This window comes from Dermacentor variabilis, chromosome 3, assembly GCF_050947875.1.
Source record: "Dermacentor variabilis isolate Ectoservices chromosome 3, ASM5094787v1, whole genome shotgun sequence".
In the NCBI taxonomy this organism is placed as follows: Eukaryota; Metazoa; Arthropoda; class Arachnida; order Ixodida; family Ixodidae; genus Dermacentor; species Dermacentor variabilis.
In genome coordinates, this window is record NC_134570.1 from 119,104,150 (window position 1) to 119,176,238 (window position 72,089).

Below are 72,089 nucleotides of genomic sequence, written 5' to 3' on the forward strand. Positions count from 1 at the left end.
TATAAGCTCATTAGAAGATTTTGGGGGAGTCTTTTACTGGCTTTGCTACGAAGCCCTCATTCTATAATTAGGTCATTTGAACTTCATTCTACGTTTCAAATAAATGCATAAGAAAAATTAGACGCATGGTCTCTTGTGGGATGTATCTAAAGTATGCGCAAGCATTTGCTACTAAAAACCCACTGTTTCTTCGCCGTGTGTTGCTTTGTTCGGTATAATTGCGAGAAACACCGCGAAAGAATCTTGAATCGGAGAAGCGCGGTTGCAATACCGAAATGTTAACTGACATCAGTATGAGACGACGAAGAAGAGGCGAGTAGTAACAATCTTCATTTATGTTTAGAGAACTCCCAGAGGATGTAAACGTGAGTTGAAATTAGAGAGATTCTGCAAATGAAGCAAATATATACAGCATTTATTATGTACAGTCACTATTGATAAAGACTATCGAACATATTCTCATCTAATATTATGTTTGTCATTTCGGCCGACATCGATGTAACGAAAGAGCGAGTATTATTTCTTTTTGACAAGCAAGAACTTGTATTTTTTCGTCCAAGACACGTAAGACATTCTAATCTAACATTTCCCTAATCACATTCGAAGTATCGAATTACATTAGGTTCGAGCGGTTTTACAAGAAAGAAAACAATATTGTCATTTGCATAAGGACGTGATCGCGATGCATTAGAGGAGGAAAGAACCCACGAACGCATAAGTTTTCGTAGAAAAATTTCTAAAAGAGTATCCTTACTAATAATTTTAGACTTTCGTTGTACTATTCTAAAGCATTTAGATTACGTTTGCATGTGTGATCTCAGGTATATACCAATAAAACATCCCAGACGAGACTGGAGTCTCTTATACATGTCCTCGAGAAACTACATGGCCTATGTGCACGCCTGTGTATAATGAACGCTTTGCAATGCTCTAGGTTTGCTAACCAAGAAAAAGGCACAGCAGCGTTGCTTTAGACAAAGAATAAGGCTCCACTGATCATTTACCTTAAAATTGACTATATTGTTATGTTTGGCCCTCCTACACTTCTTTTTCCGCGGGGAAAAGAATGTAATTAAGCAAATGATCCAAATCCAGGCGTGTTTTCTGAGCCAAACCCACAGTCTGATTATGAAGCGCGACGTAGTGCGCGACCGCGGCATAACTTGGAGAACCGCAGTTTATTTAACGTGCATTGAAATCGTGGTACCCGAGAGCACTCACATATACCCCTCCCCCCGTACCAAATGCGGCCCTTGAATTAAACAGCGAAATGCCGTTATCACGGGCATCAATACATTAAAAAAATGACGCACAAGGTCTTCGGCAATACAAATTTATTTTTTCAGTGCTTTATGCTTGTGTGAACATCAGCTTTATATTTTAAGCATGTTGTTCTTGCTGATGCTCTCGAGCACATTTTATCCGGAAGCGAAGTATCTGAAGTAATCAATAGTTTTCAGGACGTAATTCACGCCTTTCGGAAATTTCGGGAAAGCACATCTCTGCAATGAAACGAAAAATTAGGTCAAAAATCTTCGAAGCAGCGTAAGATTGACAGAAATTAAGTTGATCTCACCTGCAAGGCATCCGCAAAAAAACCCATATTGATATTGTACTTTTCTGTCCATGTCTGGAAAATCAGATAAGAACACATAAAACGATAAATGTATCAATATTTCAACATAATACTAACTTTCTCCGGATAACAATAAGCAGCCTTCAATGAGGCTATTCTCAGTTTCATATGAACAAGACTCTTTGCAATAAACATTTCCTTTATTTTGGTGCTACATTAAAGGGAAGCTAAAAGATGTTGCTTAAAAAAGCATGCATCACTTTTTGTTAATGCCGCAATTTTACGGGTCATTTTGCGCTGTTTGGTCATTTTGCGCTCTTTTAATTATTTAAGTATGTGGACGATATACTATATTCTACCGATTACAAAAATATAAACTCAGGCTCTCTAGCTACAGCGTCAATGCGTTGAGCACATCGGATATTGTGGGAGTGCTTGGTACACGTTCCTTTTAAAGCTATAGGCTCTAACGCGCCCGTTCCTGCTGCGAGCTTCGGCATCGGCGGCGTATCGGAGCGAATAAGGGTAGCGAAAGATGAAAGGGCGAACGCGAAACGGACGCTGAAATTCGCGAGCCGCGAACAGCGGAGACCAGTGAGGGCGGCCCCTTCAGTAACGTGTGCGCGGGAAATAGTTGTCATGTGACCTCGAACCGCTCGAAGCGTACTCGTGTCTGGTCTCAGCCGAACCGCTCGGTTCGTACTATCATGTGCTGGCCTGAGCTCTTGCTCGCACAAGTTTCGATTGTCACGGTTAGCGATTCTTTTCTAATGTGATTATATGGACGACACGAATTGTGTGGTACTTTGTGTTAGCCAGCGGCTCCAGCGATTGCAGTGGAACCTTCGACGAGTCTTGTTTAAATGTCGACGCGCTTGACCCGCAGATCGGACTTTCGACGATTGCCGATTTTGCTGCATGTCTCTATCAAATTCCTTGCGTCAGTATATCGCGAAATGAAAATACGCATGGAGATGCGGCCAATTTCGCATTGGGGCAGTATCGTAATTGTCAATGAATTTTTTTAAAACTATTTCTTATTTCGCAATCTACCCTTACGCAGGAGTCCTGTGCCATCGAGTGTAAGTAATCCAACTCGATAGCCCCATGGAACTTGAAGGTATGGGAGTGGTTCTCATGCAGCAGACGTAAAAAAATGGAAAAAAAATACGTCCTTGGCTCCTCGTTCTAAGGTCGTTGAGGACAGCCGGGCGCGGAACTCGATATAGTTGTGGCATTCAATTTCTTGTTATTGTCTGACGGACTTTTGGGGTGTTACGTGCTAAGCCACGATTTCAATATGAGGGAGCCGCAGTGGGGGACTCCGGATTAATTGTGACCACTAGCTGATCTTCCAGTGACCTGAATGCGTGGGACGCCGGCGTTCATGCATTTCGCCCCCATGTAAATTTAATTGCGCGACCTCGTGTTTATCAGCGCAACACTATAGCAGCTAAGCCAACGCGGCGGGTGTGTTATTACCTTTCGTCGCAGTAAAATGCGAGTCTAAAACCAATTCGCCAAGCTTTCTCATTGAATTTGGTGAAAAACACCGGTAAGCGGACACACTCTAAGTAGTCAGAAACGACGAATTATCCAACTTGCTCGATAAAGCACCGTTTCTATGGATACGTAGCACAAAAGATGCCCCTATATAGCCAAATATCTGCTGGTTAATCGCCAACAGAATCGGAGCTTGAGCAAGTCATAAACGGACAGAGGCCTCTAATAAATCATGGAGAGGTTTGCTTGGCATAGCATGCTTAGCAAGCAAGGCGCATTCTACTTCTTGGTGTTGTGTTCGATCGCATTGACATAAACCTGAAGGCACTTTCGTTTCTGTCGGTGTTCTAGTTCGGTGGTAGGCTGCAATCGTTCACAGTAGCTCCATCCATGTTCATTCATGGCCATGTTACTGAGGCAAGTATAGCGTACCTTTGTTGTTGTAAATCGCGACACAGTAGGACTAAAGAGGCTGTTGCATGTGCGCATGGTCGTAACCAGGCGACCCTCCCCCCCCCCCCCCTCCCAGTCTGTACCTGTTCCACTCAAGAGTTGGCAATCTTACATAGAGCTACTAGTTTGCTAGAAATGATAATTCCAATACGGCGTAACGCTCAATTATTGAAGAACAAAGCATAGGGTTTCATGTTGTGGACTGTACACTAGAGGCGTGTCTATAGATTGTTGCAGGTAAAAGTATTTTTATTTTCGTATTCTTCTTACAGGGAAAAGAAACGTGGCTGCATGGCTCAACTTGTACGTGCACTCGCCGGCGACTTTGTAGATCTCCGTGGTAGCCTGCGAGACACACGTAAAGTGCTGGTCAGACCCTACGTATGTGAAAATAAAAAAAATATATAAAAAATAAACTGTGCCCGAACCCTTTTCCCGATGACTGTCGATAGGTAATGCGTTAGCAATGATGCTCTATAGCCACAGAATGTAGTGCCACTATCGAAATGAGTCTGTATGAGGCGTGCACGGCAGCGGAACTCCGTTTTGCGCTTCTTTAAAAAGTAATGCCCGTTCCGCGGAGGGAAACCTGTCGAAAAGTGGAGTTGCTGGTCATTTTCTCAAGTTTGAACTCGTGTTTAGCGCGACGTTCATGAAAGCCTTTTTTCTTGCTGTGGCCGTCTTGCTAGATTGGAGCTTCGCTTACGGATTCCCCATACTCTTCAGTTGCGTGACGTTGTGATCAAACCGCAGTCTTTCACAGACCTTGCAGCAGTGGGAGCAGTGTGGCATCCAGCGCGTTATTCTGACAGAAGAGTATCGATTACAGCAACGAATGTATACAATATATATCTTGTAGCACACTACTACGCCCCACTATGGTCCGGTCACAAAAGATGACGGCGACAAGCCCAGCACGCTGACTGTGCTCGAGCAGTGGAATCAGTGGAATAGCTCTTTTACCTGATTGAGCAGGATCGGCTAAATATAAATTTACCAGGCACCATAGTCTGTCTGTATTTTTTTTCACAAATTGGCGACTCCGAACTTCGTGCGATCGCTCCTAGCTCCAGCTGCCTCAGCCGCTTCGCTTGGCCTATCACCGCCAGGAGGTAGAGGCCCGCTGTCATCGCAGTGCGCCTTCTATCCGGTCAGCCGTGGCCTCGGATTCTTCCGATTAAGTACAGCCGTTAGCGCCGCTACCCCGCGAACCCAAGGTCTGCGCCCTCAAGAGCCCAGAATTCTGGTCGTTGGAATGGGAACTTGGAAAGCGAGTTCGGAGCTACCGAGTTCGATTTCCTCGGCCATCGCGTCAACACGCGCGTCATTCGTCCACTCCCGATCCGCGTCACAGCCATCCGTGAGTTTCCTCAGCCATCCGCCACAGGCAATTGCACGAAATTCTTCACCCTGCCAACTATTAGCGACTCTTCATTCTGCAGCATCTAGACAACCTTCCGTTGAGCCTCCAGACACCGAATACTCCCGTGGCCTGGATGCGACGCCGATGACCGAGCGTTTATAGGCATCAAAGTAGCCATTGCCGGTGTGACACTCCTCGTGTCATCAACTGCCATGCTTGACGTGGACACCACTGTCGGTGCAGTCTTGCAGCAGTTCGTTGCTAGTGCTTGGCAGCCCATCGCCTTCTTTTCCATAAATGTTTTCACCCTCTGAGCGCCGCTGGAGCACGTTCGACGCCGAGAGCTGCCCGCGATCTACTTGGCAGTAAAATATTTTTGATATTTTCTCGAGCGATACTCCTTCCATGTCCACCATAAACCACTGATTTCAGCACTCACGGTCGAGGAGTTCTCTCTGAACCGTCCATCGGCACCCTCCGTGCCAGGAATCTCTCTGGGCTGACATCTCTGCTCGGTCTCCTACTCTTGAAGTTGAGGGCTAGCTTGCCTATGCTGGCGCTTGACTTGGGATGCTTTCTCTTGAAAGTGGCCAATGGCTTGTCTCCACTGGTACTTTGCTTGCACTTCTTGTTCTCGATCCTCGGCGGTAGTGGCTTCGCCCCGCATGGCGCTTTGCTTGCGCTTCTCGCTTTCAAAGCTCGGGATTTGCGCGTCGGCGGCGCCGCCGCTCTCGTTAGAGCTCAAGGGTTAAAGGGTTAAAGGGCGCGCGCCGGCGAATCACCTGCTCGTATACCACTCTCCTGCCCCTCTTATGGCATATCCCCGATAGTGAGTTTGCCCCATAATCATGCCTCCCTACCGCCGCCATGATGCCTGCCCTTCGCCTCCGAAATTCATGAAACGCCGGTGCGTGCAAACGCTGATAAACGCGTCATGCGGTAACAGGACTTCTCTCACGCGCTTTCTTTTGGACACGCTGCGCCATCTGGTAGCACTGCTGTGAAGCATGCGCGATGGCCTACGAGGTAAGAAGTACGCTGCGCCGGTGGCTGCGATTGCTGAGATTTGTTCGCTTGATGGCCGCACATTAAGCGGCACATACTTAATGACCCACGTTGGTTTACAAGATACCGCTGTCGTGCGGTGCTCGTTTCGTGGGCCATAGAGGCAGACGTCTTGACGACCACCAAAGGGAACACGAGAACCTTATTAGCGATGTCAATGATGGCTTTTTAGCGCAGCACTGCTAGTCATGCACACGTTTACCAATAAAATTATAGACACAGGGCTTACCCCACCCTAATTATCGTAGAAACTGTGCAGATATCACATGAGCACGGCTCGTCCTTGAGCAAGGCGTCACTGTCCTTATGCCACTAGGGAATGAGCTTCCAGGGAAGTACGGGTATTTAGGTTAAGCGACAACATTGCTCTATAACATATTGTGACCCCCCTGTATCATCGTTTCGATAAACAGACTTGCTTGTTTTTGTTTCATTACACACTTGACATCGGTCATTTTTCATAATAAATTGTAGTTGCGGGAAGCACTCATCATTGTCTGCCTCTCCTTCCGTAATTCCATTACTTCGCGCTATGTCATTCTCCGCAATAATTAAAGTCACCCGGTTACTCTTTCACATAATTGTGTTCCGGTAATTTACAAACGTCTTTTATCTTCTCTCCTTTTCCTTATCACCTTTGTCCCCTTACCCCATGCCCATGCGCACAGTATAGCCAACTGGAGTATTAATGTTGTTAACCTCTCTGCCTTTTACCTCTTGCACTTTTTCTCTCTCTCTCATGACTTCCACGAGGAAAAGTTCTAAAAGCTTTTTCTGGATGGTAAGTTATGCATTACACTGAAAGAAAAAGATAGGTTTCTGGTCCCTTTATAGGCGCAGTAGGCTGTCAAGCATAGCTAGGGTACTGGTGTTGTAACGGACACATCAGAAGAGATGTCCTTAAATATGTGGAAACTTTATATTCCCGTTCTAGCACAGGATAGCACACTGGTATAAGAGTCACCGTTTAACACTCACGTTGCTAGCGTCCTCCCCCACAGAGTAGCAAAGGCGCCACACAGCGCATATCCTGTCCGTTTCCTATAGCACGAGAAACACAAATTGCATAGAATTGAAGGAAAAGCAATTTCCAACATGTCATTGGAAAATAGAAATATAGTATAGGTGTATCGATAGGTGTATTGAGGAAGTAGTTTTGTACTTCAAGGGTGATCCCTGAAGAAAGATGTCGCAGTTTCGCCCGAAACGCGAAGCCCCGATTACCATAGAAAATTAGTGGATATCTGTACGATGTAAGGATAGTAGTTTTTGCAGCCGTATAAACTTGTAATCATTCGCTTACTAACCAATATAACAACGATAGAATGTGTAAGCGTAACTCAACTTGGGCGTAGGACGAATAAATACACCCTAAGAAGAAAAGGAGGCAATGGGGTATTGAGGTTACTCCTTTAGGGGAGGAACTGATTTGCCACAACGATTTCTCCCTTTACGGGGTAAGTGCGAGGAGAGGAAATGTTACTCCCCAGGCGGTTACTCCTAGGACGACTAACAGTTGCCCTTTTCCGATGCTCTTCAAGGCAGTAATGGTCATTCTTTCCGATGCTCTTCAAAGGTGTAATTATTGAAATAAGGCATTTATATACTGATAAAAAATACTGAGCTGAAAAAAAGAAAAGTAAGGTACCCGAAAGCAGGATTCGAACACACGTCCTCAGCTCACAAGTCAGGTACTCTAACCACTTCACCACGGCGGGTAAGTTGGCAGGATAGAATATTCAGAGAAGGTAAAGTTTCGGAACGTCGGTGCGGCAATGTAGAAGCGACTCGGAATTTTGTGTATGCTATACGGGGAGAGTCTAACGTTGAGTGTACTTCAACCATAGGCGACTGCAAGAGGAAACCTGCCCGTAATTCATAGGCTGATGGGATATTGAGACAACGTAAAGCTACGGAACGCAGGTGCGGCAATGTAGAAACGACTCGGCATTTTGTGTATTCTATGCGGGGAGACTCTAACGTTGCGTATACTTCAACCATAAGCCACTGCAAGAGGAAATCTGCCCGTTATTCACAGCTTGATGGGAAATTGAGACAAGGTAAAGCTTTGGAACGCAGGTGCGGCAATGTACAAGTGAATCGGCATATTGTGTATGCTATGTGGGGAGAGCCTAACGTTGAGTGTACTTCAACCATAAGCGACTGCAAGAGGAAATCTGCCCGTTATTCACTGGGTGATAGGATATTGAGACAAGGTAAAGCTTCGGAACGCAGGTGCGGCAATGTAGAAGCGACTCGGCATATTGTGTATGCTATGTGGGGAGAGCCGAACGTTGAGTGTACTTCAACCATAAGCGACTGCAAGAGGAAATCCGCCCGTTATTCACAGGGTGATAAGATATTTAGACAAGGTAAAGCTTCGGAACGCACGTGCGGCAATGTTGATGCGACTCGGCATTTTGTGTATGCTATGCGGGAAGACTCTAACGTTGAGTGTACTTCAACCATAAGCCACTGCTAGAGGAAATCTGCCCGTTATTCACAGGGTGATAGGATATTTAGACAAGGTAAAGCTTCGGAACGCAGGTGCGGCAATGTTGAAGCGACTCGGCATTTTGTGTATTCTATGCGGGGAGAGTCTAACATTGAGTGTTCTTCAACCATAAGCGACTGCAAGAGGAAATCTGCCCGTTATTCACAGGGTGATAGGATATTTAGACAAGGTAAAGCTTCGGAACGTACGTGCGGCAATGTTGAAGCGACTCGGCATTTTGTGTATGCTATGCGGGGAGACTCTAACGTTGAGTCTACTTCAACCATAAGCCACTGCTAGAGGAAATCTGCCCGTTATTCACAGGGTGATAGGATATTTAGACAAGGTAAAGCTTCGGAACGCAGGTGCGGCAATGTTGAAGCGACTCGGCATTTTGTGTATGCTATGCGGGGAGAGTCTAACGTTGAGTGTACTTCAACCATAAGCGACTGCAAGAGGAAATGTGCTCGTTATTCACAGGGTGATAGGATATTGAGACAAGGTAAAGCTTCCGAACGCAGGTGCGGTAATGTAGAAGCGACTCGGCATTCGGTGTATGCTATGCGGGGAGAGTCTAACGTTGAGTGTACTTCAACAATAAGCGACTGCAAGAGCAGATCTGCCTGTTAATAATAGGGTGATATAAACTCAGGCACTACGAAGTGTATATGGGCAGCGAGCTCAAACGGGGCACCCAAGACGACAGAGAAAGCCAATTTCCCTGTCGCTCAGAGTATCCCGTTTGAGCTTTATGTCTTTTATAGCGACATATATATATATATATATATATATATATATATATATATATATATATAGGTTTGTAATCTCCTTGGAACGGAAGGAACGGTACTATTGACCAAGAAAATCAGGCAGTCTATCAATGACTTGCGCGTTCAATGTGTATCGCACATATCCTGTGCGCACGAAGGGCATGATCAGGCATGGCTCTTCACATTCCAGCTTTTAAATTTCATTTAGTTTTCTCGCGAAGTGGCAAAGAGCTGCTTCGCATGCAGTTCAATTGACAATGAAGAAACTTCGAACTACCGAAGATTTTTAAACAATACCGTTTTCGCCGCATCACTCCTTGACACCGACGAAAACAAAAACAGCGGAGTGCATGGGGAGTAACTGTTGCCGTTCGTCCTCCCGTTGCTCTCTTTCCGACCACGGACTAAACACTTACTCTCCGAAATTTGCACACGGCACGCACATTCATGCAGTTATCCCTTAATGGACGAAAGCGCCCTTTTTACGACGAACTGCCCAATTACTGCAGTTTTCCCTGCGATTTATTTTAGAGCCTAGACACACAGAGACAGCACTGTCTCTGTGTGGCTACAGAGAGAGCACTGTCTCTGTGTGACTACTTCGTTCTACGTCTTTGTTCAGTCGGGCCTGCACCTTCTATCATGGATTCAAACTAAGTACCCCGCTAACGTGTTTTAACTAAATTAACCAGCACGATGTCACGCAGGTCCAGATAAACGTGAACACATCTCGCTCGATGAGCGCAGAAACTCGCTGTGAAAATTATGCAGTGAGGAATCACAGCAGCAGCAAGCGAATTCACCTTGGTGCATCTCTCGCTTCAATGCGGATGAAAGGTGAAAAGCACAACACATACGAAGCTACCGGCACTACGCGCACTCTGCGAACATAACAGATCGCTTCGAAGATGATCCCGACGCGGAGCGCACTTTCGCCACGTCGCAGATCTGTTTCAACATACAGGATCGCCGGTAACGCGTCCCTATGGCGTCCCCCAAAGGAATCTACTGCGGCACGTTTCATTCGTGTTGCGTGCCCCGAGCCGTAGTAGACGCGGCATTTGTGTCCTTTCCTGACAGAGTGGCGGGTGAAGAGGACGTCTTGGCACAAAGCCGCCGGAGAAGAACGCCCCTCCTCCCTCGCACCCTCCCCCTGTCCTCGCGCACGACAGAACAGGGCACACTTCCGGTACGAGTTTCTCGCTCCCGCGCGCGAGATTGAACCCCGTTCGCCGGCTCACTCTGGCACGCTTTGACTCGCACCTCGAGTGTATGGCGCGCGGCGGCGGTTTTGTTACGGTTGGACTTTATACGCAACCTCGCGGCGACGGCGACGCCAACTGCAGAAATGCGTCTGGAGTGTTCACATAGTTGATATCGCAATATTAAATACTAAGCACCCGTACGCACTTCCACGCAGTACGAGGTTCAAGTACACCGAAACATTAAATCTTCATCCATCGTTAAGCATTCACTAATGGGTATTTTTATTTTGATGAAGCAAACTCCAGGCACAATTGATAAAGGAGGAGGCAGTTCTTATCACGCATTCGCCAGCATATAAAAATGCTACATTTTTCACTGAATACAAACAAAATTAAATATAAATACTGAATGCAATATTACACACTATAGCTTGCTTGAGTTACTCAGGTGTGTTATACGTGCTTTTCATGCTAGCATTTTAATGCTATTGCAATAATATGGACACTCCATTACTGCGACGAGGATATAGTGTTACTGGACAGGGACACGAGATCTCATAACATGGTGCCACCGATACCAACGAATATGCATCCAACGTACCATGCAGGTAGAAGACGAGCACGAGCTGCAACCCTGCGGAATCGTTTTGGGAAAGGTTCTGCCACGTACTACACAGACGCTACCACGGCCAGTAGAGAGACTCACAAGGTAGCAGTTACTCAAAAACGTGTCATAACGGCCACATCTGTAAAGGCGCCAATACACTTCGACGTGACCCGGCGCGCGCGCGCGCGGTGGTTGCGCTACGTCACGGCAGGTCGGCTACGCCGCGTCAGGCGTAAATCCGTCCCCCTACAGTACAACGCCGCGCCCCTGCTGCAGCTATAGTAGCGCATGCGCAGTACACCGCGCCGCTCCGTGGCGCCTGTCGTGGAACATCGAAACAAATCTTTCGCGCGCTTCTCAGTCGGTAGCGACCGCGGGCCGGACTGTTGCTCGGCGTTGGCACGGATGCAGACACATTCCGCAAGACGAAATTAAGCAGGAGACACACGGTACGATTCGGCGTCCGATCCGACGTGCGGCATACTACGATTCGGGGCACACGGTGCGTGCATCCGAAAGATTGAGCGGCGCGTAAGCTCCGCCCAGATACAGCCCCCCAGCTTCACTTCATATCCACACCGAAAAACACAATACAAACAACTCTGCACAACACTGCTTTGCTTTACGCGAATACTGTCAATAAAATTATGCCCCTGCGAGTGACGGAACACTTCACGACGGCGCGTTGTCTACTGACGGCTCCGCCAACAACCAGTGATAGGGCCGGTAGGCCTAGCTAGGCGGACGCTGCGGCCGACGGCGCTGGCGATCCAACGCGAGCTCGTCAAAGAGCGCTTATTTTTGCCAAAACAATTAACACTTTACATTTAGGTCGCCCGTAATTAAATACAATGGTTTACTAGACGCAGTCGTTGCGAAGGGCAAACGTGCAAGCGAAGCGAGCAGCCTCGCTCGGACGGTAGGTGTGTGCTGTCTGCCCGTGAAATGCCCACACGTCGCGGCTCCCGATCTCGCCAGTAGCTTGGTGCTAGTGTATTAGGCGCTGCTTTGCATAACAGGCACACGTTCGAGATAATTTTACTGAACTGGTAACTATTTCGTGTCGGAAACAAACTGCAGCAGGCAAGGAAAAAAAAAACGGACTGCGAGAAACCGGCCAGCCAGTGCCGCCTCCGTGGAGGGAACGTCAGAGAACGTCACATGCCAGCCACACTGTCATTGGCTGCGGCCGAGTAATGAGTCTCTACCTCGACGAGAGAGGGCGCTAGGCGCTAACTTGCTCGGCGTGGTCGGCGCGAAATGCAGTCGGTTGCATTCGGCGCCGGACGACGTCCGAGCGCGCCGAATGCCGCCGGTCGCGTCGGCGCCAGATGCCGCCGGACTGTAGGGGGTCGTGTTTTCGCCAACGCAACGTCGCCATGACGAGCGCGCGCGCGCGCGCGCGTTACGTCGGAGTGTATTGGCGCCTTAACTCGGTCCACGTGTGCGGCCGAAGCGGCTGCAATAGCAGTGGCCATTGCAGACGCGGAACACAGAAACGAATCGGCAGTCGTACTCTCCGACTCGCAGACATCGTGTCGCCTGTTTCTCAAAGGGACGGTACCCAAAATGGTACGTAGAATTCTGGGCCAAGCCTTGACAGAACACCACGACATTATTTGGCGTCCGGCTCACGAGGGCTTGGAGGGTAGCGTTGCGGCAGACCGTATAGATCGAGGATTCAACAACCGAGCTGCGGCTGAGCGGAGCTCGGGACTTCTTCGAAGCACTCACGATATTCTTCTACGAAGGCTGGAGAAACGCAGAGAGCAAGGTCATCCACACAAGGCCCTTAACAGACAGCAGAGCAGGGACTGGCGACGCATTCATTCCCCAACCTGCACCAACTCAGTAAAATAAACGCAACTAGATTTCCGGGCGTGTGTCCATGGTGTTCTAAGAAATCCACACTACAATATATCACATGGGAGTGTCCGGAAATGCCTCCACATATTACTAGCACATACAAAACTGCACATCCACTCATGTTAAACAGGCAGGGGGAAGCATGGCTTGCGGACGAGGGAAAGGAGAGCTAAGTGGCTCTCCTGGACCAAGCCCACCGAGCTGCTCGCGCCAGTGGAGCCCTGGACTATGGGCCCAACCACGCTGGCCTACATCTTGAAAAATGAAGTTGCCTTACATCCTCCCAGGCGCATTTCTGCCGTCGCCGTCGACGTCACCGTGAGATTTTGTATGAGTGAAAGAGTGTGAGGGTGAGCCACGGAACGCGGTCCGATCTTTCGTGCGCGAGCAAGGAACGCAGCCCGGATGCGTTCCCTCTCCTGTGGTGCCCGAGGCAGGGGTTGAGGCGAGGGAGGAGGGGCGTTCTTCTTCGGTGGCTGCCATGGTTCCTCAGTGTCGTCCTCGCCTGCCACTCCGTAGGGACTGTAAACAACCGCGGCGTCACGGGTTGCAGGATCAAGCATCTTTCCTTTCTATAGATCGATATCAAGCGCGGCGTCTACTACTGCGTTGGCCGCGCGAATCGCGGATGCCGTAGTAGACGTTTGGCGGACGCCGTAGAGAGGCGTTGCCGCGCTCGCGTGTCTTGAAAGCGATCTACGACGTGGCTAAAGTGAGCGCCCGCGCTTACCTCATCTTCAAAGCAATCTGCGATATTTGCAGAGTGCGCGTAGTGCAGGCCGCTTCGTATGCGCTGTGCTTCCGACGTTTCGTTCATGCTGAAGCGAGACAAGCATAAAGGCGCCAATACACTGCGACGTAACGCGCGCGCGCGCGCGCGCTCGTCATGGCGACGTTACGTTGGCGAAAACACGACCCCCTACAGTCCGGCGGCATCTGGCGCGGACGCGGCCGGCGGCATTCAGCGCGCTCGGACGTCGTCCGGCGTCCGAATGCAACCGACTGCATTTCGCGCCGACCGCGCCGAGCAAGTTAGCGCCTAGCGCCCTCTCTCGTCGAGGTAGAGACTCGCTACTCGGCAGGCTGAGCCAGAACGAGATGGCCTCTTCGCAAGAAAGCGTGCCCGACCCATGCGGCTCCGAAATCGAAAGGTTTCTGGAGGCCGTCCAGCAACATTCTTGTGTCTACGACACCAAAAGAATGGACTACTGGGATGCGGAGCGGGAAAACAACGCGTGGGAACAGATACGCATGTACTCCGGCCTCTCAACACGAGCGTTAATGCTACTACGCACGTGTGTGTATACGTCTCCGGACATGCTATGCAATCAGCGCCTGTTTGTTGTTCTTGTTTTCCCTGTTTCAGTCGAAGAGTGCTTGAAACTATGGAAGCGGCTGAGGGACCGCCGTACTCTTGAATTGAACGCTATTGAAGCGACGAAAAGGACTGGCAGCGGCTACGTGTGTGTGTTATGTAGAAAGAGAGACCTGTTAAAGCGGGAGACACACGGTCCGATTCGGTGTCCGATCCGGCGTCCGACGAGCCGGAACGGCAGCCGGAATCGAGGTGTTTTGCCGTGCCGAAGCGCCGGATCGGACGTCCGGCGGGCGGCAAACCGGGCAGATTTTCATCGTCCGACGCGACCGGCGACCGCACCGTCGTCTGGCCACAGCCAATGACAGCGCGGCTGGCATGTGACGTTCTCCGACGTTCCCTCCACGGAGGCGGCGCTGGCTGGCCGGTTTTTCGCAGTGTTTTTTTTTCCTTGCCTGCTGCAGTTTGTTTCCGACAAGAAATAGTTATCAGTTCAGTGAAATTATCTCGAACGTGTGCCTGTTATGCAAAGCAGCGCCTAGTACACTAGCACTAAGCTACTGGCGAGATCGGGAGCCGCGACGCGAGAGCATTTCGCGGGCAGACATCCCACACCGACCGTCTGAGCGACGCTGTTCGCTTCGCTTGCACGTTTGCCCTTCGCAACGACTGCGTCGAGTAAACCAATTGTATTTAATTACGCGCTACCTAAGTGTACAGTGTTAATTGTTTTGGCAAACATAAGCGCTCTTCGACGAGCTCGGGTTGGATCGTAAGCGTCGTCTGCCTAGCTAGGCCTACCGGCCCTATCGCTGGCTGTTAGCGGAGTCGTCAGTGGACAACGCGCCGTCGTGAAGTGTTCTGTCACTTGCAGGGGCATGATTTTATTGACAGTGTTCGTGTAAAGCGAAGCAGTGTTGTGCAGAGTTGTTTATATTGCGTTTCTCGACGTGGCTATGAAGTCGAGCTGGGGGGCTGGATCTGGGCGGAGCTTACGCACCGCTCAATCTTTCGGATGCACGCACCGTGTGCCCCGAATCGTCGTATGCCGCACGTCGGATCGGACGCCGAATCGTACCGTGTGTCTCCTGCTTAATGTTTCGTCTTGCGAGATGTGCCTGCGTCCGTGCCATCGCCGAGCAACAGTCCGGTCCGCGGAGGCAATCGCTACCGACAGAGAAAGCGCGCGAAAAGATTTGTTTCGATGTTCCACGACAGGCGGCACGGAGCGGCGTGGTGTTCTGCGCATGCGCTACTCCAGCTGCGGCAGGTGCGCGGCGTTGTAGTGTAGGGGGACGGATTTACGCCTGACGCGGCGTAGCCGACCTGGCGTGACGTAGCGCAACCACCGCGCGCGCGCGCGCCGGGTCACGTCGAAGTGTATTGGCGCCTTAAAGGTCAGTTCGCTTGCTGCTGCCGCGATACCTCACTCCAGAATTTTGAAAGAGTTTCCGCACAAGATGTGTTCATGTCTACCTATGCGTGCGTGACATCGTACCTGTTAATTTAGTTAAACCACGTTCACGGGGTACTGGTTTGAATCTATGATAGATTGTGTAAGCGCACCTGAACAAGGACGTAGAAAGAAGCAGACGCCCAAATACAGCGCTGTCTCTGTGCGTCTGTTTCTATGTCCTCGGTGAGCCACGCTTACACATCTATCATTGTTAATTTAGTTAAAAAGCGTATTTCTACAAGTTTATACGGCCGCTAAAGCGAGTATCCTTACTTCGCGCAGCTGTATACTAATTTGGCATCGCAATCGGTGCTTCTCCTTCCGGGAGGAACACCGAATTGTTTTATACAACGCTTTTCCTTTTGAAGCGCAGCTCTTAGGCGCCCGTTCTTTTGTTGAGCGTCAGCGTCATACGGCGTAACAGCGCGCGCGCTCTTGTCATTGCTCGTGCGTTTGTCGCCGTTGTCTTCCGCAGCTGGCTCGTTCGCGCCGTCGGCATAACCGTGCGAACGCTCACGAATCACTGTTGCGCGTTCGTTGTGGTCTTCTTCCAAAGCTGGTATCGATGTCGCTCATCATGCCAGCGTTTGCATACTGGCCCTCCCTTTGCGAAAGCGTTGACTGCACTGGCCTTTTGCAAGTCTGAGCTGTGATTAGGGCTCACATTCTTAGCTTCAGTATATCGAGAAATGTAAACACATTTACAGGTGCGCGAAAATTTCGCATTCTGGAGAATCGTAATTTTTCCCTTCCTAAAAACTTATCTGTCTACTTTTTACCGCTAGCAATGCCTGTAACGGATTTTGTCGTAGGAATGTCTTCCCTGCTTGGTGTTTTTGTCCACCGATGCTCTAAATGCCTTTTGCTTACCTCGACTGCTGAACGGTTGATGCTACCTTCTTTTCTGGAAGCGTTTCTGGAAGGTGTACGTTTCCTACGGGTCCCACTGCGTGAATGCCTTGGCATGCTATTAGGATGGGCTTAGTGGTCTCCGGAGTTTCGCAGCAGCATGCACATGCTTCATCTGGTTCCCAATATTTGCTCGGGTATGTTTTTGTCTTTATGCAACCAGCTCAAGCCGCAAATAGCCTAGTCATTCCCTTCGCGTCATTGTACAGACTTGCACTTCTTCTTTCGGCTCATTCTTGCAAATATTCATTGTCTTTTTTTGTTTCCATTCTTTGCATCAAATACACTAATTGATAGATCTCGATGTAATCATCCCGCATCCTAGTTCGCAACATACCTCTATGTGCATATATTACTACAAACACATGTCGGTCCTTAACGGTTTTTACTAATACATACGCGTCGTTTCAGACAGATTCCAAAAGCTAAATTAACATTTCCGGCAAAACTCCTCTCATAATTGATTTCTGTAGTTAATTCGATCAGCAAAGAAACAATGTCGCGACATAATGTAATACTGCCGCAGAAACGCGTCATCTACGAGGCGTTCGCGTAACCTGGCTCCTCTCTTTGGCTTCTCCATGGACACACTGCGCCATCTAACGGCACCGCCAAAATGTGTTCGTGTAGCACATGTGTGAATATATGTTTAGACAAGATTGTCTAACGTGGTTGCTGTTCAGCCCAACACCGGAGAAGTTTTAAATTGTTGGTGGATTATCTATCTATCTATCTATCTATCTATCTATCTATCTATCTATCTATCTATCTATCTATCTATCTATCTATCTATCTATCTATCTATCTATCTATCTATCTATCTATCTATCTATCTATCTATCTATCTATCTGTCTGTCTGTCTGTCTGTCTGTCTGTCTGTCTGTCTGTCTGTCTGTCTGTCTGTCTGTCTGTCTGTCTGTCTGTCTGTCTGTCTGTCTGTCTGTCTGTCTGTCTGTCTGTCTGTCTGCGTGTCTGTCTTGAACTGTTTGCCTGCCAATTTGTGACGCTGGGAAATCTGTGAGCTAAAGGGTAAAGCATCAGGCTGCTGTGCTAACGGAACCGGGCTCGAAGCCAGCTACCACAACATCTTGGGTCACTCTGTATGTGACATTGGGTACGTCCCACTCATAAGATAGCCTGTATATGCCGCTGCTTATGTGGCGCCCTTCAGTGAACCTCTTTGATGCCAGCATGGGTATCTAATTACGTGAAACTGGTTATGCGCCCGACTTCAATGCCTCCTTGCGTCACAGGGTGTGGGCCGGGTATTATTGTAACAATTTTTAAAATTTATCTCGGGGCTACCGTATAGGCCCGTGTAAGGGCCGCACTTTTTCAAAGTTCTGACAGCGACCTTACAAGGGACTGAACCTTTTGGTCAAAATGGTGCATCCGCAACTGGCGCGCGTACACAACCCGGATCCCCAGGCGTACCATTTCTTCAGAGGTCAACGCGCAGCTCTCGCTACCTAGTAGAGGCACGCGGAAGTGCGGAGCGCGCGGAAAATTCGATGATGCGCGCGCGTGGGATCGGTGTGCCGAACGCGATTACTTCTCCCTTGCGTTTTCAACAAAATTTTGGTCTGTCAACATCGAGGAGTGGCCCTTACACGAATCTATAACGATATATATCTTGAAGCGCACTACTACGCCCCACTATGTTTCGGTCACAAAATATGACGGCGACACGCCCAGGACGCCGACTGTGCTCGCGCAGTGGAATCAGGGGAATTACGCTTCTACCTGAGTGAGCGGGATTGGCTAAAATATAATTTGTGGATACCAGGCACCAGCGTCTGTCTGGTATTTCATCTTCCATAAATTGGTGACTCTGGTCTTCTCGTCATCGCTCTCAGCTCCAGGTTCCTCGGGAGCTTCGCTGGATCTACCGCCGCAAGGAGCTCGAGCCCCACCGTCTTCGCAGTCCGTCTTCTGTCCAGTCAACCGTGGCTTCCGATCATTGCGATCAAGTAAAGCCGTTAGCGCCGCTACCCCGCGAACCCGAACTCACCGCTCTCAAGCGCCCGGAATTCTGGTTGTTGTAGTCGGAACTTCAGTTAATTACCGTGGAACCCTTGGTCCGTCACCCCTGTCTCAGTTCACAATTGAGCATAACCGACCACGTCGTTGGAGAGCTTCAACCTACTGCTTATTCGACTGTTCACGGTGTTTTAGGCTCCCCGCCCGTCGAACACCAGAATAGGGGGTCGACTGCCCGTCGACCCCCCATTACCGCCTTAAGGCGACGATAATCCAGCGCGTTATTCCAACGGAACAGTATCGATTACAGCAACTTACAATGGAGGAGCTCGGCGACCGCAAACCTACCAATTTGTTGCGTCACATCCAAGCTTTGCCTGGAGAACCGGTTCCTTCATCTGACAGCGCATTTCTCCGGTAACTTTTCCTGCAGTGCCTTGCACCGCAGGGGCGCTTGATCCTGAACGCGTGTTCATTTTTGACGTTGGAATTTCTGGCCCAGTTAGCCGACGAGATTATGGATGTAAGTTTCCCGTCCGTGGCCCGAGTTGATCACCCTCCTGACCCTCTGCCCCACGGCGCAGCCGCTGGCGACGGCTATGCGCACTACCTTGAAGCTAACGAGGAGCTCACACGGCAAGTACCCCGACTCACATCTAAGGTCGCTGCCATCCGAACACACCAGTCGCGTTTTTCGACGCGACCTTGCCATCTTAGCCCCGGTCACTCTGAATGCCTTTCTCCTCCTCCCGTTACGCTTTGCTCGTTCCACCGTCGTTATGGCTCTCGGGCAAACCAGTACCGCCATCCGTGCTCTTACGCGGGAAACGGCTGGTCTGAACACTGACGGTGATCGCTGTTCCCGGCTCTACATGCAGTCGCCTTATCCAAGTCAGCGACCGTGTCACCAAAGTCCACGATCTCGTCGACGCTGGCGCAAAGATTTCCGTCCTTCGCCTACGTTGGCTGAGCGCCGGCATCCTCCCGACTCGACTCTTCTCGCAGCCATCAACGTATCGACCATCCGGACCTACGGACAAAAGTCGGTGACTCTTGACGTCGGCCTCAGACGTACCTTTCGCTGGATCTTTGTCATCGCGGCTGTGCGCCAGCCCATCATCTGAGCCGAATTTCTTAGGCACAACCAGCTCATCGTCGACGTGTGGCACAGCTTCATATTGGACTCCAGGACGAGATTAACCGTCCAAGGACCGTCCTCCACCGCTACCGTCCTCCACCGCTTCCGCTTCTCCAGGGGCACCTCGCCGATCCGAAAGCTTATTCAGCCTTCCTTGCTGAGTTCCCGGATGTCTTTCAAGCCACCGCTTTCAGTCCTCGGTCGCTCCCAGCGTGACACATCCTATCAAACGACTGGCCCTCCCGTGTTTGCCCGAGCTCGTCATCTCGCGCCGGATCGTCTAGATGTCGCCAAAGAGTAGTTTCAACACATGCTTGACGTTGGCTTCATTCGTCCCCTCTACCAGTCCTCCGGCCTCGCCACTCCATATGGCTGACAGGAACACCGATGACGGGCGCCCCTGTGGCGATGACCGTCCTCTCAACAAGGCCGCTGTCCTGTACCTAATACCCCACATTCAGGAATTTACGTCTGCACTGCACGGCAGCACCACATGTAGCAAGGTCGACCTGGTGAAAGCCTATCACCAGATTCGTATGGAACACGTATTTCAAAGGCCACTGTTATAACACGCTTCGTCCTGTTCGAATATCTGTGCATGCCTTTCGGCCTTCGTAATACGGCCCAGACCTTTCAGCTTTTCGTTAACTAGATATTACGTGGCTTGGCGTGCTCATTTGCCTATCTTGACGTATCGTCGTCTACAGCGCCACCGCCAAAGTACGCGAGGTCACGCTACGTCGAGCACTTGCAAGTTTGAGCAAGATTGGTCGTGTCGTTAACGGTCCAAAGAGCGAGTTTGGTGTTACCGAGTTGGATTTTGTCGGCCATCGCGTCAACGCGCACGGCAATCGTCCACTCTCGACCCGTGTCACAGCCATCCGTGAGTTTCCTCAGCCATCCACAACCAGACAACTGCGAGAAATTTTTCGCCTTGTCAACTATTAGCGCCTGTTCACTCTGCAGCCTCTAGACAACCTTCTCTCGGGCCTCAAGACACCGAATACTCCTGTGGCCTGGATGCGACACCGCTAACCGCGCGTTTATAGGCATCAAAGAAGCCATTGTTATGCGACGCTCCTCGTACCATCATCTGTCATGGTTCTCGTGGGCACCACTGTCGGTACAGTCTTGCAGGAGTTCGTTGCTGGTGCTTGGCAGCCAATCGCTTTCTTTTCTAGAAATCTTGCGCCCTCTGAGCACCGCTGGAGCACGTTCGGCCGAGAGCTGCCCGGCATCTATTTGGCTGTAAAATATTTCCACATTTTCTCGAGGGACACTTCTTCCATGTCCTTGCCGAGCATAAATCATGCACTGATTTCTGCCCTAGCATCCACACCACCGCCTACGCTCCTGCGGAAAATTCAACAGCTCGCCTACATTTCTGAACTCACCAACGACATTCGTCACGTAAGCGGAAAATCCGACGCCATTGCCGACGCACTTTCTTGCGCTGCCGCACGTGAAATGAACCACGACCGATCGGCCATCGACTTTACAACCATGGCTACAGCTCGCAGTGTCGCGGCCGAGCTCCAGCTGCTTCGCACGAGCGGCATCTCTCTGGTATTTGAGGATATATATCTTGCTTCCTCCCTACGAGGTGCCCCTCGTTTATGATACATCGACCGGACGTCCTCGTCCTTAGGGACTTCCCAGGGTTGCCAGATCGCTCCACCCACAGGTAGCCAAAGGCGAAACTTTTGGGTAGCCCAAAATTAGCCAAGAAAGTTTCTCTTTTCGTGAAGTAATTTTTAAGCATACTGAATTAATTTTCGGCAGGAATACCTACATATTAGTTTTTCTACGCATGACCACGCATGACCACCGCGCGCATCGTCACATGAGCCATGCGGCACGAAAAACAGATGCTTCTCAACCGCAAGAAGTGCAGAAACGCAGGCATGCAGGCAAATTCTTGATACGGCAAATGCGGTCTTCATTGTAAATGCACTGTTTTATTTTTCCCAGAGCACCAAAAGATCACTAAAAGAAGAACACACAAATAGCAACGCGCAAAAAACACGCTAATCAATGGCATGCATTCGGGCGTGCAGTATTATTAGTTGCAGCTCATGATAATTTGCGCTTAACACCACACAATGCACTAAACGAAAAACTACAGGAAATTGCAAAACAAAGTCTAGCACAATAGATGGCGATTGGTAGAAAATCTAGTACGATAAATCGACACAAATAAGTATGCTATGATTAAGCATCACGAGCTTATGGCGAAGTGGAAGTGCTTGGTCCGTACAAGATATCAGAGCTGAAACGGGGCGGAAATTCCTGGCCCGGTTTAAAATCCTTGAAGCAGACACCGTTCCTGGCCAGGACAATGTTCAGGTGAAGGAGCGCTCGTCTCGTTAGGCATTCAATTTCAAAGGTCGGTTTTAATGAGCGAGACCTGGCTGAACACTCGTTCGACGGCGGCATTTGATACGTGAAGAGAAAGAAAAGGCAGGAGGAGGGAACGGATGGCTGTGGTTGCTGTGGGGCAGCGGAAGAGGATATCTTGTACGTTGTCGTTGGAGCAGAGGAAATTTTGGCAGGAAGGGTCCGAGCAAATTGCCACGTAGGCGCCATGCGGTAGGCAGAAAATCCGGCAAATTTCGATTAGGTTCAGCTCCCTGTTTTTGCTTCGTTCTGGCACCGAGGTCACCCGCGGCGCACCTTCAACGTGAGCTAAAAGCATCTCATGCTTAAAACGTGGGACGCCGAAAGTTCACATGTGGAGACAGCAACAGTCTGTGTTCGCTGGCGCGCACGCGCGGGTAGCGTTAGTTCGCGGATGGAGACGTATTTCCTGAGGCCACGTTTCTTAATTAAAATCATCAAAAGGCCGCGATCCCTGACCCTTTGACGTGCATATGTGTTCTCTAACAGATAACTTGCAATTTTTATTTTGTAGCAGACGCGCTCAATTTTCTTAACCTGCTGTCGTCTGCATTTTGATTCCAGCTTCTTTCATTTGTGCTTAACTATTTCTACTTTTTTTACACAGGAAAAAGATCTAGCCCTAGAATAGCCATATAACCAAAAAGAAAATTGTGATGCCAATTCAAACATAAAGAAACCCAATTTGGATATAATTAGCCCAATGCGGCAACCCTGGCCCTCGCCCATACCGCCGGGCCGTCTTTGATGGTCTCCATTTTTTACTCGTCCTGGCGTTCGCGCAACACAGTAACTCGTCACTTCTCGTTATGTGTGACCTAGCATCCCTGTAGACGTTCGTAGCTGGTCAAGCGCATGCCTCAACTGCCACCAATCTAAAGTGCATCACCACACTGCGACTTCTCTTGGCACATTACTGTCCCCGAACGCGCGATTCAACCATCTGTACTTCGATATTGTTATCGTCTTTCGTCACTGCGGGAGCCATCGCTACCTGTTAACGTGTATAGAGGGGTTCATCAGATGGCTTGATGCGATGCCCCCCTTGCACATGAACGATGGAATCAATAGTTGGAGCATTCATCATACTCTGAATTAGCCACTACAGTGTCCCTACCAACATTACTATTCATACTATTCACCCCGGTCGTCATTTCGACTCAACATTCCACTCAACATCTCGGCTACTCGGCGTTAATCACATCAAAACGGCTTCTTGACACTAGATATACAATGGGGTCATCGAACGTTTTCACCGTGAAGAATTCACTAATGGCTTCAATTTCTCCTACATCAGGGATAGAGCGCCTTCCTTTCGTTATGCTTCGCATCCGCACCACTTCTCGCAGTGACTCTTCGATCAGCGCTGCCGAGTTTACTTTTGGCGCCACTCTGCGAGTCCGGGGTGAATTCTTCGACAACTCGCCCACCGTACGTGCTAACGTTTACGACTACGCCTACCCTCTACGCAGTGCTATGTGTAATGCCTTTCCCTCAGGAAACCGACGTCCTTCCCGGCGTGTATACGTCAACCCTATCCTTGAAAACTGCGCGCACGTCTCGGCGCGCCTGTATGACGCTGTTCGTCGACTCTTACGGCCACCGCATGATTGTCCGTACAACGTACTGAAGCGTGCACCTAAATACTTTCTATTGCTGATCAGCGGCGGGGAAGATACGGTCTCTGTCCACCGTGTGAAGCCTGTCTACTTGGCCTCATACGATTTAGCCACTCCTGCTGTCGCATTCCCTCCCCACCACTCCAGTCATACTCGCCGCGTGCGATTCGCACTACCGCCATTCGCACTTCGCCACTCGTCCAGATCACGGCTTCCTTGCTAGAAGGGGGGATTGTAGCGCATGCATTCCGAGAAATTCCTCTGAATATACTTTACCCAAGTGCCTCACGTCGACTTTGCCAAGTGGCGCTGAATAACCCGGCATGTTCAGACGGAAGCACGAAAGAGGAGCCCGGCTGCCTACACACCTCATATATGACGCGTCCCTGTGGTGGCAATACTTTGTTTCACTACTGTATCATTATTCGCACTAACGTGGACATTAATTGTGAGATGGGTTCTGCGTGAATTTTTTAGGTGATGAAGAAACGAATATGCCCAGTATGCCAACTAAGTGTAACTAAGGTTCCATGAAGAATGGCGTACACGCCGTTGCAAAGAGCTGGCGATATAAGTTCACGTCAAAAAAGTTCATTAATGTCCGGTACATATCGAGGATCGACTTGTCATCTGCCAAGCTAGCATCAAGCAGGTTATTTGAACAGCAGCACAAACCTTCTGCCACATATTCGGTAAACCAATTTGATCGGTCGGTAGGTTTCGAAGTCTTTTCCACTCAGAAAAGCACAGCGATATGCTATCCCTTGGCCAATGGGCTACACATGAACCAGGTTGGCCGGAAAACGGTTTGAGATATACATAGTAAGATGCCGAAAAGTCCGTTAAGTACCGAAAAAATACTAATCGTTTAAAAAAAGAGCTTCACATGACAGCTAGCTTCTTTTTGTTGCCCCGCACTATATTGCACATAAAAAAATTGGTAGGACCGATCTCATCATGGACCGCCGACGATAATACGTTTAGCATTGAATCACTATAGCGACGGAAGGTATTGCCACTGTCAAAAGGACCTATGTATGAGGCATGTGCTCTAGCGTGGCTACTGGCTCCAGCTTCGGGTGGATGAATTGATGTTATGAGCGTCCATTTTCGACGTCATAATGTCTGCCGATTGACTCAATTTTCTCGGCATTCGAATTATTCCCCTCGTCTCCTTTGAAGGAACCCCCACGCTGCATGCTTTACCGCCTTTCGTGCCGAATCTTGCACTCAGGTCTGTCTAATGCTAGCACCAAGCGTTTCAAAGAACGTGCCTGCATGAGAAGGCCGACACGCACAGAACCTAAAAAAACTTAAAATTCTACATGTTAAATTACAACGTTTTAAAAAGCAATAAATGTCGAACAGGCTCAAGTCGTGACACTCGTTCGCACGTGTTCAAAAATGTGGCTACGGCTGACTTTCCAACAAGAGCAATATTATCCGTATATATACATACATTGTAAAAACACTAACAGCTGATGTCCTTGCCACGTACAACCTGCTACTACCTGCACACGATCGCATTTGCTGAAACACGTAGCCACAACAGGGCGCTCTGACTGTTCTTCAAAAGCGAATACCCCGATACACACAAGCACATGCGCACGCTTGAAAAATGGTAAAAAATTCAAATTGCTGATAACCTTGCCGCTTCCAACCTACTATTTATAGGCTAGAAAAAACCCCAGCACATCTAACAACATAAGCAAGTTCGAAGCATGCGGAAAAAGCATGTTTTCGTCACCCCCACGGAGCACTTGAGGAACACGTCTGTCCGCTTCAGTTGCTCAATTCAAACTTTCCTACAAACACTCTGAGCGAACTAACGGCACGACCGCCCAGCCTATACGTCGCTTCTGCACAGCATGGCGCTGAGAAGCGTATCTTGCATATCATCGGGCAGTCAGGCTCCTCTCTCGCGGCTCTTTCTGGACATGCTGCTCCATCTAGCAGTGCTGCCAAGACGTCCGCAAGTAGCCTCACGTGCCGTAGCATGCGGACGCTGAGGTATTGCCGGTCCCTTTGTTTTTCCATACTACCTGATATAATCATCCTTTGCTCGTTAGACAACCTGTTGCTTTCGGAGAAGCTGTTGACCTAATAGTTGCCTACATTTACAGTGTCATCAGAAAAAACCCTCACTCACTCCTTCTCTTGCCGCAAACAGGGGCGCAAGTGAGCGAAAGGCTCATCGAAGTGTGGCACACATCAGTGCATTCCTGGCGCAGTGGGAACGACGTTCATTGAAAAGCAGCACCTGCGCAGTGCGTCACTTGAAGGACATGTATGAACTAACGGAGTTTCGACCAGACTGGTACCACCTCGTGATATGCTGCCTGTCTTTGCCACTTTCTGAAGTTCAGAACTAGTAGTTTTTCTGATGTGCATTGTGTGCACACCATGAATTGTAGGTCCTTTCTCGGGCATCGATATGAGATGTGCTGGCTAGTGGCTACAGGTCACTAGTATATATTGGCTAGTCAGTACAGGTCATATAGTATATATTATACACTATGCAAGAACACAACGAAAGGGGAAAATTGTGGCACATTATGCCGAAGCATCGGGCTGCTATCCTTGCGAAACCAATGTGAAGTGGCTTCGATTCTGCTGAGCACGGGAGAAATTTCAACGGTTTCTCTGTGGTACGTTCGGCATGTCGAAATCATCTATCCTCAACTCAGTTGGTTGAAACGATGCTGAGCTCCTCTCCCACTAGACCGCCGCTACACGCTGTGCCGGCAATAGGCGCCGCCGTAAAGCCCTTTCTCGGATCCGGTTCTATTGCGCCGAGCATCTAAGAAAATACGATATATTTTTTTTATAATAGTGCGGCACATTCCCAAGACAATCACCTAGTAACCGATGTTGGCATCAAAGACCGCCTTTCAAGAGTATGACACACCTACTGGCACATAGGGAGAGACACAGTTCGGTATCAAAGAGATTCGTTGACGACTGAGTGGTGCATATTCAGTGTATCAAGTCGGCATCGAAGAGGTTCGTTGATGAGCGGCACATGGCAAGTGCAGCATTCCCTGTGGCTCTTGTCGGCATCAACTAGGTTCGTTGGAGATCAGCACACAGGTACACATTTCCATGTACCTTGTGGCCTATGTTGGTCAGGCGCTTGGTTTGGAACCCCGTTCCCTGAGCACGGCAGCCCTGCGCGCTACCCATTTAGCCATGGACTATCCTGAGATCCAGGTTTCCATGAAAATGGTTAGAGACATAGATAAATATATAGATAGAAAGTACGTAAGGTACCCGAAGAAGGATAATCGCATTAATACTTTGGACCACTCACTTTAAGAAACAAGCGATGTCGTAATTCAGGAGCTTTGCCTTTAGCGTCTCCGAAACCTTCACATCCCGCTGCAATTTTCCTGTGTTCGGTGGTGGTAAAAGCTAATAAATAGCAACAATATATTCCCTCTCGGTGGCTAGATGGGGGTTTACTATGGATACGTGAAATTTTAATGCTATTTCTAGGATATGCTTTATGTTCCTCCTTCCTTCCTCAGTGGGGTGGGTGCAGTGAGAGGGAAAAATATAGTCTGTGGACAAGAGTTTTTGATTTTTGGCCTTGCAGGATAGCTTACTTACAAATTTTTTTCAAGCGGTTTGAAAGAGAAAAAAGAAAGATATTGGAATAGACGTTTCCTACGTAGTCGACGACATATATCACATACCTCTAGAACTTGCTCAACCATTATTGTAAACAAACCTGAAGTGTCGGTGTATTTTGGCAAGCCTCTTTAAGTAACATTCTTTTTCCATCACTGCCGTACCTCGTGAGGCTCCTGATACTAGCGATAGAGGTAGCCAAAAATTTTGAGTATCGTTCATTCCTGTCAGGAGGCTCCCTGAAGCACTCAGTCGAATTTTGCATGCTGTTGAATATGTTGTGAAAAGATTAAGCCTCGGCCTAAGTGTACGAGATACATACCTTAAGGAAACCTGATGAGATATTGAGCCGCTGGGTTGCTTCCTTACATGAGAAGAGCACTGCAGTTGCCACTCGACCAGTTTTCGCAGTTTCCAAAGGATCTACGGAATGCCATTAAAAAAAAATGAGCTCTATGTCACGTTCTCAGTAGCACTCGCAAAAAACATATAGCATCTATGCATGCGCAGACTGAGCTTCGAAGCACGTTATTTGCTACACATTGAGTAAATAACTTTGTCATAAATAACTATGTGTAATAAAAGCCTTTGCTCTGCTAGTTGTCACGTGATCAGTTAACATAATTGTGGCACCGTAATAAACGTACGACGGCACAAGCACCATGGACAGCCATCCAAGGTGTCATGATATTGATGAAGTTTCAAATAAAGCCCTGAACTGACTGTGGGAGGGAAGCCTTTAACCGGGACGTAGTATTATTGAGAAATGAATTTAATTAGTCAATAAATAAACGTGTAATAAAAAGGAAAACAAATGAATAATCAAAGACGAGAAGAAAGCCGATAATAAATAAAATAAAGCAGTGTATAGCAGTGTAAAGCATAAATGAAAACTGAGGAAGGTAAATTTAGCATAATAATAATAATAATAATAATAATAATAATAATAATAATAATAATAATAATAATAATAATAATAATAATAATAATAATAATAATATTAATAATAATAATAATAATAATAATAATAATAATAATAATAATAATATAATAATTTACCTGTAAATTTGTTTTCATTTTGATTTTATAAATTTAAAATATATTGAAGGTGAAATGGATCAATCATGGAAAAAGCTAAATAATAATGAATGATAAGGCAATCGTTTTCTGTCACAGATGCAATTAGAAATTGCTCGGCAAACGTTCCTGTGGCTGTATCCAATAGCGTTGCTCCAAGTGAGAGTAAAACACTATTGCATAAAGACAGTCCTAGATTTTGGAGCTGAATTTGGAAACATCGTTTTCGGCGAGTGGGAAACTGTCGACACAATTGCAAAAAGTGATCGATGGATTCAGGCTCATCACAGGAAGCTTAAAAGGGATGCCACCCGAACACATCTCTACAAGTAGAAGTTAAGTGGGATAAGGGCGGAATACGAAGTGAAAGCGTTCTATTGTGTGCTTCATGCCACTGTGTTTGACAGCGAAGCTGTATGTGTCTAGGGCTCCATGCATTTTTGTTCTTCGTTAACAAAAACTATTATCAATGGCTCATGCTCTACAAGCATTCATACTCCCGTAAGCAAGGGTAAAATAAAATGGCTCATAGCCCCGTAAGGCTAAAGCACTCAGCAAAGTGAAGTTAACAGTGCCTAAATTCCTTGTAAACACGCACACAACATACGCAACTGTATGTCCAAAACTTTCATCAGCAACGGCTCATAACCTCGCGAGCAATGGCTCATACCCCATGAACAATGGCTCATGCACCTGTAACTAATAAAAGCAATGCAATTACTCATAGTCCCGTAAGGTTCATGGGTACTCACTTGCGTTAGCTGCGATGACACTACCCCTGGTGTCGTCGGTGATTTCAATGTGCATGTGTCGGTACCAAAAAAAGGGAGTGGTTTACATGTTCAGCGTTGACATTGCTTGCGATGCCACACCAATCCGGCCCCACCGACTACCGAGCAGCGTACGTGCTTGATTTGACATTATGAAAGAATGTGATTGCTGTTGTCAGTGAAATAATGGCTATCGATCAAGACGGTAAATGAGCGTGTTTACCTTTCATCACGATGACCAACCATCGCGACACCGAATGAGTTGGCATCTTTCTTAAAAATCATGTGTCACACACGTGTCGTGTGCTTAGCGACCTTCACTGAGTGGAATGGCTCATCATTTTGTGTGGCGTTTTCTAGTGATTTGTCACGTTCACGGGGGGGTCTTTCATAAGAAAGGATGAAGGCAATGCCACGAGGCTACCTGGAGTCGGCCATCCGCCACCTAAATCGCTCCTGATGGAAGACATCGCCAGTGTAAGCATGAGTCTCTACCCCCCCCCCCCCCCCCCGTGCAAGGTTAGCTCCACAGAAAAAGCAATGGAATCAGAGGGTGGGTTCACAGTCATCAGAGGTCGTCGTTTGAAAACGAATCTACGCCAGTCATCACCATGGTGTGAGTTGACGACGAATAAGGGTGCCCAGTCCTTTACGGTAGGGTGCATTGCTACATCAACAAGGGAGAATCCTATGCAGTCTTAATAGATAATTATTGACGAAATTCTTCGACCGCATAGCACCAGCCAGATAAACGAAGTTCGCATCAACGCCCACAAGAACGTATTTACGGTTGATGCGACAAATGCAACTATACTAGAGAATTTTAAGGGAGCTTAGACATTTGGCAGCATTCCTGTGCGTCCTTTCAAACTGTATGGGAAAGATATTGTAACTGGCGTTATCTCTAACGTGCAGTCTCAAATCACGGACGAGAATCTCATGAAACCTGTGACATCTACAGCTCGGATACTGAATGTGCGTCGCTTCGCGCAGCCACGTCGCATTCAGATAGTCTTTGACTCAGATTCCTCAGCAGCGTTTGTAAACGGAGGTTATGTGAGGCATCCTGAGCGGTCATAAGTGCCAAAGCCTCTACAGTGTCACAGATGCCAGCAGATAGGTCACGTGAGTGCAGTGTGCAAGAACACCATGACTTGTCGACGATGTGACGGGTGTCACCAAATGGAAGACTGTCAAGCGGATGCACCAAAGGGTCCTCACTGTGCTCTATTACTGGACGCGACCTCGAAGTTGTGTCCCAAGATCGTGCATGAAACACGAATATACAGAAAGATGGCGAAAAACAATGCTTCACGCAGAGAGGCAGCTTCATTAGTGCGCCGACGGTGACGTCGTTCACGCCAAGGTACAAGCGTGCCAGCAGTATTACCAGACATCAACCGAAGCCTCAAAAGTGCCCCGCATCTTGTCCGCACAGCCGTTAACAGAATCAGCAAGGGTATGGAAAAACCGAGCGGTCGCTGCCGTTGCATCGAGGCCTGCTAGAACGCCCGCAGTAACTAGCCCCGCGCAAGATGCTGCTGAGGCTGCGTTGCCTTTTCTTCCATCGATAGGGTTCTCACGAGGATCAGGCGGACGAAGGTTCTACGATGCGTGCTGCTCACAAGCTTGATGAGCCAAGGTCCAGTGCATCTGCTACAACTGGTGAATACGAGGCATGATGTGCTTTACAGTCTATGCACGCCATCTGCTTTAGCTGCGTTACAAATTATGTATGCCCTACAGCCGTCTCTCGCAACTCTACGGTAGTATCTCAATATGGCGCTCCCAGCAAGAACTTGTTCTTTTGAAGAGTTCATGTGTCGATATGTTTTTACCTAGGGGAACGCGAGTAACCTGCGTTGGCGCCTTTCAGATTTTCGACATCGCATATAAACATATCAGCTCTCTTTTGAGGCTGATTGCGGGCCCAGCATTCCATCTTGCTATCGACTATCAGAATATGTGCAACTTTGGTCACGGAAAGACATTCCCAGAAACAATGCCCTTTTGTGCACACTGTGAACGGTCGGGAGGCTGGGAACAAAGTGTGTTTATTATCAGACAAGGGGCTACATATATAGGGACAGATACAAATATGAGCATGCGCACTTCGTACCGTAAGGGCATGTGTTAACATGACAGTGCGCATACTTACATCTCCCTTCTTTTCGAAGAGAAAACAAAAATGAGAACGAAAAAATTTACAAATTCGCACGTCAGGGACCTAATGCTGCGGTCTCTCTGGCAGGGGGTAACGTTGTGGCGGTCTGCGCAGACGGATACTTCTACGAAGGGTGTCTTCAGGTTGTAGCTCCGCCACCTGGTCAGGCTGGGATACTGACTCTGCAGAAACTGTAGCTTCAGGGTCCGACGTAGGTTGCATTTCTTTGGAACTGAGATGCTCCCTGGTGCGCCGCAGCTCTTGTCCGCTGTCTGTAAGCAGGTTGTACGACCGAGGTGTGCCTGCAGGGCCTACAACCACAGCTGGCGACCAGGTTCTGCGTGTGGTGTCGTACACTCATACTGAAGACCCACTACGAAGATGGGGTAGACGCTTGGCCGTCCGGTTGTAGAAGATCCGCTGCTTTTCCCTTATTTCCTTGAGGCGATTGCGAACGGCTTGTGGTGGCACAGTCTGCGGTTCGAGGTGCTGGGGAAGAACCGGCAACTGCGTCCTTGTTTGGCGACCCATCAACCTTTGAAAGGGCGACTTTAGTTGCTCGTCCCTTGGCATGTTTCGCCACTCCAGCAGGGCGCTGTAAAATTCCATAGTTGCGAAAGGACACTTCGTTAGCAGTTTTTTCGCCTCCTGCACTGCACGCTCCGCCATGTCATTACCGCGAGGATAGTACGGGCTTGAAGTTACGTGGGCAATTCCGAGCTTCGCAGCAAAAGAGCGGAAGCACGCGCTGTTGAAAGGTGGGCCGTTATCACTGCACAGCTTTGCCGGGATTCCATGAGTCGCGAAGACGAGCATGCACGCATTGTTTACCGCTGTCGCTGTTGTATGACGTAGCTTTTGAATCTCGAAAAAGAACGAGTAGAAATCCACGAGGATTAAGTAGGACTGGTCATCGTGGTGGAAAATATCAAGCCCTACTACTTGCCATGGCAGGCATGGTATCTCGTGGCTAAGCATAGGCAGTCTAGTGTTCCTGCGCTTGTACTTTTCGCAAGCTGCGCATGACTTTGCTGGAGCCGAGATGTCCGCGTTCATGCCGGGCCAGAACATTACTTCTCTGGCTCTCATCTTCATTTTTTCTTCGCATCCATGTGCGGTATGTAGCAAACGCAGAATTTCCGGTCGCTTGGCCGGAGGAATGGCTATTTTGTTGCTTCTGAGGAGCAGGGCTTCCTCAACATGCAGTTCGTTGCGGTAACACCAGTATGGACGCAGGGCATGCGGCACATGATTCTTCGTTTCCGGCCATTCTGTGCTCGAGTAACGGCGCAGTTCAGCCATACTGGCGTCTTTGTTAGTTTCATGCCGAATGCTTTCGAGCTGCTGGTCTGACACAGGAAGAGAAGAAATAACGCTGACTTAAAATTGTTCTGTCTTGTCGGTTAGTTCCATAGCACTCGGGAAGCGAGAAAGCGCATCAGCTAGAAATAACTCCTTGCCTAGTTTGAACGTGACCTTGATTGGAAATCTTTGCAAAACAAGCCTCATGCGCTGCAATCGTAATGGGCATTCACAAAGTGGCTTTTTGAATATAGATTCCAGAGGTCTGATCCGACTCGACGGTAACCTCTGACTGCCCGAAGATATAATCTTGAAATTTTGTGCAACCATGAACAATTGCTAGTGTTTCCTTCTCGACCTGCGCGTAGCGCTGCTGCGCTTCCGTTAGCGAACGGGATGAGTAGGCAACTAGCTGCCCATCCTGTAGAAGAACGGCTCCTACGCCATGCTGACTGGCGTCTACTGACAAGGTCAATGGTTTTTCTTTGTTAAAATAGGCAAGGACTGGCGCCTTTGTGAGGGTCGCTCGAAGTTGACGAAAGCTGTTTTCTTGCTGGTCTGTCCAGACCCCCGCGACGTCCTTTTTTAACAACTCGCGAAGCGCCGCTGACAACGTGGATATGTTAGCGACAAACCGAGCCACGTAGTTGATCATGCCGAGGAAAACTTGCAGTTGCTTACGGTTTTGTGGTGGCGGGACTTGCACGATGTCTTCCACTCTGCTCGGGTCCAGGCACAGCCCCTCTGGAGTCAGAATATGGCCCATGTAGCGGACTCTTGGCTGGAGGAAATTGCGCTTGTTCTTATTGAGCTTCAGGTTGTGTTGTCTACACCGGGACAGCAAAGCTACTAAATTTCTGTCGTGTTGCTCTGGTGACTGTCCCCAAACCAATATGTCGTCCATAACGACGTCAACGCCCCTCAAGCCCTCTAGTACCTTGTGCATCACCCGCTGAAAAATTTCCGGCGCGGAAGCGATGCCGAACGGCATGCGCAGGAATCTGTATCACTCGTAGGGCGTGCTCATAGTGCATAAGCGGGAGCTCGGCTCGTCCAACTTGATCGGCCAGAATTCTGACGATGCATCCAGAGTAGAAAGGAATTTCGCTCCATGCAGCCGCGGTAGGCTATCTTCTAACGTCGGCATGTGGTAGTGCTCTCTTAGAAGTGCCTTATTCAAGTCGGATGGGTCCAAGCATACGCGTACTTTTTCTTTCTTTACTACCACAACCATGTGACTAGACCAGGAAGTCGGTTCTGTTACCTTAGCAACGACGTCGTCGCGTTCCATCCGGCCCAGCTCAGCTCGGACGCGCTCCTGAAGGGCGATGGCGATTCGTCCCGCTGGCTTGACGACGCCTCGAGCTTCAGGTTTCAGCTCCATGTGGTAGGCTACGTCTTTGATTTCTCCCAGCCCCTGGAAAACATCTCGAAATCTTTCCACTATTTCGTTAGTTTCCAAGGCGTCTAGGGTGTTTATGCAGCCAATCAGCCCTAAGCGTTCAGCCACCTTGCCACTCAGTGTAACAGGAACCGCTTGTTTCACGATAAAGAATAGCGCCGTGGTAGACTGCGTTGTACTGGTGACCTGAAGCTCGATCTTCTTCGTCGCCTTTTCTATGTGCCCGAAAAACGACCGCAGCGTAGAGCAGCAGTCTTGTGCTGGCTTCGTAGTTAAGTTTCTGAGTGTCACTTCGGGCATGACGCAACAGTTGGCTCCGGTATCAATTTTGCAGAGTATGGCGGAACCTGCGATGTCGACAGTCGCTGACCAGCGGTAGTGGCCACCAATTGCATTGACTTCGAGGGTTTGAAGAAAATAGCCCTCGTCCTCTGCCATTTCGACCTGTTTTATCTTACATGGTTGGCCCCTCGGTCTCGCTTCTGGTTGGCGACAGGCGCGCGCGAAGTGGTTTCGGCCGCCACACTTGTTACAGCGCTTGCCTTGCGCAGGGCACTTTGCTTTTCCGTGTGTGTAAGAGCAGTTTGAGCAAATTCCGAGGCTTGCTTTTGATTTCACAGCATGTACGGTGACCTCATCGGTTGCGCTTACTACTGCCTCCCTGATCTCGTTGAAGTGCTCCTTCGCTTGTTCCCTTGCTCGGCATATTTCCCCTGTTTCGGCATACGACGGATTTTCAGACAGAAGTTTCTGCTGCAGGTCCTTGTCTCTAACTCCTAGAATTATTCGACTGCGCAGTAATCTGTCCTCTAGTTCTCCGAATTCACGCTAGCGAGCAAGAGCTCGGATATCGACCATCCACTCGTTAAAAGATTCGCCCTCACGTTGATCTCGGGAGCCAAAACAAAACTCGTTGAACGTTAAATTCTTCGCTGGTTTGTAGTGGGCTTCGCATTTTTCAATGAGCTTATCGAGGTCTTACTTTTCGTCCTCATTTGCGAATTTGAAGGTATAGAACACCCGCCTTGCTTCTTCACCAACTGTCATAAGAAATGTTGCTGCCTGAACTTCTTTAGGCTGCTTCCTTAGTTCGGTCGCCGTAGAAAATAGAGTAAACTCACTTTCCCAGCTGATCCAGTTCTGGTAAGCATCACCCGTACTTTCCAGTGGCTTTGGCGGTGGTAGAACCATCGACGCCATACTTCTTTCTCTGGAGTGTACTAGGGGTGCAGCTGGACGAGGGGGCGGGGAAGAACAGCGGTGAACGCGGCTTGCGAAACGCATCGCCGCCCCACTTCTGACACCATGTGAACGGTCGGGAGGCAGGGAACAAAGTGTGTTTATTATCAGACAAGGGGCTGCATATATAGGGACAGATACAAATATGAGCATGCGCACTTCGTACCGTAAGGGCATGTGTTAAATAACAGTGCGCATACTTACACACACGTCGTGACATTGTGTACTCCCGACATTTGGTCACCGAGCATGCTTCTAATGAATACATCTGTCTGATGCTAAGGCAGAAACAACGCATGTTATCGGTCATTGGAGGCTAAATACCACCGAAAGAGAGATTTGATCGCCTACATCTTAGTTCAGTCGTCCAAATGTGCTCTGGAGCATGTGAGGTCATCGAAGACTTTAACGCCCACCACCCATTATGGAGCAGTGTTGCGATAAATAGACGCAGTGAAGAGTTGGCAGAGTTCATTCCTAACAAAGGAATTTCAACTATTAATGACTGCCCTCCTACATTTCTCCGAGACCCGACGTATAGCAGCTCCTTACACCTTATATGGTGTCCAGAAACCTTCTACCCTCAACAACTTGGTGCACATATTCAGAGACGCATGGTAGCGGCCACATACATGCATATGTACAATTGCAATGGTTCCTTCAGGCTCCTACACCTCGTATTTGTTGTAATAACTGGCAAGATTGTCATACACTGGTGGACAACTCTTTCTCGGACCAATCGTCGCCGCCTGATCTAGAACGTATTATTACCACAGCTTTTCATCACATGTCAAAATTCATGCTCTTATACGTACCTAGAAGTTCCATCCACACCGAATACGAAAAACTACAGTCTGTGTGTCGCCACACCGTGAGGGAATACCGAAAAACGAAACCTACCTCAGACCGTACTATCTGTCGCCGAGTTCAATGGCATGTCCGTCGGCACTTTTGCAAACTGGGCACTAAGATCTGGAGAGGATAGTGTACTTCCCTTGATCATCGCAAACCACTCCAATATACGGCAGGTATCGCAGCTTACCATTTCCCCTTCAAGAAAAGTACCCGTTACGGGTTCTGGTATTCTACAACGTACATTGTACACTGTACAATGTAGAAGCGAGGTAGAGTTTGCAGAGGAATACTGCAAAATGATTGTGGCTGTAGCTTCTGCTCCACATTCAACGGTCGACCGACAAGCCCCGCCATTCACATATCACCGTCTTGACATCATGTTCACCATGCAAGAACTAAACGCTGCACTGTCTTCACATCGAAGACCATCAGCGGCTAGACCACATGGTACCACATACGCTGCGCTGCGTTCTCTGGGGGAAGACGCGCACATTGTTCTACTCTCCTTTTTCACCGCACCGTGGAGCTCCGGCACTGGGCCGGGCAAGTGTAAAAGCAGTCGCAATATAGCGCTTCTGAAGCCTGGCAAAACACCTCATGCGATATCTTCCTACACACCTATTGGCCTAGCAAGCAGCGTAGGCAAGATCATGGAGAGAATTGTGCTTACAAGGCTATGTGTTTTCGCGAAAATTAGAACCTTTACCCAGACATGAAGACGAGTTTTCGCAAAGGAACATCCTCCATTGACAATGTTATTGACTTGGCGTCAACCGTCGAACAGGATTAGAAGCGTCGACGCTTGTCAGGAGCACTCTTTTTCAACGTCAGAGGTGCATATGACAATGTGTTGGATGATGCCATTCTTGACGCACTTGAGGAGCTAGGATTTGGAGGTAGTGGAGGTAGCATGTTTCACTGGTTAAGGAACAACATTACAGGCTGGACCACATTTATGACGAAAATGGATGGGGAGACAGGCGTCACCAAATCAGCCGCGGCGTTCCTCAAAAAGGCGTACTCAGCGCTACGTTGATCCATATAACCCTTATTGGATCGCCTATATATTGCCAGAGACTGCCATAATAGGCCTATACTCTGGCAACATCTGCATATGGGCTTCTGGTATTCTATGGCCACAACTTAATGCAAAACTACAATGTGCAGTGTCGGTCACCTCGAAGTATTTGCAGCAGGAAGGTCTACAGGTGGCACCTACGAAGTATGCAGAACTTGCCCTTATCCGCAAGGTGATGCACCGCTACCACATACGATCAACGGCACAGCCATACCATACATATTGCACCACATATTTCTAGGAGAGATGATTGACCGATACTTCTGCTTTAAGGAAGTGTCGATGCTCAAGTTCAAATTAAGCAGCTTCATACTCATGCTTAAGTTTATAGCAGGCATCAAGTAGGGCCCGCCAGAGAGATCGTTCCTACAGCTATGTGAAAAACTTTTCGTATGCTACCTACGATACAGTTTAGCGATTATTACAAACATTCGCCCCTCCTTCCTACGTGCACTGGGGAACTTACAAGCTCAGGTATTAAGAAACTGTCTTGGTCTGCCACCCTGCACTACGACAAATGGCGTGATCGCGGAAAGACGTGCACCTCCTATAGACGCTTATCCTTTAAGCGAACCTTTAAGGGTATGTCTTCGACTACTGACCTGCCATGAACGTCACGGTTTATCGACCATTCGCGTTCTACGTCTAGACAACACTTTCTCAGAATATCTTTCGCGCTGTGCGAACGTCTTTCCCTCATGCTTTACCACGGCAAAAGCAACGGCAGTAGCAGCGTGGACTTCGCTAAGAACTGTGGTGAATCTGTCCATTCGCTGTGTGAGGAAAAAAAACATCAATACTCTCCTCTTGACTTAGGGAACTTACTTTAACACATATATCTGAAAATTATGCCTCCTCCTTACATATATTTACTAACGGGTTGGTGTCAACAACCATTTCAATCGTGGCATTCGTAATACTGAATATGAAGATTAGTAAGCGGTTCCATCTCGACCAGCAAAATATATCAACGACGGCTGAAATTGTTGACATTCGGGAGACAATTCTTTACATATTGATGGAGCCGCGTCAGACTTGGACTATATTTTGCGATTCCAAGCCTGCACTTCAAGTGATCGTTTCTGCCCTTAGACGATTACTTACTATGCCCATGCTCAATAGGTAACCGATTTACACAATGTCCCCCTTAGAGCTAGCAATTGCACAAGGCTTCAGTGGATCCCGGCATACTGTGGCTTCCGTGGAAATGAGCTCGCTGACACGGGGGCAAGGATGGCCCTCTCTCGTTTAAGGTCCTCAACTATTTGCTTCAATATATGCCCAGTGCTGCTGAACAGGAGAATATCGTCTGTAAACTGAAGGTTGCTGAGATGTTCGCCGTTGATCCTCACTCGTAAGACTTCCCAGTTCAATAGCTTGAATGCTTTCTCCATGCATGGAATGAATACCGTTTTACAGACTGTGTCTGGTTGCTTGATTTCACTATTTATAGTTATCTTTCTACTTTTCTTGTGGAGAATCAATCTGTCTCTGCAATCTGTGTAGTTGTTTACCAAGATATTCACGTACGCCTCCTGTACTCCTTGCTTACGTATGCCTCTATGACTGCTGGTGTCTCTATTGAATCAAATGGGTTTTCATAATCTATGAATGCCATTTACAAAGGTTGATTGTACTCTGCACATTTCTCTACCACTTCATTAATAACATGGATGTGATCCATTGTAGAGTGTGCCTTCGTGAATTCAGTCTGTTCTCCTGGTTGATTCAAGTCAAGTGTTACCCTTATTTTATTGAACACTATCTTGCTGAATATATTATACAATACTAGAAGTAAGCTAATGGGCCAATGATTTTTCAATTCTTATGCATCTCCCTTTTTGTCGATTAGTATAATATCGGCATTCCTCCAGTTCTCTGGAACTCATGAAATCGTCAGACGTTTGGTTTAAAGCGCCGCAGGCTTTTCAAGCATGATATCTCATCCATTGCAGGATTAATTCAAGAGGGATATGCTGGCGGTGTACTAAGAAAAAATGTTTTTTTTCTTTCGGTTTCTGCTTCTCGACACTCCACGAGGATGTGGAGGATAGTGAAACTTTCACCGCACATAATATTGGTTGAAGGTTTGTTACAAAGAGCAAAAAATAATGGTTAACATAATTGTGTCCTATCCTAAATCTGCAAAGTAGGATAGGACCAGTTCGTTGGGTTGTCTTTGCGGCAGGCCGGAAACCTTACTGTAGCTTAATTACGTGAAGGATTTTTTTTTTCGTTTCAGCGTTCGACAAGCGGTTCCAGTGGTTTCTCAGTTTCTTTCGTAGGAAAGGCTTTATACAAGTCACTGGGACAGCAAGCGGTGTCATTGAGAGCTTGCAATGCCATTGATGTGGTGATTTCGTCGGCAAGCGCATTACCCTCGATTCCTCTATGCACAGGAACCCAGTATGCTGTGAGAGGTCCATTAGGTGTATGAATAATGCACGAAAGGGAATAAAGTTTAATGATTAGAGGAGTTCTTAGCTTTTACAGAGACATTAAAGCTGTTAAACGCCTAAAAACCTTGAAAATATTTCTCGCTTTTATAAATTTAACTTCATGTATTTTACCACTGGAAGTACTGTATACTCCTTTTCCCTAAAGATACGTGTTTGGGGTGCAAAATGAAAGATTCAGAGATAGGGGGACCGACAGCATCGTAACACATGCCTTCAAGCGACTTTAACGCATCCGTGTAACGTTTGGAACCTGAATACATCGACTTAAGTTTTAAAGAGTGCAATTGAATTTGTGTCTGTGAAGCATGTTTCGTGGCCTGAAAAACGATGTGTTACGTTATACCACTTGCCACAGCTACCGTGGTGGTAGCAGCTCCCTTTGAGGCATTAATTAAGCTACGTCCAGAAAGTGAGACACTCATTTCTTCGCCGAGTTTTCTCACATGCATTGAGAAAGGCTGTCTCACTGAGGGCATAGTATTAAACAGTGTAGCAGACGTCGCGTTAATCCCAGCCGCGTAATAGGCGTGCTCAGGTTTCGAAAGTACTTTAAGGAAACATACGAGCATATTGTACGTTCTTTGCTGATCCAGCCACTACTCATTCGATTCCACGCAGAGACTGCGCAGGGCTAATTCTGAAGCCTCCCCTGGCCTGCCTAATGTCTAAAGGATAAACAGGATCAATCATATTTAGGGCAATTGGTGTAGCAGGCTGATACACCACAGCCCCGTAGTCTAAGCGCGATCGTCTAATACTTTTGTAGAGATTCATTAAGCGCGCTCTGCCACTGCGATAATTTGCGTGCGGCATAATTTTCAGTATATTCATTGATTTTAGGCAAATGGTCTTGAGGTATTCAGTGGGGGGAGGGTAGCTTAGTATTGAACCTAGTATGATACCCAACAACTTATGTTCTTTGTTCACGGGAATGTTCTGTCCTTGCAGTTGGTTAGTGGGGCAAGGAAGTAGCCCTCTGTTTCTCAAAAAAGGACACGGGAGCTTTCATTTGGATGGAACTTGAACCCATTTTCCTCTGCTCAAGCAGAACTTCCCTCTCGAAGGCGGTAAGGTTGCAGGATTTAAAAAGGAAATTCACATTGCTTACGTAGACAGATCAGAGAATGGCAGGGAGGTAGGGAAGAATGCACATTGCTTACGTAGACAGATCAGAGAATGGCAGGGAGGTAGGGAAGAATGGAGCGCGTTGTTCTCCACAATACAACGCGCACAGCTTAGCACGCCGTCCTTGGGTACCCAAGTTTCCTTTGTAAATGAATGCGAGATTGTGTTATCTATTTTATGCTTGAAAGTACGTTTGGAGAGGTAACTCTCAATAATGTTCAGCATATTTTCCTTGATACCACTTCCTAGCTGGTCACGCAGTGTGACATAGTGCCACGTAGTGCCGTAGGCCTTTCCCACGTTACAAAGTGCCAATAAAAACTGTTTATAAATATACGCATAATGAATAATTGCCTCGACGGGCACGAGATTGTCCCCACTTGTTGGCCAGCCCTCTCTCTCTAGAACCCCATTGGCATGCACGAAGCGATTTCCCTCTACGAATTGTAGAAGACGACGGAAGGTTGACACTGCGCGAAAAAAAAAGAAAAACGAGGACCCCAAAAATAACCCACAACACACCAATACACTGCGCTCATGGTGTGTTGCTGTTTCCTTTCGTTTGTTCTTGCTTTTCTCGTGCAGTTTTAACCCTCCTACAAGCATGACCCACCATGCTCTCAAGGACGTCCTAAATAGACGATGATTTATCCGGTTTTCTTTTTCAAAAACATTGCAACGACAGCTTACAAGAGCTATCTGTCGGCAACATGTCACTTAAAAACACCTTGTACGAGGGGATATTGTCTTGCGTAAGCCTAGGCGGGAACAGGTAATTAACGGTATAAAGCACTATAAAGCAGGTATAAATGCGGGAGCAGGTATATTAACAGGATGATGAACGGTTGGCAGCCGCCGTGGATATGTCGCAACGACTGGTTGTCGAGGAGGCCGTGCGGAGACGGATGCCTAAGTAAGTGGAAGGGCGACAGAATACTACGAGAGTCCTTCCATAAACGTGGAAGTACTCTTGTGCTAGAGATGCTGCATTGGTAGTGCCTCAGCAACTTGCTCTTCAACAACTCGTGGGAGCATTGGGGCGAGCTGTGTAGGAGGCGGTTGCGGCAGTGAGGTTCGGGCAACTCAGCCAATGAAAGTAGAGAAAGCTGACATGAAACTTCCCGCCCTAATGCTTGGATTTGTAGGAGCAGAGGGAGGGATCAGAGAGGAGCGCTGTGGCATGGAGGACCTCGTGGGCCACCGATGTGTGCCTGGTCAAATCTCGCTGCCTCTGAAACTCGTGTGCTTCATTTTGAGATTTTTCGACATAGAAGCATCCACACGTTTGCGCAGGTCCATAGCCTCTTTAATATAACTGGTGAATGTTTAACCCGGCTGTTGAGCTCACTCTCTCAGAGGCTGCTCGGTGGGCGACTTGTAGCAGGTGGGGCGACCGAGCACCTAAATGAAACTGATCTCGAACACTGACCAGGACTCAAAGTCGGCTTCGTGATTTTTGTACCACAATAGAGCCGCGCTCACAAGGTAGAAGATCGCGTTATTTCACTTGGAGGTATCATCCCACCTGTTCTTATGAAGACAGCCAGCTGTTGACATCATTGTCACCCGAACTGTTGAACGCCACGGTATTTATGTGGTGATGAGCGCCAGAGCAGGCCAGAAATGGTGTAGGCGAAGTCTGCTGGATAAAATCACGCATGATGGGTGACAGAGTCCGAAACCGGAGTTCCAAGGTAAAGATGTACTAGAAGACCTAGCACTTCCGTCAACTGTAGAGGGGTGTATTCAACAGTTCAGCAGGTATCGTGAAGCGTAAGCTGGCAGTCAAGCGACACAGAGCAGGAACGCGCCAAGGAATGGCGATCCGTCTCGCTCAGTGGCTGCAATTCAGGCATCGAATAGACGACTTGATGATGATGATTGTGATGTCCTATGTTATGGTACAGACCCATTGAGGGGGATAGGCCACGAATCGGATGGAAATGTCACAAGAAAATGTAAACAATGTAAAATATGTTATAATAGAACGTGAGAAAGGAACCGATAATGAATGAAATAAAATAGTGCAATATGACGATTTGGCTAGCCTTGTCCTTGCACACTTCCATCTTCATTATATTTCTCCTAATTTTTGTTCTTTCTTCGTTTCCTTCTTCCATTTCTTTTTTTTATCTCTTGTTAACACATCTGACAAGATTTAGATGTTTTAAAGCTTATGTGTTATTCTTTTGTGCGTGGCTCGGCAGCGCGAAGCGCCGTACATGCGAATGTACTTATGGGGGCTGATCAGCAGAGGGAGAGACAGCGGAAGATGGAAAGGCAGCGAGGTTAACCAGACTGAGTGCAGTTTGCTACCCTGCACGTGGGGCAGGAGAAGCTGATCATTGCTTTTCTGCAAAGGTTATTATAAACAATAAAGTTAAAAAAAACTTGATCTTCAATGCAAAATGCAAGCTAACCCGTGCGACACAACGGCCAAACTACCTGTGACTATCTGACATGACATACACCGCAAGAAAATTATTTTGTAATGGGTTACTTCTTTTCCAAACATGATAAGTTATTCTTTATTCATTTAATAGTTGGGTAATGCACGGGAACATGATACGCGACAGCATACTCACTACAGCTCATACCTGACTTGTCTTATTGTGTTTTGACCAAAAGCTTGACTTTTATTGGCGGTTGTCGACTACAGGAAACATGCCAGAAAGAAAGCTTTTCTTTCTTACCTTTTGTATTCAGTACAGACTTCTTAGCTAAATGTCTTCAGCCAACACTGAATGGCAGGCAGGTAGCGATATTTGTTGATTTACAACAGGAACGCAACAACGGGGAAGACGTTCGCCATGCGACTAGCATCATTTTGAAAGCACGGTCAGAGGAGACGGACCGCGTTGCGTTGCGTGATAATTTTTGTTTTCGTAGATTATGCTTATTGTCGATGCGTTTTTTTGCATAGAGATATTAAGGTAAACATTTTTTTTCGGAGGGAGAGGAGCAGGTGAAGTTTGATTGAAGGCAGAATGTTATACTTGTCCTTATGGTACAACATACAATGTGTTGCGCTGCACCAACGCTGCAATCAAGGTTGATCTGGTAGAATCGGACTCTCGCAGGAATCTGCCGGCCCCCAAAGTTCTCGAAAGACCCGCGAACGGCCGTTTCCCAAAAAACAGGAATTATCTTGTTAGTTGAAGCACACTGACAGACGACTCGCAAAACGATGCATTAAGAACTACCGTATTTACGAAGTAACCAAGGCTATTGCGTACTTACTTAACCGTCCACCACACCATGGAAAGTTTTTGAGATTTGGAGCAATTGTCGATGGTTGCCCGTTTACGGCTACAATAACCGATAGGAGTATCAAGAACCAGAAGAGGTTTCCCATTTCTCACGAGTGATGTTACACGTATTCGAACTCGGAATGCGCTCTAAAAACTTCCTGAAGTACCCTGCCGTTTCACGGAAATGCTGTCATTTTCGAATAAGCAAGTGACCGTGGAAGTATAATTAATGTTCGCGGATTTGTCCCCGCGTCGTTTATTCACGGCTGTTCGGCAGCTGCACAGATATGAAACTGTGGAGCGTCACGACTTTATTATTGTTAGATCAGGTGCTCCCACGTACAGCTCATGGTGGCAAACTGCGCCTTGGCATGATATATTCGGGCAAGCAACCGTAATGAAATATTGCTTCTATTGTAGCGATCGTCGCCTCATGCGCACACGGGTCGACACGCATCGTCGATCTGTGCGTGTCATAAATAACGTACGCCATGCGTGTCTACGAATGAAAAACAACACGCTTTCGGCGGGACCGAGAATTAAGGGCACGCGGTAACAATTGCGTTTCCTAGTGCATTCGGGCCTCTTTGGTGCAGGTACTTCAGCAGAGAACAAGTGCGCTAAACACGGATGTAGTATCTGCGTCCAGCAGGATTGCGTGCATTTATTAATGCGAATTTAGCTACCAATTTAGCTGCCGTGGTGCTGCTTTCCGATCCAATTCCTGGAGTACTTGTGTTCATCTACTCGAGCTAAACCATGGAGTGTTAGCCAGGCTCTATAAGACCCCTGAATGACGGATGAATAGAAGTACTGCCATCTGCGCCGCCCTCTCCTGCTTCGCGCTCGTTTCTCCTCGTGGGTTGTCGTCCTTCGATGGCGGCAGCCCCATGTCCTATGCAGCGCAGCAGACGGCACCACATGTTAATGTGAGCGCAATGACAGCTTTTTAGCTCGGTGCTTTCGCTTTAGCTTGTATTTATTACCTGTCACACTGAAATTACGACCGATAGCCTTACTTCAACCCTCGCGGGAAAAGGCAGTACTAGCAATAATTTAGGGGGAAAAGCATGTAAACATGTATGCTTTCAAGTCACAAGATAGAAAGCATGGGAACACACGTTGGCGTCTCTGTACGGGCTTTGCTGAGTACGGTTTGTGAATCGTCGCAAGTAGCTTTGAAGCACGGCTGCCTCAAAGTGCTCCTCAGAAATAGAAGCTACGAATCTGTTTCGAGTGCCGCCGACTGTGATTGCTCAGTTATACAGCTACCTCGGTAAGGCAAACGAAGCAATGACTGATTCCCATGAGCCTTTTGGGCATGATGTAGCCGGAGCCTAGAGGCTTACAATAAAGATTAAAATTATTACATTGACGCCGAGTGTGTGATCAGTTTGATAGCCTACAGTACGCTGGGTAAGTATCCGGCTCCAGTTTTTTTTTTTTCGCCGAAAGCGCGCATATTGAAAGGCTCAAATAGCGCATTCGAAGATATTTTAAATAATGAGCAAAAGACAAAAAAAAACATCCTTCACGAATAAAACATCATACGCCCTGGAAGCGATTTCATTTCATTTTTTTCATTTATCCAAGCCTTAAATGCCCGCAGATATTACATGAGGCGGGGGCAAACGATGTGTGAGGAACACTTCATCACGCAAAGGAGGGAAAAGAGGAAGAAACGACAGACGAAGAGTCGAAACGGAAACAACGCTCAGAAGGGAACCGAGCAAGCGCTACTATCATCAAAATCACTGTAAAAAACTATAATATGTGATGTTCCGGCGAAGAAGAAGACAGAAGAGACAAGAACAGGAGGGGAAGAGGAAGAAAAAGAACTGATCGAGATGGATACCTGTAAATAAATGAGTGTATTTTAACTCGTACTTTATATTTGGCGCAGCTGACCATGTGGCTTGAAGTGACGTTGACAAGAAGAACAGATGGGCAGACGACCGTGAAGACCTGCCAGCTTGATGGCGAAGATCCAGCGCTTCCTCAGGAATCAGCGACTTCATCGGAACTGCTTCGCATCATCGCTGAGAAGAGTCAACTGAACGAAGCGGTCCTCGTTGAGAAAGGTGTGGTAAGAATCGATGCTTCTATGTCTGAATTTGAGGTTATGTTTCCGGGACATTCAAGGATAGATTCCAAGAACGAGACTGAGCACACGAATAACGCCTTGTTGCAAGCGCTGTTTCAGCAGCAGACCACGCAGTATGAGCAACAGCGACTGATTTTCCAAGCAGTTAGCGACTCGCTAAGAGCACAGAAACCACATCAAGAAGAGTTCAAGTACGATAGTTTCGATGGGGTGTATAATGCCGCCAACTTGTGGCTCAGAGTTTATGAATACGCATGTGCGCAAAACCACTGGACGTCATTGGACGACAAAGTGTGTAACATGCACCGTTTATTATCTGGCAATGCCAGAAAATGGTGGGACATGCGAATCGCAAGTCAATGCCGTGATTCATGGCACAAGTGGAAAGATAGTTTTCTTTTTGCTTTTGAGCGAAATCCGGTTGACAGATGGGACGACGCAATAGCTTTCAGGCACAGAGAAGGGACAGCCATGGATTATTTTTTCGAGAAGAGGCGTGTACTCTGCGTTGCCGACCCTAATCAACCGGACCCTGCAAACCCTCCCCTGATAATTCAAGGCGTGACTAACGCATCGCAAAGAGAGGTTTGTCTACACCGACCAACCACCACGGATGACTTACTTGCTTGCCTTAAGCATGTGTCCAGTGAATTACTGATTGACTGTCCCATCAAAAAGCATAGTACTCTACCACTGCGCATTGACGCACATGGCGAAACGGTAGAATATTTTAATACCGAGTCCGACCAATGTGAAACGATGGAAAATGTATACCATTCCTTCTGAAGTCAAATCTCTTATTTGTTAAAATGATGTTAAATGGAAAAATCAGGACTCCTTGGTTGATAATGGAGCATCCGTAAGTCTGGTAAATCAGGAAATTGTCCAACCGAGCAAGGTGCATGAAGGAAGAATAGTTAGTGTTCAAAGCTATGATGGAAAAAACTAGAAGGTTGCAACACTGGGACGAAGTAGAAGTTGAATTTGGTGGACATCACCTGAAAGTAGTTGCCCTTGTCATGCAGGGTGCTGACTTCCTGTTTATTTTATCTAGACCTGATATGAAGCGATTAAAGATGAATATTTCTTGGAGAGACGAAGTGACTATTGACGGATCATTTAAGCCTAATTTGTGTGGAATTGAAAATTCACATCGAAGAGTTAGAAATGCTGATGAGATACTGACGAATTTTCCCGAACTTATTTGTGTTGAGACGTACCCGCCAGCAGCAGATGTCTTCGACGTACCGTTTAAGCTTCGTGACGTCACAGCAGTGCGTAAAAAGCCGTGCAGTCTCTCTCACGAGAAAAAGACCTGGCTAAAGGCGGAACTGCACCAAATGCTAAATGCCGGTATTATAAGGCCATCAACATCCACTTTCGCGTCACCAATCACCATAGTACCGAAAGACGATGGCTCATTTCGCCTTTGCACAGATTACCGGCAGATAAACGGCCAGACTGATTTGTTTCCTTTTCCCATGCCCGAATAGACGAGATCGTCAATGAAACTGGTGGATCAATTTTTTTCTCTCGGATCGACCTCTGCAAAGGATACTGTCAGGTGCCACTACAAGAAGATGACAAGGAGTACACTGCTTTCGTAACAGCTTTCGATGTATCCGAGTAAAACCGCTTACCATTCGGTTGGAAGAATTCTGGAGCTTGGTTTCAGAAAATGATGAATGGCATTGTTGATAAGTTCCTGGGAAAGTTTTGTAACGTATACATTGACGACTTCATCATATACTCGCGTACAAGAGAAGAACATGAAAAACACCTTTCGTGCGTGTTAGAAGCCCTCAGCAAGTCAAAGTTAAAGATTAACACGAAGAAGAGTGAATTTTTTCAGACGATTGTTTTTCTAGGAAGAGTTTTTGACGGCAAAACTAAAACAACAAAAGAGGAGTCTATACAAAGGATGAAGAAGCTCCTCAAGCCATATGAATTACACTCACTCCGTGTTTTCCTCGCACTCGCCGGTCATTTTCGTGCGTTCAGTAAGGACTACGCTGCAAAGACACGATGCCTCACCAAGCTGACACAAAAGCATGTGCCATTTATCTGAGAGTGAAGAGTGCGAGAAAGCGTACGAGTACCTTGCTTAAGCTATATCGTCGGATCCTCTGCTTGTGTTACCTGACTTGAACAAGCCTTTCGAGCTGCGCACGGACGCTTTACAATGTGGTACAGGGGCCGTTCTATATCAACGAGACGCAAAGAAACAGCAAGGACGCCAACACAAGGTGATTGGCTATTACTCTTCTACGTTCTCAAAAGCTCAACAACATAATACGACCACAGAAAAAGAGGCTCTGGCTGTTGTGATGGCACTCCGGTATTTCAGAAGCTACATAGAGGGTCGTCATTTCCGGCTTTTCACTGACAGCCGAGCGTTAACCTACCTCTTGGGATTAACCCAGCCGAAGGGCAGGGTGGCGCGTTGGATCAGTGAAATACAACAGTTCACTTTCAATGTAAGCCATCGACCTGGTGATAAGCTTCCTGACGCAGATGCTCTTTCCAGGCTTCACATCACAGAAGTGAGAACATCTGATCATGAACACGTTTACAGCTTGTGGGAAGGCACCGAAGACCTGACTTGCAATAATGGCAAATTTTGCGTGCCAGGAACTTTGGTGAAAAAAACCAGGCTTAGCTTGGTTAAGCCAAGAATGCGGTGCATATTGCGCGGTCAGGTGGCGGCTGCGGCCGCGCGCGACCGCGGCAGTTGGGGCCCAGCTTTTCCTCCGTGACGTCGCGCGCCGACGCAGCGCCCCTAGCGGGAAGAGCGGGAGTCAGGTGGTGGCTGCGGCCGCGCGCGACCGCGCGAGTTGGGGCCCAGCTTTTCCTCCGTGACGTCACGCGCCGGCGCAGCACCCCTAGCGGGAGGAGCGGGAGTCAGGTGGTGGCTGCGGCCGCGCGCGACCGCGCGAGTTGGGGCCCAGCTTTCCTGCGTCTGTCGTGACGTCACGTCACGTGGTTGTGCTAAAGGTCAATGGTGGCTGCCCGGCCGCGCCCAAGGGCTGAACTGAGTGATTGCAATATGCAACGCATACAAGGTTTTGAAGCTGTACCATGACAGCCCAGAGTCAGGAGGGCATGATGGATTCTGGAAAACTTATTGGAAGATAAAAAGTAGATTCATCTGGAAAAATATGAAGGAAGATATCAAGAACTACTTGCAAACCTGTCACCAGTGCCAAATTAACAAGGCCAAGTATCGTCCAAGAGGGAATCAAATGGTCATCGCTAATCATTCCCAAGTACCATTTGAAGTAGTTCATCTAGATTTTGCCGAAATAAAGAAGCGAGGAGAGGGAGTCAGCAAGACCCAAGCATTCCTTGTCGCAATAGATGAATGCACACGCATGGCAGCTGCAAAGCCAAGAAAGAAAGACGCCAATTCTGTTTTGACGTTACTGGAGCGGAATATGTTCAAGAACACCAAGGTAGTGGTCTCCGACAACGGGCCAGCTTTCCGCAGTAAGAAGCTTCAAGAATGGACCCTTGATAGAGGAATTGCCCTGAGATTTGCCACACCCTACCATCCAGAAGGAAACGGCCTAGCTGAGAGGCTCATTCGGGATAGGATAGGATAGGAATAACTTTAATAAAGTGCCGGCAAACGACGATTTAACGAGTCGTGACGCTGGCTAAGCGTCGACCCGGGGTTACTCTACTCTGCACTAGCCCCGTTGGGCCCGTTTGTAGTGGGTCACGAGGCTTGTGCTTTTCGAGCGCACCCCGGGCCTGCTGGACGGCCCATAGTTGTGAGTCCTTGTCTGTAGACTGCAGTGCACATTGAAGTTCTGGCGGGTAAGTCCTGGAGGTAGCTGCCGTCGGGAACCTGGCACAGTCCCACATGATGTGCCATTGGTCCGCCGGACCCGCTGCACAAACACCACACAGCCCACTCGGATAGAGCTCTGGGGGAAGCACGTGCAGCATTGCGGGGGCGAGGAGTGACGCGGTCTGTATTTGTCTTAGGCTCATTCGGGATTTGAAAATATTCATCGCAATTTACCATGATTTCCGTGGAGGATGGAAGTGTGCCTTGGAAGCAGCAGTCAGGCACCACAATCATTCTCATACCATGGGATTAGGATGCACGCCTAACTTTGCTGCATTAGGCGAAGCAACTTGGCTACCGGCAGACTACGACCTTGGAATTGTTGGGAAAGTAGATCTGTAGGAAAGGCGCAAGACAGAAGAGGAGCTTGCACGCTACAGATCAACAATGAAGAGACACTTCGATCTGCGACATAGCTCGAAGATGCCTGTAATACTGCCTGGAGATACAGTTTTAGTCCGGAGGAGTTTATGTACCGAAGTCCAGATTTTCTGGGCCCTACACAGTGATAAAGACCATCAAGCAACAAGGAATTTTGAAATCGCTACACTATTTGGGACCGAAAGGAAAAACTGAAATAGCAACAGTGGGAAATGTCATACCCTATCATCCCAGGAGGGATGAAAACCGAAGTCCGGGATATAATAATATTTGGGGTTTTACGTGCCAAAACCACTTTCTGATTATGAGGCACGCCGTAGTGGAGGACTCCGGAAATTTTGACCACCTGGGGTTCTTTAACGTGCACCTAAATCTAAGCACACGGGTGTTTTCGCATTTCGCCCCGATCGAAATGCGGCCGCCGTGGCCGGGATTCGATCCCGCGACCTCGTGCTCAGCAGCCCAACACCACAGCCACTGAGCAGCCACGGCGGGTGAAGTCCGGGATGATGTGATGTTCCGGCGAAGAAGAAGAAGGCAGAAGAGACAAGAACAGGAGAGGAAGAGGAAGAAAAAGAAGTGATCAAGATGGATACGTGTAAATAAATGAGTTTAACACGTACTTTATATAATACACAACAAAATACACACTACATAAATACTGCTAAATACATACTATGCATGAGAACGAATCACTATCAATTAATTTCTTAAAAGGGGTCTAGTAGCAAATGCATTTTTAACAAACTATTCTAGGTGCATTGGATTGTTAGTTTCTTACGGATAGTCGTGTGGTCACTGGAAGAGACAATACAGTCAGGCACAGTGTTCCACAGCGCTATTGCAATTGGAAAAAGAAGAATCCTTCTTCGAAGACGTATGGCACTGAATGTGCGCGATTGGAGAGCTGTGGTTGAGGCGGGGAGTGACTCTAGGCGGGGGTTGTAGTCGAGGGTGTCTGGCTATAGGGTGATAGTAGAAAGAGTGAAGCATGCAGAGACGCGAGATGATACACGACATGATTGGAGACTGAGAGGATCGAGTGTGCGTTTTAGTTCAGTTATGGTGGTTTTACTTGTGGAAAAACAGTAATGAAATAGTGTGGATATGGTAAATTTTGCAGAAAGCAGAAAGCAGAAATTTACAATTTACAGAAATTTACAGAAATTTACAGAGAGCAGAAATTTTACAGAAGCAGAAACAACATCTTTATGCAAAGTATGCCTTTTTTATGTGGTAACTCAAGTTTTTTGGTAGCAAGTCCACCAGCAAAGTCTCTGACAGCCAAGGGAACCTGAACTTGAAGCAGAGTTGTTCATCGTGTTCGTGCGGCTGAAAACTGGCATGCCTGGCGAAGAGGTTGCTCGCAACTTCGACAGCGAAGCTCTGTATGGCTAGGGTTCCATGCATGTGTGTTCCACGTGAAGAAAAACTATTATCATCAATAGCTCGTTCCCCCTTAAGCAAGCAAAGAATGCGATGGCTCATAGCCCCGTAATGCAGAGGCTACAAGAACTCAGCAAATTGAAGCGAACAGTGCTTAAATTCTTTCTGATCACGCATACACATTACCGAACAGAATGTCGAAAACTCATCATGAATGACTCATACTCCCGTGAGAAATGGCTCATGCTCTCTTAAACAAGGAAAAGGTGCAATGATTCATAGTCCCGTTAAGTTCATGGCTACTCACTTTGCGAGAATTAGCTGCTATGATGCCACCCATGTTGGCGTTGTCGGTGGCTTAATTTGGATGTGTGAGTACCAAAATTGGAGTGGTATATGCGTTCCGTGTGGCAGACATATCCACCTGCAATTCCACGCTGATCCTGCCAAACCGACCGCCCAGCGGCGTACGTGCACCGACTTGACCTTATCAAAGAATGTAAAGGCAGTTCCGAGTGAAATATAGACCAGTGATCAAGACCGTAAATGAGTGTGCGTGTCTTTCGTAACGATGACCACACATCAACACAATAAATTAGTTCTTACCTTTGTTCTACTTTATGCGACACCTCCGTGTCATGTGTCAACACCTTGACTGGCAAGCACCTGCACAGAGTGGAATGGCTCATGTCTTTCTTTTTTTGCTTCACTTTTTCCATATCGGTTATAAAGCTGCCAGTCATCTACATATACACTATTATAAAGATTAAATACCCAAGCTTCGCAAATCATGCTTATTTTGCCGATACAAGGCATTTTTTCCGTGACGGACGAATTTTCCTGCAGTATTCGCCAAAGAATGCTTACGTACTAAAAAAAGTGCGCACTACTGCTCAAGTAGGAAAAACTAAGTCACAATGCTAGTGCACAATGAAATAGCACAAGACATCTGCGGTAATATCGCGTGGTGTGAAAGCTGGGGAATCAATAACTCGTATACATCCCCCGCAGGGACATTTGCGTCAGTAGGTGGTTTGTGTGTTGCGACACCACGTACACGAGCACATGAGGTTTGGACCCTCCCGCGTGTAGCCGTGCATCCCCTAGCCGTGTCTGGGGAAAATAGGATCTAGGCCGGGGGGAGGGGGGTTGAGCCGATGCCAGGTGTCCGGACCTTTAAGGCCCCTAGGCAGAGGCAAGACACCTCTTTGACTTCTGCGTCGCACAGTCAGCCCTTTCAGACTGACCCACTTGGAGGAAATCGGCAGTCGGTTTTTCTGGACATCCTCTCTAATCTTCGCTTTTTACAACGAAAGCTGTATATGACAAACCTTCCGTAGTTTTTTCAACGTGCGTCAACAGAAAAAATTATCATGTGGGTCGATCTTAGTTATAGTGCAGGAAGGGTGCAAGGTCAATGGTACATACCCCTGGGCGCTTGGGAAACTGTAACGTGCCCTTCGGGACCTTCGGGATTGCCCCACGTACAGGGAGTGCTTAACAGCTGCATCACCTGCCGCCCCCGGCATTGCATTACCTTTGTGATGGACCAGTGTATGAGGAGCGCTTAGCGCCTGCATCACCTCCACCGTGGGTGGGCCTGGTACTACACTATCTTGAGGATCGGCCCACGCATGGGTAGTGTTTAACGCCTGCCTCCCCCTCCGTCGCGGGTGGGCCCGGTATTTCCTTATCTGCGGGATCGCCCGACGTATGTAGAGTGATTGGGCGCTATAACGTAAAACTATTCCAAACTTTTCTATTCCAAGGGTGCTATGCAGGATGCGCCGAGTTTGGCGAAACTCGGGATCTTCACGAGCTCTGGCGACACCCCAAGATGAAAGCACGAATGGTACCGAGACACAGTTTATCTTTCGACAAGCCTCCAGTTTCATTGGTTTATCTAGATTCACTCTGGCTGGCTATCATTCCTTGGGCGTTGCCTTCTGGGCGGTCGACTAACTGGGGCTCACGTGATCATACCGTCGGTGCATGGTCGTGCCTTCTTTCACTTGTTTGTCGTTCCACCGAGTGCATTACATGCACAAGCGAGTTATAAAACAAACGCATTTAGTACAATATTATTAGTTAGTTTAACGTGGTTTAGAAGCATTTTAAAGCTTACAACATGTACACTGAATGTGCATTAGACTAATTTGTAATTTAGTACGCTTCGCATTATACCACGAGGGAACGCTGTGGTGGCGTCATCACATCCATTCACCGGGCGAGCATGGCGGCTAAGCATCGGAGGCGCCCAGTGTAAACAAACTCGTACAACGAGCTTGCAGTGCGCGACGTAGTGATCAGGCTCGACGATGACCACTATTTCTTGGATAGTTCTGTTCCTCCGTGAGCAATCTTTCCGTGCACCCCGAACGACTGCCAATAGCTTCGGCGATTTTACGGATCGCAACGCGCACCTACTGTTCACGGCGCAGTGCTGAAGAAACAACTTGTCCGGTGCTGCTTCTGCGAGCGTCACGAACATTACATAGTGTTACATTACATCTTATATAGCTACGATGCGACAAGGAGGTGGTAACGACGATGGATCTCGCTACCAACACAGTGAAGGAGACATCGACAAACTGCAGATAAGTATATTTCTACAGTTTGATATTTAGCATAATAAGAGTGCACGGATTAAGTCGCTTTCGTAGTAACGAACTGAATGTCCAGCAGTTTAAAGAAGGCAGTGAAAACCAATGAGCGTTCGTGCTTCGACATGCAAGTGGGCCCGCGAAAATATGGAAAAGATGAAGGTAACCTTCACTAACTTGGTGAGATAACAGAAATTCATGAGTGACATTAAGCCCGCAAAATTTATGGACGAGTACCTTTATCCAGGTGAAATATCAATAGCAGGTACTGATATAAAGCAGGAAACTTATACAAAAATTTCACGGGTTGAACAGCACATGGAAGGCATTACCGAATCGTGATCGCCACGTTACCGATATCCTTGAAAAAAGTTTAGAATCATAGCATTCTACCGGTTATGCAATATGGGGCATAAACCTGGAGGTCAACAAATAAACTTGAGATGTCAATGACTGTGCAGAAAGCGAAGTAACAAAAATTGTTGGAGATAGCATTAAGGCAGGAAGACAGTGGTGTAGTAAACCGTGGCAACTGATATGCTAGTTGAGATTAAGAAAAAAAAAAGGAATCAGCAGGTAGGCCATGCACGTAATCGATCACTTGTTGCCAATTCATAACAGGTGATTACATAAGCGTGACAGAATGGATGTCAAGGAGAGAGAACTACAGCCGAGGGTGGTAGAAAATTGCGTAATGGGACAAAAATATGATGTTTGTAGGCATAGGATGCAATCAGCTTGCATAAGACGGGATTGTAGGGTGAGGCATTTGTTTTGCAGCGAGCAAAAATAGGTTTGTGGTGCTGACAGTAGAGACTCGTGAAGGTGTAGGGCCACCTTAGCTGCTGGCACACTAATCAAAATGACAATTGGCTCTGAAAAAGAAACCCCAGTTATGAAAAATAAAGCAACGTTGTCCCAACGCATTGTTTTATTATGCATACTACACTAGAGGTGTCCACAGTTAAGGGAACTTAGTACTAATAGTGCAACGAGCATTTTTCTTTGTAAATAATGGTTTGTATGCGGCTGATTCATTCCAATACACTTTTTTGCAGAAAACATTCTGCTGGAGGCACTCAACCGCCTGGTGGCAGTAGGCGAGCACCAGGCACGTGCTGTTGAGAGTGTGCCAGAGGTCCAGAGGGCTGCTCTGCAAGAGTAGTATCGGTGCCCTCACTGCTCTCCTGTCGAGCCCACAGAAGGCATTATAAAGGAGCTTTCAGTTTAATATTTTGTTTATTATTCAAGAACAGGAATAAAATTATTGCAGTAAACATTGTGATGTGCATATTAGGAGACTTGTAACATGCATTCGTGTCCCTTCAAAATAGGCAAAAACATACGACAACCTGTGCCACTCTTGGACCATGTAAATAAGAAATACACTAATGCAGCATACACGTCATTGTGCTGTTTGTTCTTTCTATGTGCAAGAATACAGTGCATGTTGATTAGCCACAAGATGAACGGTGTGTGTAATTCACAATGAAGACAGGAAACAGCAGGAGCTTAATAATGCTATCACCTATAGACTGTGCATATGACTGCAACACACCCCGATTCAAATGTGCCATTACATGCATGTTCGATACCACATATTCTTTAACATTGTCTTATAATTGCATGTACTATATTTCACACATCTTAAGCCCTTGCATAGCACACTTCTGATGTATCCATTTCATAGGCCATATAATTGTACACGTTGTCCTTCTGTGTTGTATGAAAAGCAGCATCCTTTACAGTCGGAAAAAACTTCAGAAGACAGGAGAGGCCCCGCCCAGATGACCAAAGTGCAGCAGCCGATTGCCTCCACGTCTAAAGAAATAGTCCCTCTCCAACGAGCAGGTATTAGTCTGTGTGGCGGCCGATGTCAGTCTAGAGTGCGTGCCCATCGGTGCAGGCTTGTGTTCACCTGCCTTAAAGTGCAGATTCCGCAGCCTCCTAAAGTTTTATCCGACTATAGAAACACGTAATGCCTTGCACCAGTTGCATAGACTTCTGCAACTTGATAGCACACAATGATCAGGAGCAGAAATCTATAAAGGCATCCAAGCAAAGCTGGCTGGCCACACTTCCATTATGAGGGGCTGCAAAAGGTCTCGCCAAATATTCCCATGACGTCCTTGAAAAAGAGGTGGTGTTTGGCACTTCTTTAGAATCAAAAACAGATTACACTGAATGTTGTGTAGCACGTCAAAACAAACTGAGCTTGGTTGTCTGCACAGCATGTAATGGAGGTTGTGCTTCACATAGGAAACAAACTGCTCTGTCCAGTACAATTTTGAGGCCAGTATGGCACCTATTATGTCAACAGTGTCTATTGTTTGGATCGGACTGCTCGTACGATCTGTTGGGAACTCGGCGCTGACGCCCGTGGTTGTACCTGGGTCGCAAGCCCCAAGGGTAGCGTTGGCCTGGCGGCCTGGGGTACAACTGGAAGCATCCGAAGGTCCCGGCAAAGCATGAGTCGACTGGTAACAACGAAACAACTTGTTTATTTTAACATCGCAAAGAGTTGGCGGTCAGGTTTGACCGAAGTAGAGAGACGGGAGAGCACTTCACTCAACAGAAGAAATCGGAGCCCTCCTTTTTGCGTCCGGGGGCAGCTGTTTTTATACTCTCGCAGTTGAGGGCAAGAAGGAACCCCTCAAAAGACGAGCACGTGAATGTACAATGGGCTAATGGTGACGCACACTGTCGTAGCGATGCCGTAGCACCATGTCGAGCACGATCTCGTAGCACCCTGTCGTGGCGCTGCCGGTCGGACACAATGACTGTAATGAGAGGATGGTCCCTGCTTTGGCATCGCCTGTTTCGGGCACAATGACTGGAATGAGATCCCTGCTTTGGCATCGCCTGTTTCGGGCACAATGACTGGAATGAGATCCCTGCTTTGGCATCGCCTGTTTCGGGCACAATGACTGGAATGCGAGGATGATCCCTAGGCGGTCGCATCGCCGCAGTCGCGCCTGGAAACACCTGGCGATGAGTGTTGCGGCGACGACGATCGGGCCAAAATGTCTGCCGCCCCGCCGCAGTCGCGCCGGCAAAACCACGTGTCGCAGGCGAATCGCAACAGACCGCCCCGCCGGGGGAAGGAGATCCCGATGGACAGGGGACTGCATCCGCTGTCCGGAGGGATGTCGCTCGATGATGCTCATAACCGAAGTCGGGCGTCCCTCGACGTTTCTTGAGCGCAGCGCACAGAGAAGGCCTCGTTCTCTTGTTCAGGTTCGCACGGGACACTGCAAAGTGACTTCGGGAGAGTTCACATTTTTGTTCTCGTTCCCGGCAAGCGTTAGAACTACGCTGAAACTCAACCGCTCAGTCAGCAAGCACGGCACAACCCTCACTAAGCCCTGCCAGGCTCTTTCCCCTTTTTATACCACTGCCTAGTTCCTTACAGTAGTCTAGCATCACTCAGAACGCGTCCACAAATTGAAAAATTGCACTAGAAAGCATATCATCACTTTGAAACACTAAACAAAAGCAATATGTTAAAAAAAATCCTGCCTCAGGAAGAAAAACATCAGTAACAAACAATTTTGAGGCTGATTCCTACGTTAGGGGCTTCGACTTAAGCCATCGGCGTTACCGTTGAGACTCCCCTTTTTGTAACGCACCTCAAAGGAATATTGTTGTAAAGCGAGGCTCCAGCGCAGGAGGCGGCCATTTTTGGGAGAGATGGTCTGCAGCCATTGGAGAGGGCAGTGATCCGTCTCAATGATAAACCTCGAGCCGGCTAGATAGCATGACAATTTCTGAACGGCCCACACGAGACACGCACACTCTTTCTCGGTGGCGCTATACGCCTGCTCACGACTGGACAGCTTACGACTAGCATACAGGACGGGGTGTTCTACTTCTCCATTTTCCCGTTGGCACAGTACAACGCCCATGCCTCGCTCACTAGCATCGCACTGAACAATGAACCCTTTTGTATAGTCTGGCGATCGTAGCACAGGCTGGCTTGTTAGGGCACTCTTTAGGGCGCTAAAAGCTCTTTCCTTTGTCTCGTCCCAGACGACTGTTTGAGGCTCTGTCTTTCTTAGAGCATCCGTCAGGGGAGCCGCGATATCAGAGTACCTAGGGATGTACCTCTGATAGTAGCCGGCGACACCCAAGAACGACCGAATATCGGTCTTGGTGCGCGGTTGCGGAAAGTCTCGCACAGCGGCCACTTTTATTTCAGAGGGGCGGCGACGACCCTGACCAATCACGTGACCGAGGTAGACAACCTCGGCCTGTGCTATCTGGCACTTAGGAGCCTTGACTGTCAAGCCCGCTTCGCGCAGGCGGGTTAGCACTGCCCGCAAGTGTGTCATATGCTCAGACCAGGATGCGGAGAATATCGCTACGTCGTCTAGATACGGTAAAGCGAATTCTTGCTGTCCCCGCAACACTTTATCCATGAGGCTTGAAAAACAGTATGGCGCGTTCTTCAAACCAAAACTCAACACTTTAGGACGGAATGTTCCCATTGGTGAAATGAACGCCGCATACCTACTAGCCTCTTCTGTAAGTGGAACCTGCCAATAACCCCTGACAAGATCTAGGGTGGAAATAAACTGAGCGCTACTAACTTTCTCAAGGCGCTCCTCGATGTTAGGGATCGGATAAATTTGATCCTTAGTGATGGAATTAAGCCTGCGGTAGTCGACGCAAGGACGAGGTTCCTTGCCCGGTACCTCAACTAAAATCAAAGGGGAGGTATAATCACTCTCACCTGCCTCAATAACACCGAGCTGTAGCATTTTCTTTACCTCAGCCTCCATAATATCGCTCTGGCGGGGTGACACCCGATACGCCTTGGATCGTACTGGCTCTGGGGAGGTAAGTTCAATATCATGAGTAAGTACAGAAGTCCTACCAGGCCTCTCAGAGAACAGACCTTGAAACTCTTGTAATAGCTGGTGTAGTTCGGTTTTCTGCTCGGGCGACAGCGGTGCTTTACTGATAAGGTCACTAATGACTTGACCGGTGTCTTCCCTGTTCGTCACTGAGCCTAGTCCCGGAAGCTCGACCGGAAGCTCTTCAGGAACGTTTACCATCATGCACACCACTGCTTCCCTTTGTCTATAAGGTTTGAGCAGATTACAGTGGTAAACTTGCTGTGCTTTCCGCTTTCCTGGCAGACTTACCACGTAGTTAACGTCCGACAGTTTCTGAACAATTCGTGCTGGGCCCTCCCACTGCACGTCTAGTTTGTTGTTTAGCGATGTGCGCAATATCATGACCTCATCGCCAACCTCAAAACGACGGGCCCTGGCTGTCCGATCATAATAAACCTTGGCCCTCTGCTGGGCCTTTGTCATTGCTTCACCTGACAACTCCTGTGCCCTTCTTAAGCGTTCGAGGAGCTTAAGTACGTACTCCACCATGACTGGGTCGTCGCCCCTACCTTCCCATGATTCTCGAAGCATGCGAAGCGGAGATCGAAGCGAGCGACCGTACACCAGTTCAGCTGGCGAAAACCCCGTAGCCGCATGCGGCGCGGTCCTTAAAGCAAACATCACCCCAGGCAGACACAGCTCCCAGTCAGTTCGATGTTCAAAACACAACGCTCTCAACACGCGCTTCATGACGGAGTGGAGCTTCTCAACGGAATTCGACTGTGGGTGGTACACTGAGCTGTGTAACAGCTTTACCCCACACCTTTCGAGAAAAGTTGTCGTCAAAGCGCTAGTAAACACTGTGCCCTGATCTGATTGGATTTCCGCAGGGAAACCAACTCGCGCAAATATGGACAGTAGTGCATTAACTATCTCAACTGAGCTGAGTTCTTTAAGCGGCACTGCTTCAGGGAACTTTGTCGCTGGGCAGATCACAGTCAAAATGTGTCTGTACCCCGTGGCTGTTACCGGCAGAGGTCCCACAGTATCAATAACGAGCCGTCTAAAAGGCTCCGTAATGATAGGTACCAATTTCAACGGCGCCCTCGATTTGTCCCCTGGTTTGCCCACCCGCTGACAAGTGTCACATGTCCTCACGAAATGGTCTGCGTCCCGAAAACACCCTGGCCAATAGTACTCTTGCAAGAGACGGTCCTTAGTTTTCTTAACTCCTAGGTGTCCGGACCACGAACCCCCGTGTGACAAGCGCAACAGATCCTGACGATAGCTTTGAGGCACGACCAGCTGATCGAACTCCACTCCTCGGCGGTCTAGATACTTCCGGTACAGGACTCCACCTCTTTCCACAAAACGCGCAGTTTTCCTGGCGATACCTTCTTTGACATTGCAGCGCACGTTTTCCAGGCTGCCATCCTTTTTTTGCTCGGCTATCAAAGCCGTCCGGCTGACTTTTAGCAACCTATCAAGTCCGTCTGACGTAGGCGCGATGAGCAAATCAGTAGATAGCTCTTCTAACTTTCCCGAATCGGGATTTTCCTCTCCAGTATCTGGCGCCTTCAACGCTACAGACTCAATTTTATTCAGTTCGGGCGTGCTCTGAATATCAGCTTGCTGCGCCTCTGACCCTTTTTCGTTGTTTGATAACGTCGGCCCCGCAACTACCGCCTTTGCAGCGAGCTCCCGAACCTTCGATCTGGTTAAGGCCTGAACACTAGCTTCACCAAACAAAAGCCCCTTCTCGCGCAGGAGGTGATCGGACCTGTTTGAAAATAGGTACGGGTACTGGGGTGGCAGCATAGATGACACTGCCGCCTCTGTCTCAAGCGCTCCGAAAGGTCCTTCGATAAGCACCTTTGCTACCGGCAGACACACGCTATGAGCTTCCACGGCTTGCTTGATCCATGCGCACTCGCCCGTGAACATATGGGGTTCTACGTAAGACGGGTGAACTACATCCATTGTAGCTGCGGAATCGCGAAGCACTCGGCACTCTTTCCCGTTCACGAGGAGGTCTCGCATGTAAGGCTCGAGAAGCTTCATGTTCTCGTCAGTGCTGCTTATTGAAAAAAACACAACTTTTGGTGTTGTTTCCGGACACTGCGCCGCAAAGTGACCCGGCTTCTGGCACGTATAACAAACGCCCGCTCGCCTCATCTCGAACCGCTTTCTGCGTTCGGCTTCGGCTGCCGCCGTCTCTTTACGTTTGGTCGGACTGCTTTCACTTGCATCCTCACTACGCGTGTTCCCCTTTGCTCTCATGGGTGTGAACTTCGGCCTCTCAAACTTCGAGCCAAATTCACCCTTTTGACCGTCCTTAGCTCCGCGAGCTCGACGCGTCACAAACTCCTCGGCTAGCTCAGCGGCTCTAGCCACCGTACTCACGTCTGGCCTATCCAAGACCCAGTATCGCACGTTCTCAGGTAACCGACTATAAAACTGTTCTAGCCCGAAACACTGCAGAACTTTATCGTGGTCACCAAACGCTTTCTCTTCTTTGAGCCACTCCTGCATGTTCGACATAAGCCTATACGCAAACTCTGTATATGACTCACTTCTGCCTTTCTCATTTTCCCGAAACTTCCGACGGAACGCCTCCGCAGACAGCCGGTACTTTTTTAGCAGACTCGATTTTACTTTGTCGAAATCCTCTGCTTCCTCTCTATCCAAGCGAGCGACTACGTCGGCCGCCTCGCCGGGTAACAAAGTGAGCAAGCGCTGTGGCCACGTTTCCCGAGAGAACCCCTGCTTCTCGCACGTTCGCTCAAAGTTAACCAGGAACAAACCAATGTCCTCTCCAAGCTTAAACGGCCGCATCAGGTCCGTCATTTTGAACAATACGCGTTCTCCTGCACCGTGTGCCTGACTTCCATTACGAGCGCGTTCCATCTCTACCTCAAGACGCTTCATTTCCAAAGCGTGTTGACGGTCACGCTCTTGTTGCTCTCGCTCTTTCTGTTCTTTACGTTCACGCTCTTCTTTTTCTTTCTGTTCTTTACGTTCACGCTCTTCTTTTTCTTTTTGCTCTTTAAGTTCGCGCTCCTGTCTTTTTGCAGTCTCTCTCTCTTCAATGGTCTCAAGGCATTCCGACAGCTCGTCATCCTCAGCCTCTAACTCAAGAATAGCCTTTATCAGTTCCGGTTTTCTTAGTTTGTCTGAGACATCCAGACCCAACTCTCTTGCAAGCTCCAACAATTTCGGTTTGCGCAACGACTTCAAATCCATGGCTGCTCTGAATGCTGCTTTCTCTACTGCTTACTATTGTCTTGCCGCAAACTAACCCGGCAGCAACGACAACCACAATTACCAGCTCTGTTTCTAACACTAACAAAAGCCTGGCAAAGCTCAGAAGAAGAAAGTCCCGCACTCACCAAACCTCGCAGGCAGGAATTCCGCGCAGTCGTTCCGCTGCAGGCAACCAGTCGTCACACAGGGCTCGTTGCACTGCTCCCGGATCGTCGTTGAGCTGCTCAGCATACTGTCAACTGCATCTCTTTGCTGCTGGCCTCCGTTGTCGCGATCTCACCGCTGGCAGACAGTTGTTTGAAGTCGTAGGCGATCTCACCGCTGCCAACCAGATGTTTGGATCAGACTGCTCGTACGATCTGTTGGGAACTCGGCGCTGACGCCCGTGGTTGTACCTGGGTCGCAAGCCCCAAGGGTAGCGTTGGCCTGGCGGCCTGGGGTACAACTGGAAGCATCCGAAGGTCCCGGCAAAGCATGAGTCGACTGGTAACAACGAAACAACTTGTTTATTTTAACATCGCAAAGAGTTGGCGGTCAGATTTGACCGAAGTAGAGAGACGGGAGAGCACTTCACTCAACAGAAGAAATCGGAGCCCTCCTTTTTGCGTCCGGGGGCAGCTGTTTTTATACTCTCGCAGTTGAGGGCAAGAAGGAACCCCTCAAAAGACGAGCACGTGAATGTACAATGGGCTAATGGTGACGCACACTGTCGTAGCGATGCCGTAGCACCATGTCGAGCACGATCTCGTAGCACCCTGTCGTGGCGCTGCCGGTCGGACACAATGACTGTAATGAGAGGATGGTCCCTGCTTTGGCATCGCCTGTTTCGGGCACAATGACTGGAATGAGATCCCTGCTTTGGCATCGCCTGTTTCGGGCACAATGACTGGAATGAGATCCCTGCTTTGGCATCGCCTGTTTCGGGCACAATGACTGGAATGCGAGGATGATCCCTAGGCGGTCGCATCGCCGCAGTCGCGCCTGGAAACACCTGGCGATGAGTGTTGCGGCGACGACGATCGGGCCAAAATGTCTGCCGCCCCGCCGCAGTCGCGCCGGCAAAACCACGTGTCGCAGGCGAATCGCAACACTATATACAAATTACACTTTTCACAGGCCATTGATTTCACCATTATTTTGTATGATGGTTCTTTCAATCAGTGCTTGTATAACATGAGCAGGTGGATTTGAAAGCAAAGCTTTGTTTGCAAACCTTCCGACTTCCATAATTGTGTGGCAACGCACTGGCATGTTGTCGAATAGCTCACACTTCCTCGGTCCTGCACCAAGGAAGCCCAATGCTCTATTTGAAGTTGGATCGCACAACAATTCAACGGCACAAGAAGAAGAGTAACACACACAGCAAAGCATTCTGCTGTGTGTATTTCTCTTCTTTGTGTCCCGTCGAATTGTTGTGCAATTAAACTTCAAGCTACTATACCAATACACCCAGTCTTCAACATCACCAATGCTCTAGTTATTAGGCCACAATGGTGCACATATTTGAAATTTCCCAACACAAATTAGCTCTGCAAAAAATCACAAATGTTAAATTTTGCAGCACAGGTTTATGTATGCACGTGCCATATTCTTTACCACTAAACTCACAGGAATGAAAGCGGCAAGCATTAACCAGTCTTGCTGCTGCAAGGCTGGTTAATGCTTGCCCCTTTGATTCCTGACACCAAAGGAAATACAGTGTACGTTTAAGTAAAGGGAGTGCCGGAGGGAAAGGTGTGACAGCGAGGGCTTACAATAAAAATAATGGTTACGAGACATGTTCAATGCCAATATACGCTGCATGTCGCTCAGCCTACTTTGGCATTGCAGCAAGTGTTTACTCGTTTGAGCATATCACGTTTTGTGCAATCATTGCTCTAAAGCTGCACAAATGGTCTATTTGCTCTGCAATTTTATTTTTATCATGGTGGGTTAAAGACGCACTTTTCATTGGCATCTGCACCACATTTCTCCCGATGTGTAATTTTGCCTTGGTGGTTCATGACATCATGTACAGAGAGTTCTGCAGAGCATTGGATGTGCATTATTCTACTGCTTAAGAGTTAGAGCCCCATTATGAGACGAAAATATACAATTTATCCATCCAGAATAACGCCGCCCCTCCAAAATAAGAACATACACTGAACCTCTGGCACATGCATCGACGGTAAACAGAGCAAACAATCTGAAGTATTTTCTTCATGCAAGCCAACACACTAAGATTCTCAATGCATTTTCATTTCGCCACAAATGCATAGGCACAACCGGCTTGGCGCAACATCCACATCTCGCGCTGCAACAAATTGTGCAATGCCTCGCTGTTTCATAGTGCGGCCGATAGATTACGCATGACTAAAATTCAGCATTGTGCATACTGAGTAACTTCACCAATGAAGAACCCCAAGTTCTTTATGAGATTAGGATTCATAGGTTACTTCACACAATTTGTGATATCCATTTATCTATTTATACTTAATTAACCTCTTTCCCAAGAAAGTGAGCCATTTGGAAGGCACCCTGACAGACAAGTAGAACAATCGGCAAAAAGTCATCAACCAGCGAAAAAGTCAGTATCATTAGCAGCCGCATGTGAGATGTCGCTAACACAAAATTTAAGTCGGCTACACAGAAGTGACGAATTTGGCAATATGGCGTGTCTAAACATTGCTTCAATGTTAATCACAGTAACGCTGACATTGAAGGCGCCTTAATTCCTACGTACGTTCCATCGACACACCCGACTACGTTCGTAATGTTCCCACGAAGTAGGAAGCATTCTTTTATATATGCCCGCTCAGCCGCAGTATTCTGGAAAGCTAGCCACCGCTTACGCACTGCCGCATCGATAAGCGCGTCAGACACATCTCTGACACAGTGGCTAACAGTAGTTTGATGGCGTCCAATGTAACGCTCGGCGCCGACGCTTCTCTGAAAACTCCCAGTCTCGTGGAAACGGAGCGCACAGATGACTTGCTCTACGACGGTGAGCGAATGAAGCCCGCCACGCTGTCTCCGCAGACGAGAGTCTTCGCCTAGCTCGTCTCACAGCCAGCGCACTGATGTCTTCGACAGGCGAAAATGACGCTGAAACTCCCCGTCGGTCATGTAGGTGAACGGGTCCAGACGCACATACTGACGCTTGCTGCCGCTGGATGCAATGAAACAGGCTGCTGCTGCCGCCGCCATGTTCCCGAGTTGAACTCGGAGGGGGTTTCGCGATGTACGAGTTTAGCACGAGTTCGCCTGTCAATCAAAACCAGAGGTCACGCCCCGCGCGAAGCATGTAACTCTTGTGCGCGCACCCACTACAGTTGGGCCACGCCCAACTTATCTTCCGGCAACAGCGACGCGGTGTCGAGCTGAGAGGCATCAACAATCTTGACCGCCGACATAAAACGCGCACAACGCACTGTCATCGGTGATGTACTGAGCACCACTATCGAAAACAAAGCGTTGACTGTCGCTGGCTTATAGATCTTCTCGGGCTGAGATGGCCGCACAACACGGTTTCATGGCCTGCATTGTGGCGCGTAGCGCACAGTAAATAATTATCGGCACGTCACTGTGCTTACAAGGCGTCGATGCGGCGAGGGGGACGACGATGCTGAGGAGTGCGTATTGTAGCAGTCGTCTGAGATGGCTGCTCTGTCATCGGTGATGAAACGGAGCCACAGCGTTGTAAACACGATCAGCGTCTGAGAATCGCTCGCTCTTCTAGACCCAGTGCAATGGCATTTCATCACAAGCACTGCGCACTCAACAGTTCCAACACCTCTCTCCGTTCGAAATCTGATTTCATAACTGCACACAAGAGCCCTCACCTGCCAAAATGCGAGTGCTACGGTGTCGTTACGATATCCATCTGCGATCGCTGCTGGCTCCAGCAGAGGTAATCTGCAAGCACCTTCGACTGCACAACACACTCACATACTGCGTACATGCGCTCAGAGGCACCTTCACTGGGCAAGCGATGAATTGTGTCGCTGGGGAAGCACGCACTTTTCGCAATGTATCGCAGAGGCTTCGCGCACAAAGATAAACTGGTACATTTTCACTGAACTGCGTCACTACGCACTCTACAATAACATACCGCCATTTCGCAACGACAGCCGTTGTGTCGTTTTTAGCTGGTAAACCGGGAGCCTTAATGGCCTAGTGAAGCGCCTGCGATGAACAGCCGTACCGCAGCGCCGCGTTTTTATTCCCCTAATAGAGAAAGAGTGGCCTTGACCCTCCATGGATCATGACCGACATTATTGAGAATAGCTCTGCAGCGCCCCTAGGCGACTTATCACCGTATGAACGCCCTCGTGCGCGCGACCCGCTTCAACGTACCGCTTCTAAGCTTTCGCCTCACTGTCGCCACTCGCGGCAAGAAGTGCAAAATTTAATAATTTGCTCGATCTCCGTTTGTCATCACAAATTTCTAGCGTTGAAAACAAAAAACAGATACTTAGAGAAATAAGAATGTTCATTAATTTATTTGTTGTACTTTAACGTATTCGTTTGAGTGAAAGTGTAGGTGCAAGAATGCGCCGCATGCACCCTGTTCGCATTCGATGGAGGATAGAAGATAGTGCTCGAAAGAGGAGGCACGCCCTTGACGCGCCCGGGAAAGGCGTGGCAAGCGGCTCACGGCAAGTGTGCAGACAGACAGCGGGACAGTCACGGTTTCTCTAAGTTGCGATAATCCGTTGATAACAATACGTGGCGCTGGCGCGTTTCGTCGTGCAGCCTTCTGCGCTTGAAACGTGGAAGCAGCGTGCCGCGCAGGGTGCGCTCATGTTGTCATACGCGGCTTTTTGTCTACATATTTTTTTGCCTGCACCTTCGGCGCGTTCAGCGCTATCTCCGTTCACTGACTGCCGTCGAGCAAACTCGGGTAAAACTCGGGTGAACGAGAAACTCGGCGCATCCTGCATAGCACCCCAATTCTGGAGTCAGCCAACCGCAATTGGCGAAAAACTTTTTTGGACCACCCCCCCTTCATATCTCTGTCACGCGACGTCACGAAAACCGCGATAGCTCCCCATCTGATAATCCGTGTACACACTAAGTATGCGTAATTTTACCAAACAAAACAAAAAGCGTTATTTCTGATTCGACGCCTTTTGTCATGAGCCCTCAGCTATTGGTAAAAAGTTTTCGGGCTGCAGCCACTTCACCTGCCTCTCACGCGACCTCACGAAACCGCAAAAACTGACTGGGTCAAAGTGACGCGTACGCGTTAAAGAAGCATCACTATGTCGAACAAAACAGAATTTTCTTCTGAATAGCCGCAGGTTGCCTCGTTCCGAAAGGAATACAAGATATCTGCCGCCGACCGCTCCGGCCCTGGCTACTCCCCACTGCCGGAGAGCATGGCTTTATTTGCGTGTAATAAAACTTTTTGTGTGGCCGTGTAGCGTATTCGAGAACTTTCGGCACGTTTACGACCTCGTTCTGCCAACTTTACTTTGCTGAGGATCCGTTTTAGCGTCATTCTTGAGCTTCCGTTGGATGCCGACGCGATTGTCGGCGAGCCAACGCAAGCTAAGAGAAAGCGGACCAATCGCAGAAGCCGGTACCACCCTCTTCATCCGGTTATCAATATTCAGTGCAGTGGCTCGGCCCCATCGAATTCCCCTCCACTTGAGCATGCTCCTCGTCTCTTGTGAGCCAATTAGATAAGACAAGCCGCTCAGTGCAGGCAATGTTATTCGTTTGTTAAGCTAACAAAAGTGACCTCCTATGAACTAGGGGAGCATTTGATTGGTTTGTTCAGACAACTGTGCGGGTGACAGCCCGATGCTTGCGTCGGTGGGTACGCAAATTTGACGTCAGGAGAGAGAGAGAGAGATGCAAATGAGAGAAAGGCAGGGAGGTTAACCAGACTTAAAACCTCCGGTTTGCTACAGTCAGGAGATTGTAATTAATACATATTGGAATAGGTTTACGTTATACGGCCCCTTAACGCCTCCTTCAATTCCGCCGTTGGTCGGCCCGTGTTGCACAATCTTGGCGATTGGCCCACGTATGAGGAGTTCCTAACGCCTGCTTCACCTCCGCCGCGGGGCTGCCCGGTGTTGCCCTACCTTCGCGGTCGACCCACGTATATGTCGGGTGCTTAACGCATGCTTCACCTTCGCCGTCGGTGGGCCCGTTATGGCACTGGCTTGAGGCCGAGATGAAGCAACTTGCCTTTCGTTTGAGAGCTTAGACTGTAATCAGCTTTAGCTCCCATTCCATCTTCACAGAGTAGAATGGTTATCAATTTTTTATTGTCTCACTTTCAATCTTTCCTGCCTTCTAGTCACTTCTCACTTCCACATTTCCAGGCATCAAGGGTTAACATGGTGTAGTTATCCGACCTTGCGTATTTTATATGAGGTTGCAGTAGCCATTAAGAGCTGGCGTCTTCGTCGCTTTCCGGCTTCGTACCCGTATAAAAATTTCTAGCAAGATTTTTTTAGACTGTCTTTACACTATTGTTACTAGAACCTAATAACAGTCAATTGAAATCCTACCAGCTGTCTTTATAGATCCTAACAATGCTCTAGTAACACCCTAGAAACAATTGGCCACCAACTGCCAATAGAAACGTGTTCATAGGATGTCTTTAGCCTTCCTACCAACCACCTATTAACACTCTTCCAATTGAAGAATGTTTGTAAACGTTCTGCCGACTTCCTACCAATTCCCTATTAACAGGCTTTCTTTATACATCATATTAATATTCTTCCAATTGAAGAGTGTTTGTAAACGTTCTGCCAACTTCCTACCAATCACCTGTTAACATTTGTCTTTATACACCCTAGTAACATCCTATCAAGAATTGACCACCACACTTCAATTGAAGCATGTTCATAGATGGTCTGTAAACATTCTGCTAACCGTCAACCAACACAAGTCTTTCGGCTCTGTCGTAACACTCTGGCAATATTTTACTTACATATGCTTATGTACTTGCTACTGACGTTTTACTATCCTGCTAGTAACATTTGTCCCACAAATGACGTAGTAGCATAGTGTAAAAATTTGTCAGTATGTGTGAACATGTTGGTAAAAGGCAGTATACAACCTAGAAGGTGCATGTAAATAGAAAACAAAAACAAGTTTGCACTAAAAGAAGTTTCTTCACACAAAATATTTAAACAGAATTGAGAGAAGTAACAGAGAAATTAATAAAAATAATAAATAAATGATGATTTAGTTGATTACGGCATGACAGCTGTCGCATAATTTCTAGCAAGCATTGATTATAATGTATTTTTTATATTCAGAGCTGATGTCTCTCAGAATGTTTGCAGAGTGAACCGACCCTGCACAGAAACAAGACAGTCAGTGTTAACATCATGTGCAGGTTAGCATATCACATACATAGAACAGCTTTTAACCATGGTTCGCATGAATACTGAAATTGTAACCGTCATCCCTGTTTACTTGCAGAGGAGATGGCAAGGATGGGGCACATTTTGCAATGCATATCCTTTGCTGCGTTGTATTTACTACGTGTTATTAAAATTAGGAAAGTGTCCAAAAAACTTTCTTAACCAATATCTGCATAAATAATTTACTCCCTCAAGAAGTCAATTACATGGTTTACTCATGGTGAAATTTGTAGCGCACTCAATAGACACGGACGCAGAGAAGGTGGACACGCGAGCGCTTACTCACAACTGTTTATTTTTGGAAAGACAGAACGTAACAGCGCCAGCTAGCTGCACCGAGCATGTGCAAAGCGCGTCGTTGATTTTTATGTAAACAGATTACAGAGCTTGAAGCAGTATTCAAGAATACAAATGCTTTGTCAGTGATAGCAACCAATGGCAGACTGATGCAGTTTTAAGCCTGCTTTATTATATGGAACGCTTCTGTAATTTGACGTGTTCGTTTATTTTTACTCGTAAACAATATGTCGGTGTCAAAAAATACCGGTTCACAATGACATAGGTTGCATTGGTTAGACAACTGCGAATGATTTTCTTTCACATTCCCACTTGACTAAACAGTGCGACCTATGGCAGTGTGAACCGTGAAACTATACGCTCAATATTTTACTATCTTTAATACTGTGCAGCCAGAGTAGGAAAGAGCAAAGAATGAGTTCATGATCAGACAATATTTACTAGACATTAAGACATTGCGAACGCTGTAAAAACGAACCATTTGTAAGCTTCTTGTTCATTCGCAACTTCAAGCTAACCGCATGACGCGGGGCAGCTGAAAAATGCAAGGAAATCGTTCTTAAAACATTTTACGTCGTTACAGTTCACACTATAGTAACCTGCCAAAATGCGGCATAAGAAACTCAAATAAAATAAAATAAAATAAATATGTTTATGAAAAATGATGGAAAAGAACATACCTTTTATTATAATTTGGAGGCAGAGAAAACTTCGGCGCATAGCCGTCTTGAGGAAGCAGCTGTTCGCTATTTGTGCAGTTTGCAACATGGACAGTGCCAATATTAAATCACTTCACACGACACTGCATCGCAGCTGGCAAAGAAGTTACAGAAACGTTCACATCACGCAACGAAGAACGCACCGTGGGCTTCGCAAACACATTGCTGGTTGGCTTGCATCGATGAATTAGCCGCATCACAGCATAAGCATAAACAGCAGGAAAAATAGATTGCTGCTACAATACGCGACGAAACGCCTACATCACTCCGACCGTACCATGCCGGCGTCGCAAAAGAAGTTATGGCGATCGCGATGGTCTCTCTCTTTGCCTCGACTCGGATCACTGTCAAATGTGTGCACGTGCGCGGGAGAGGCATGTGACATTCTTTCCATCCACCCGATTCGCGTTGACCGCCGCGGAACTAAAGCCGTCTTTACGCCGAAACATGCCCTCTCCCCACCCCGTACCTTGCGGTGGTTGACTCACACCTAGACATTTGTCGCCTCTCGGTGAAAGCTGTGGCCGGACTTTGTGCGCGCACCCACTAACGCCCCAACCACTGGACCGCGTCAGCAAGCTTCGGCGCGCGCCGACAAGCGAACGCTTCGTTTCGTGTTGGTGGGAGGAAGAGGGCACGCAACCACTGGACAGAAACTCTGACGCGCGCCGAAGCTCGCTCCTCGTCTGCGGCGCACTGTTGCTGGACTATTTTATCTACATCTGTCAAAGTCCGGACTAAAACAGCCTGCTGTAAACTAAGCTTGAAACAATAAGTTAGTGATCCGTACGCGCTTTTAGAAATAAGAAACACGTTTGAATAATGAATGTTCGCCTGCCGCAACGGTTTCTTTGTAATTTTTGATGTAACACTATGCGCAAAATATGCAAGATCGCTTTGCAAACACCGGCACGACGATGGCATATCATATCAAAAACTGTTGTACCATTTCATTATTGGTAGCGCATTGCACAGCCAACTACGTAAGAATTAGGCGTGCAAAGCATCACTGAAAAAATCTGTGTTGGAAATATTGCCACGTAGTAGCGACGGTAAAAAATAGTGGAGACTCAATCGCAACGATAGCGGCGAGCAATGTCGGCAATCGTCGAAAATCTCATCTGCTGGTCAAGCGCGTCGGTTTGCGTGCATCAGCCGTCGCAAGTTACAGCGTATTCGCTGGAGCCCGCGCGCCTTGCAGAAAC

At 48.0% G+C, this 72,089-nt stretch overlaps 1 protein-coding gene and 1 pseudogene across 3 annotated transcripts; both read right to left on the minus strand.

Moving 5' to 3' along the window:
- Positions 1-1,317: 1,317 nt before the first annotated feature.
- LOC142574132 (uncharacterized) lies at positions 1,318-44,237 on the minus strand. Of its 3 annotated transcripts, XM_075683290.1 has the most exons (6): positions 44,059-44,237; positions 27,670-27,770; positions 6,939-7,001; positions 3,803-3,877; positions 1,577-1,630; positions 1,318-1,502 (listed from the first exon to the last, which is right to left on the minus strand). In XM_075683290.1, the coding sequence occupies exons 1-6, from the start codon at positions 44,171-44,173 to the stop codon at positions 1,419-1,421; spliced, it is 492 nt and encodes a 163-aa protein (XP_075539405.1). In that variant the 5' UTR covers positions 44,174-44,237; the 3' UTR covers positions 1,318-1,418. The 3 variants fall into 3 exon arrangements, with proteins under 3 accessions (XP_075539405.1, XP_075539406.1, XP_075539407.1); XM_075683291.1 differs by lacking the exon at positions 6,939-7,001; XM_075683292.1 differs by lacking the exon at positions 3,803-3,877.
- On the minus strand, positions 31,422-33,606 carry LOC142573820 (uncharacterized; annotated as a pseudogene).
- Positions 44,238-72,089: the final 27,852 nt, after the last annotated feature.

Excerpts from the sequence above, each read along its gene's own strand:
- LOC142574132 (XM_075683290.1), bottom strand. The coding sequence starts at position 44,173 with ATGGGAAACCTCTTCTGGTTCTTGATACTCCTATCGGTTATTGTAGCC. Across the intron at positions 27,771-44,058 it reads ATGGTGTGGTGGACGGTTAA|ATCCTTTGGAAACTGCGAAA; the intron begins GTAAGTACGCAA and ends GGCATTCCGTAG. Across the intron at positions 1,631-3,802 it reads CAGCCACGTTTCTTTTCCCT|ACATGGACAGAAAAGTACAA; the intron begins GTAAGAAGAATA and ends CTGATTTTCCAG.